This window comes from Malus sylvestris, chromosome 5 (genome assembly GCF_916048215.2).
Source record: "Malus sylvestris chromosome 5, drMalSylv7.2, whole genome shotgun sequence".
Taxonomy (NCBI): domain Eukaryota; kingdom Viridiplantae; phylum Streptophyta; class Magnoliopsida; order Rosales; family Rosaceae; genus Malus; species Malus sylvestris.
In genome coordinates this window covers 34,825,140-34,896,168 of record NC_062264.1, presented here as the reverse complement: position 1 = coordinate 34,896,168, position 71,029 = coordinate 34,825,140, and the positions used below count along the sequence as shown (strand labels likewise).

The 71,029-nt window shown below is 36.3% G+C and overlaps 6 protein-coding genes across 7 annotated transcripts; 4 read left to right on the top strand and 2 right to left on the bottom strand.

Annotated features, from left to right (window-relative positions):
- The first annotated feature begins 823 nt into the window (after positions 1-823).
- On the top strand, positions 824-7,213 carry LOC126621889 (cyclin-T1-5-like). The gene is made up of 7 exons (XM_050290502.1): positions 824-960; positions 2,215-2,512; positions 3,688-3,769; positions 4,557-4,691; positions 5,162-5,337; positions 5,415-5,566; positions 5,815-7,213. Exons 2-7 carry the CDS (start codon positions 2,310-2,312, stop codon positions 6,867-6,869), a joined length of 1,803 nt encoding a protein of 600 aa, XP_050146459.1. The 5' UTR covers positions 824-960; positions 2,215-2,309; the 3' UTR covers positions 6,870-7,213.
- A 9,250-nt stretch (positions 7,214-16,463) lies between these two features.
- On the top strand, positions 16,464-23,114 carry LOC126621890 (cyclin-T1-3-like). 2 transcript variants are annotated; one of them, XM_050290504.1, is made up of 7 exons: positions 16,464-16,633; positions 18,678-18,988; positions 19,539-19,620; positions 19,997-20,131; positions 20,892-21,067; positions 21,153-21,304; positions 21,647-23,114. In XM_050290504.1, exons 2-7 carry the CDS (start codon positions 18,762-18,764, stop codon positions 22,627-22,629), a joined length of 1,755 nt encoding a protein of 584 aa, XP_050146461.1. In that variant the 5' UTR covers positions 16,464-16,633; positions 18,678-18,761; the 3' UTR covers positions 22,630-23,114. The 2 variants fall into 2 exon arrangements, with proteins under 2 accessions (XP_050146461.1, XP_050146460.1); XM_050290503.1 differs by having other exon boundaries at positions 18,674-18,988.
- A 185-nt stretch (positions 23,115-23,299) lies between these two features.
- Positions 23,300-31,176, bottom strand: LOC126621888 (peptidyl-prolyl cis-trans isomerase CYP59-like). The gene is made up of 16 exons (XM_050290501.1): positions 30,958-31,176; positions 30,497-30,603; positions 29,890-29,994; positions 29,634-29,751; positions 29,412-29,462; positions 28,595-28,686; positions 28,386-28,485; positions 27,824-27,946; positions 27,640-27,717; positions 27,510-27,556; positions 27,351-27,406; positions 27,055-27,095; positions 25,405-25,507; positions 24,320-24,455; positions 23,441-24,217; positions 23,300-23,348 (listed from the first exon to the last, which is right to left on the bottom strand). Exons 2-16 carry the CDS (start codon positions 30,592-30,594, stop codon positions 23,321-23,323), a joined length of 1,953 nt encoding a protein of 650 aa, XP_050146458.1. The 5' UTR covers positions 30,595-30,603; positions 30,958-31,176; the 3' UTR covers positions 23,300-23,320.
- A 4,201-nt stretch (positions 31,177-35,377) lies between these two features.
- On the top strand, positions 35,378-39,334 carry LOC126624090 (uncharacterized protein At4g15545-like). Its single transcript, XM_050293106.1, has 10 exons — positions 35,378-35,787; positions 36,484-36,552; positions 36,777-36,830; positions 36,980-37,031; positions 37,178-37,249; positions 37,709-37,966; positions 38,226-38,271; positions 38,367-38,445; positions 38,553-38,682; positions 39,057-39,334. The coding sequence occupies exons 1-9, from the start codon at positions 35,485-35,487 to the stop codon at positions 38,643-38,645; spliced, it is 1,026 nt and encodes a 341-aa protein (XP_050149063.1). The 5' UTR covers positions 35,378-35,484; the 3' UTR covers positions 38,646-38,682; positions 39,057-39,334.
- Positions 39,335-47,006: 7,672 nt separating this feature from the next.
- Positions 47,007-48,597, top strand: LOC126624091 (zinc finger protein CONSTANS-LIKE 5-like). The gene is made up of 4 exons (XM_050293107.1): positions 47,007-47,531; positions 47,685-47,831; positions 48,038-48,202; positions 48,355-48,597. The coding sequence occupies exons 1-4, from the start codon at positions 47,016-47,018 to the stop codon at positions 48,430-48,432; spliced, it is 906 nt and encodes a 301-aa protein (XP_050149064.1). The 5' UTR covers positions 47,007-47,015; the 3' UTR covers positions 48,433-48,597.
- Positions 48,598-61,726: 13,129 nt separating this feature from the next.
- LOC126624092 (LOB domain-containing protein 4-like) lies at positions 61,727-66,866 on the bottom strand. The gene is made up of 3 exons (XM_050293108.1): positions 66,831-66,866; positions 66,517-66,704; positions 61,727-62,367 (listed from the first exon to the last, which is right to left on the bottom strand). Exons 2-3 carry the CDS (start codon positions 66,694-66,696, stop codon positions 62,002-62,004), a joined length of 546 nt encoding a protein of 181 aa, XP_050149065.1. The 5' UTR covers positions 66,697-66,704; positions 66,831-66,866; the 3' UTR covers positions 61,727-62,001.
- Between the last annotated feature and the right edge of the window lie 4,163 nt (positions 66,867-71,029).

Sequence of the window (71,029 nt, the reverse complement as noted above, 5' to 3'; positions counted from 1 at the left end):
GGTTTCAACTTCACGTAATTTGGTCATATTAGAACAATTGTAAATAAGTCAAATTTAGGTATTGTGGGCATCCCTTAAGTTAAATAACGACCTTAATGAGAGCTAGATGTGCCCTTATTTTTGTATTATGATCTTGTTTTCTTTCTGTAAATACTACTGTAGGACCCATTTTTACGTTTCATATACATTTGTTAATTTTTTATCATTAATCTTCTTCAATTTATTCCAATTTGATGGTTGAAAATTAAGAGGGTTGTGTGAAACATAGAAGTGAGTGTGTGGATAACACTACTCCAAAGGTAATGGATTAACAACAATATAGAACTTGCTTTTTCATCGAGATGCTTTGGACGCAGTTCTTGTTAACTTAGAAATAGGGAACGTGAACGTTTTGGCTCACATCCTTATACCCTCAACATTCTTTGAATTGTCACGTTGGCAAAATCACATTTAAAAAAATGGTTGGCGATGCTTTTATATTTGGAAACTTTAATGAAAAACTCTCGATACTGTTCACTTTAACGAAAAATCAAATTTTACACTACAAAATCAATTATAGTACTATTCACTTTACCATTTATTTTATCCTTCCCATTAAAACTCAAAGTTTTCAAATCCTTTTCATTAATTTTTCCTTTATATATATTTTTAGAGATTTTTAGAAACCATATTAAAGAACAAAGAAAATGACAAAAATAGAACACGTGTTACTTAATTCAAGCAAGGAGAACCTATGGGATGAGAGATCTCACGCATCTGAATGTGCCAACGTGGCAACGGTAAAATACCAATCAGAAAAATCACAAAGGAAATTGTTTTATTTTTTTTATTGGTCGCAAAAGAATTATTGAAATGTCGCAAATTATTGAAAAGAAGTCTGCACTGCATAAACCCTAAAATCCAAATTGGGAAGATTGGGTAGGATTTTGCCCTAGTGCTGCCGTCTTCGTCTATTCACAGGTAACGTTAATTTCTCCTAGCATCGGTTTCGTGCTTTTAGCTTCTGCATTCAAACTTTCCTGCTCTTCGAATTCTTCGAGCCCTTTTGAGATTATTTACGTAAATTAGCTCATTCGAAATCGTAAAAACACAAACAAAATATTGGGTTTTGTTTGTTTGGTTTGAATTATCTGTATCTGTACTTCTTTTTGTAATCTGTGGAAGTTTGGGGTTTTGGGATAATCCTCTGTTTATCTTAATTCAATTTGGAAAAATAGGCTGCAGAAAAGAAGCGGGGGTGGATTTATGGCTTAAATGGGGAAGAATATGTGTGAGTGTGTACGTGTTCTAGTTTTCGTTGGTGGGCGTTATATTTATATTTTGTGTAGTTTGATAGCTGTAATTTTGATTATACTCATAATATGGGTTTTGTTTAATTTTTTGAGTTTTCGACTTTCATGTAACCAAAGAAGTAACAAGGATACCATTCACTTCACTTGTGTACAAATTATGTTTTGCAACGATTGAGGTAGCGAAGTTGTTAATTTGTCTAGATCTTTAGAATTCCTACATGCACAATTTTGTTATTCTTTTGTTTTCAAACTTCTGATAAGAAGCTTGGTACTATTTCCGAGATAGAAATATGATATTGTTTTTATGGTTCAACTATGAGCGAAAGTGGTTCTTCTTGTCTCATGCATTGTAAGGGTGCGGTGAATTCGAGAAAATGGTGGCTTTTGATAAAGATGATTCATGTTGTGCACTACATTGTTTTCCACTAGTGTATACAGATAGGATAGCTTTTGAAGGACTTGAGAAGGATTGGAAGAACTCTAGACATTTGTAGCTTCAAATTGTCTTGCAATAGGGGCAGCATTGAATAAATCAAAGAAGGATTATGATTTTCTGTTGAATATTTAGATTGTGACATTTGTTATTATCATTTTGGTTTTGACCGGAATCATCCATATATGAATAAAGGTAAAGGAAAACACCAAATTTGACCAATATGCATCATTATGCGAGAGTAAAAGAGAAATAGAAAGATATGCAAATTCCACTGAAATGGAAGCAAAACTTTAAACTGTGGGGAAAGAACTAGAATGCTTGTTTTTGTAGGAGATACGGTGAACAAAGTAGAATATGCAGGGGGAAAATACAGCCTATTTTAGTTTATTTTTCATTTTAAACTTTGTGATTACAACTACTTTTATTTATTTTGTTTTATCTTATTTCATATAGTATTTCTGACCCATTTTGGTAAGCCATGAACAGGAATCTGGTGGACTTTGGTGATATAGTCTTTACAGTTTTCAACAACAGAAGTTGTTTATATCATTTTAATTTTAATTTGGTGAGCTGGGATACATATGGCTAGTTTTTCCCCTGCTGAAGCCACTCATCTTAAAGACATTCAGGACAGGATAGAGGAAGGATCCTGTTGGTACTTCTACAGAAAGGAAATTGAAGAAAATTCTCCATCTAGACGAGACGGCATTGACTTGAAGAAAGAGACATATTTACGCAAGTCATACTGTTCTTTTCTACAAGATTTGGGTATTAGACTTAAAGTGTGAGTTTTTGAGCATTATCTCTTATTTTGTTTTCACTTTTCCTTTGTCTCAACCAATCAAATTTCTGTCAGTTGTGATTCCGTCTTTAGTAGTATGTTTTTAATCTTAAACTAAGAATAAATCTATGTAACTCAATTGATTTTCTTTTTATTTCATTATTGGATATTGTTTAGGGCTTAGAGTTTAGGGTTTAGTCTTAGGGGATTTAGAGATCTAAATCACTTAAACCCCCTAAGAAATGCAAAGCCTTACTCAATAAACTCCAACATTCCCTACGCAATAGCTACTAAACCTTCTATCGAACAAAAAAAAAAGTAGCTGTATAAAGGAGACTCTTGTGACAAACGGATTGATCAAGTATTTGTTAATGGTTATGTATATGTAGATAAGTGTCTTGTTTAAATGTTATTCTAGAAGTGATAGTGCAGTATATATACTGCATCAATGGGTTTAATTGATAATAGTGATATAACATGATGGTGCATGTGTCTAATAAAAATTTCAAAGCATTAGTTGCTTTAGGAAAGAATTCCCTAGTGCTTTGTAGAGCACCTAACGAATTAAAAGTAGAAGAAGAAGCAGAATCATGTTTTCTTGCAACTTAACGAGTGGATGATGGGATAGTTTCAAATGCAAATTGCAAAAGCATAACCCATTTGAAATGCAGTTCAGATTGAGGATGCATTTTTGGGTGATATGAGAGCATTCTTACCTTAGGAACGTACTATGTTTGAATGCTTTCTTTAATCCTGATTTGTGTATGAATTGAATTAGGATTATTTAAGTCTTATGAGGGGAAAAAGTCTAATTGAACACATATCCAATTCATACAGTTACCTGACAAAAGAGACGTGTTGTTCTTTTAAAAAGTCAAAAGAGGTTATTATGCATGTAAGTTTAGACATAGACATATTCATATATGTTTTGAAAAAACTAGTCATCAGCACTGAAGGTAGCCAGCATGCTCGTAGTCCCTTCTAAATGGTAATTTTGAAAACAGAATTAACTTTGAGTTGAATCTTACTCAATAGCCCTGTAGGTTTGAAATCCTCATGTTAACCACTGGAATTATCATTGCCAATATTCTACCATATAGTATGTTTATATATATCTTTTATCTTGTTTTGACTCATTGGTTCAGCATGATGAAGATCCTGAATACTTTGTTATGCAGACCCCAGTTGACGATTGCAACATCCATAATTTTCTGTCATCGATTCTTTCTTCGTCAATCACACGCAAAGAATGATAGAAGGGTGAGTACTTGAAACCTGAATTCCCCACCCCCTATAGTTTGCATTGTCTATTATTCTATGTCTGAGTTAGCTTTAGACTTTTTACCTGGGGTGAACGCTCACCCATTAGTTACTACAAACTTGAAGATTCGTCTAACTTTTATTGTACTTGTGTTGCTAATAGCAAGCAAGGCAATGGGAGAATAAATTGATGTCATAAATCCATGTACCTTGCAATTTGTATAACCGAGCCATGCTTTCTATTGCACCTGTGGATTTCTGATGACTTTTATTACTGGAGCAATGGTATTAAGCCGTTTAGCACATAAATCTTATCATACAGTCAGGGGATTCTCTTATTTGTTGGAGTATACGCAATGGCTCACAAATATGCCATGATGTTCTTGAAATCCCCATTATTTAGCCTCAAGTGTGCCGTAATCCCCAGTATCTGGGTCAGGGAAAATGACCTTGTCCACCCTTTTTAAAGGATATATCTTGTTGTTTTACTTAGGTGGGATTTGGGGTGGGGGATAAAGTATTAAGGTTCATAAATGTGAAATCTGCAGGAGTCAATGTATCAAAGAACTCTTTCTCAAACTTTACATTGTCGCTATATAAAGGAAATAGCCAGACTTACTTATATCATCGCAAAGTTAAATTTAACCTTTGTATATGTGCACCTGTGGCGTACATGTGTCGTAGGAAGCAGGTAGAATTTAGGGTTTTATTAATCTTGGTATAGAAAGAAGAGTCATGGACAAATGATTAAATTTTGTTCACTAAACTCAATTCAAATGTGCCGCAGACAATCGCGACAGTGTGTATGTTTCTTGCTGGAAAGGTTGAAGAAACTCCTCGGCCATTAAAGGATGTTATCCTTGTGTCTTATGAAATTATGCACAAGAAGGATCCTAAAGCAGTACAGAGGATCAAGCAAAAGGTGTTTTACTAGAGTGTCTACCTCATATATTAAGATTTTCTTATTGATGCTATTTATCTGGTATTAACTCATTCAGATCTTTATTATTTTGAAGGTAGTCATGGTGTGCGTAACATTGTTTTTTCTGGTCTACGATACAAAGTTATCAGCTGTTTTGCCTTATTTTTTTGTTATGGAATGACATGTCAACTAAACACACCCGAGTGGTGGACTAGACATTTGCATACTTGTGTTGCAATTTTACAAAAAAAGATGTTCTACTGTTTTCTTATAAACAAAAGTTTGTTTCTTATTTAAAAAATAATGAGCTGCTAAATCTTCTAGAGTGAACTTTGATTAACTGTTATTTTCTTCCATTTATTTTGGTATTTCTTTTTGTCTGAAAATGATACTATTGCATGATCCTAGAATGTGTATTCTCTTTCTAATTCTGCTTGACTAGTGGCATAATCCAAGTTGAAATCCTGCAGGAGGTATATGAACAGCAGAAAGAATTAATTTTAATTGGTGAGAGGGTTGTTCTTGGGACTCTTGGTTTTGATCTTAATGTACTCCATCCATATAAACCCCTTGTTGAGGCGATAAAGAGATTCAAAGTAGCTCAAAATGCCCTTGCTCAAGTTGCATGGAATTTTGTTAATGATGGGTATGCTTATCATAGATCATATATGCTATTTTTGGCCCTTGTTCATTCCGTTCCTGAAATTGGAATGTGCCATGCAGACTTCGGACATCTCTATGTTTGCAATTTAAACCCCAGCACATTGCAGCTGGTGCCATTTTTCTTGCTGCCAAGTTCTTAAGAGTAAAGCTCCCGTCAGATGGCGAGACAATCTGGTGGCAAGAGTTTGACGTCACCCCACGCCAATTGGAGGGTGGGTGTCCTCATTTTTAATTCAGTAGGTGATGCTACAGAGCAATCAACAGTGTCCTTACCTTCTCACAATATCTTCATCACTCCAGATTACTCCTTTACTTGCATCCCTCTAATTATTTGTGTTACTCGATATAGATTGTAGGTTTGAGGATGAACTAAAAGAGTTTTAAATAAATTAAGAAAATTGTTAGATGATCATGTGATCGTATGGGTGTCAGCTCTAATTGTACACATTTATTTGTGCAGAAGTTAGCAATCAAATGTTGGAACTGTATGAACAAAATCGAGTTCCAGCTTCCAATCAAGTGGCAGATGGTGCAGGTAGTGGTGGCCCTCATCGGACTCCAGCCAAAGGTACAGCTAGCAATGAAGAACATGCTACAAGCAACAGTCATCTACACGCTGGAGCTACAAGGCCTGAAACCTTGAAGCCTGCATCATCTACGCCAGAACCTGAGCAGTCAGTTGTTGGAAATGATGACGGATCTCCTAGAACTACAAAATGTCGAAATAATGACTACAGAAGTACTGAAATAAAATATGATCTGGACCAGAATGTTGATGTAGAATCCAAAGATAATCAACACGCTGCACCATTGCCATCCAACCAGGAGAAGATTGGAGATTCTCAAAACGTATCAGAATTTCAGTCAGAGGGACGTGATGAAGAAGGTCAAGAAGATAATGGGAAACTTGATACAATAGAAACCCAGAAATTGAAGGACAAACAATTAGGTCAGAGCCTGGAAAATGGGCAAGGTTCACTTGGCCAGTCACCTCAGAATGTTATAAAGAAGATTGACAAAAACAAGGTGAAGGCAGCATTGGAAAAACGACGGAAGAGCCAAGGGGATATGGGTCGAAAAAAGGACTTGATGGATGAGGATGATCTGATTGAGAGGGAACTGGAAGATGGTATTGAACTGGGTTCTGGGAGTGAGAAAATCAAGGGAGACGGGAGGCAAAGCTTACCTAAGTCCTCAACTACACCAGAAAATGTGGACCTGCATCCAGGAAAACATCAAGAGGGTGTCTGGGATGATGGAACTGATCTAAATAGTGTAGAAGGTGAGGTATCTGCACTCGCTGATGGTGGCCAAGGATCTTCCATTTTAAGTGACCGCAAGAGAAAAGCAGTAACCCCTCCACTTGATGATGTAGAGAAGAAGCGGCGGCATGATTATGAACCTGGAACCCCGAACCATAATCAGTTTGATCATAAAGAAGATCACAGCAGGGCGGGCCTGGTCGGACACACTGATATGGATCACATAAGGCCAGTACAGGAAAATCCTGTCTGAGGTGGTGTGTACCGCTTGCAGTTGCTGAAGATGTCTTGATATAATCACTTGCAAGCTCTCTTCTTGTCCAAGTGTATATTGTGATTTGTTCAGAGACCGTCCTTGGTATGCTCTAATCCGTTGGCTTCGGTGCCTTTACTGACTTCTGTCTATTTCTTCCCCACCGTCATCATTTGCGGATATAAACATTGGGATGAATGCGAGGTCTACGAGACCATTTCATCTCATCTTATTCTAAGAATGTTTTTGACACTTTGTTGATGGAAATGGTTAAGTAGGGAAGAAACTTTTGGCATATTGTTGAATCCATCAATTATATAATTCAATGATTAGCAAATTGCGCATCTTTTTCCCTCTGCATATGATCCATATTTGATTTGGTTTTCTGTTCCTTCTACCTTTCCCCCCCTAATTTCGATGAATTTCGTGTACGCAATGAATTTCATCTTGTGTCTCACAGTACCTCAGTTCATCAACTTTCTCCACTGACTTGTTTAGTTTTAATTACGAGATACTCGATTCATATTATTTGTACCGTGTTTTAATTATCAAAATTAGGCATTTAAAAGGGTGTATTCAATTTAGAGTCTATAATCCTTATATTTGATAAAGTTTTATTGATTTATAGAGATTTTATGTTTGAGAGAATTTTCTCGTAGAGATGCTGAATTTGTTAAAACTTAAATACGCTCTAAAGTTCCTCTAAATTCACCAAAACCATCCACGGCATGCTTACTTATAGTGGAAGGAATGGGATGTGAATGAGTGGGTATAGGATATCAACTCTAGTCTTGGATGATTCTATTACTTCACTTCGAGGTTATGAGAAGGCATGGGATACCCATATACATTTTTTTTTTCATTTTTTAGTCATTAATAAATACATGAATGAAAATGATGCACATTTCTTACATTCATTTCTTATAAGAAAATATGCTATAAAATTGAATCCTAATCGAATACATCTGTACTTTTAAGACGTCTGCATTCATAAAGGGTTAAACAGAGCATGAGTCCCTCCAAAGTATTAGTTTCCAATGTATTGCTAGGATAATTTTTTTTTGTCTATAGCAATAGAGAGCTAGTCATTTAGAAATACCATATAGTAATAATTTTATTCATTTGTCAATGAGAAGTGTTGATGCACAAAATCAGTGAGGACTTTGGTACAACAGAAAGTGTGAAGTTTGTGACCTTCGCTAGATTGCTCCGGTCACTAGTGTGGATAAGTATGTAAATTGATAAAGACAGGAAAGCAAACACAAGATGTATGTGGTTCACCCAGATTGGCCACGTCTACGGAGTATAGGAGTTCTCATTAATTGTGAAGGGTTTACACAAGTACATAGGTTCATACTCTCCTTTTGTGAGTACTAGTGAATGATTTAGTACAAATGACATTAGGAAATATTGTGAGAGAATGATCTCTATTTATAAAAGAGAGTTTCTAGTTTCATTCTGACATTGACACGTGTCGTGTTGTGATTGGTTTCTGATGTTGACACGTGTCACGCTATGATTGGCTTCTGATGTCGACACGTGTCGCGCTGTGATTGGCCTCTTGGTTGGAGGGAAACTCTTATGGGTCCTTGACGGTATAACGTTGACCGGTGCTCAATAGTTTCGGGATTGGTCAAGTATGGTTAGACAGTGCTCCCGTAAGTTCCCGAGTAAGGGAAGCTCCTCGGTTGGAGACTTGCAAGATCCATGCCATTGAGTAATCACGAAACTTCTAAGTACCGAAGTGTGGTATCATTTTCACTTGCCTTATCTGTCTTATATGTAGATGTGGCATCTTCTCTGGAAGTACTTTTCATTCATCTAGGGGTGGTATCTTTAACCGATGAAGATGCACAAGGTAATGTATCAATTCACTTGAAGCTTACTTATAGTTTCGGGCTTGGTCAAGTGCGATACAAACCCTATAGTAGGAGTCCCCTAAGTCGTCGAGCTAGGAGATTTGCCGAATGAGGCAACAGATAAGGTAAGCAATCAGACTTCCAAGCAAGCAACCTGGATCGGAGGTTCGACTTCGGCTTCCAGTTGATTGTTCTTCTTCTCCTTGTGTTGTAAACAGCAACAAGGATAAGGAGAAGCAAATGGAGAAAATATGATATGAGATACTTTTGCTTTTGAAGAAATAACTTTCCACATACTTATTCTTGAACTGGGCTGGAGGGTTTTCTGGTTTCCTCCAGAGTATAAGGCCGACTCAAGAATTTGAGGGTCAAAACAAGTCCATCAAATCTAGAGTACGTTCGACCCTGATGATATAAGATACTTTTGCTGTTGACAAAGTAGTGGATGTATCGGCACGTGTTCTGTTACGCTTGTGTCCACATGCTTCCTTGTATCCTTCTCACTTGCCATATATGTTCCTCAGGCAAATATGGTATCTTCTCTGGAAGCATACGATGTTGAAGATGAGTACTCGAGAGCAATGCCAGGCAAGTAATCAGGCAAGGGGTTCCAGGCAGTCAGTTCCTGACTGGAAGCTTGATTCCAAGTGCTGACTGATTGCTCTCTTTCTCCTTGTCTTGCAGGTAAGAACAAGGCCAAAAGAAAAGACAGGAAAAAAACATGATATGGGATACTCTTGCTTTTAACCCTGATGATATGAGATACTCTTACTCTAGTGTGGCTTGTTTGCAGAGGTATTATCGGGAGGAAAAAAAGCTGAGTATTTCGAGAGACTTTGCTAAGAGTGCCCTCTCGGATGTGAAGAAAAGTTTAGCATTTTTTTTATTTGCAGGTCTGCCTGGCTGTGGAGGATTGAGGTCGACATATATAGGAGTCTCCCTAACAACAAGTAATAGTGTTATTCATTTACCCTTCTTGGTCATAGCAATGTAGTGGGAGCTGCAAGCTTCACATGTTTTAACTTTGTTAGAGCACTTTGAAAAAGTGGTTTGTGGTATCTGGAAAGCTGATGTTGCGTGTGACGATTGCATACAAGTTTTATCTAAGGAAATCTGGCTCTCGAAGTTCGGAAAGCGATGCCTCTTCGGTTTTCGAGATTCAGAGATCAGTGTCAGAGCACTTTGAAAAAAGTGGTATGTGATATCTGTAAGGGATCTGGCTCTCGAGACTCAGAGAACAGTGCCTTTTCGATTTTTGAGAAAGCAATCATGTTGGGAGTTTAACTCTTGAGATTCGAATATCAGTTCTCTTCGATTTTTGAGAAAGTAATCTTGTTGGAAGTCTGGCTCTCGAGATTCGGAAGGCGGTGCCTCTTCAATTTTTGAGCAGGTAATCCTGTTGGGAGTCTGGCTCTCGAGATTCGGAGAGCGGTGCCTCTTCGATTTTTTAGAAAGCAATCATGTTGGGAGTATGACTCTTGAGATTCGGAGAGCAATGTCTCTTCGATTTTTTAGAAAGTAATCATGTTGGGAGTCTGGCTCTCGAGATTCGGAGGGCGGTGCCTCTTCGATTTTTGAGCATGTAATCCTATTGGGAGTATGGCTCTCGAGATTCGGAGAGCGGTGCCTCTTCGATTTTTGAGAAAGCAATCTTGTTGGGAGTTTGACTCTTGAGATTCGGAGAGCAGTGACTCTTCAATTTTTGAGAATGTAATCATGTTGTGAGTCTGACTCTTGAGATTCGGAGGGCGGTGCCTCTTCGATTTTTGAGCAAGCAATCTTGTTGGGAGCGTTTTCTCGAATGTGAGTAAAGGTTGGGCATTTTTGACAGTTTGCCTTGCCACGGAACACGGAGGTTGACACATATTGAGACTTTCTAGTTATCAAGCAGTGGTGTTGTTCCTTTACCTTTGTAGGTAATAGTAAGGTAGCTGGACCTTCAAAATTTATATGTCTAAACTTTGTCAGAGATCTTTGGCAAAGTTATCTATGGTACCTGAGGAGCTGATGTTGCGTGTGGAAAGTGGTGCCTCTTCGGAATCCAAAGAGTGGTGCCTCTTCGGAATCCAAAGAGTGGTGCCTCTTCGATTTTTCCTTTTGTTGAATCTTGTATGTTGAAGCTTTGTGAGTGAAGCATGTAGGTTGAGGTAGTGCTCCCTTCATTTCCCGAGTGAGGAAAACTTCTCGGTTGGAGACTTGAAAAAATCCAAGTCACTGAGTGGTCGTGAGACTTCCGAGTATTAAGGTGCAGTAGCATATGGTAGGAGTTCCCCAAGTCTCCGGTTGAGGGAGTTGACGAATGAGGTGTCTTGCTAGTAGCCAAGTTTCCAAAGTAACAAAACTTCACCATTTTCCTTTCTAAATGGTAGCCCAAAACTCCTCTTTCATATATATTTGTTATGAAAGTTGTTAGGCCCAAAGAAGAGGAGGCCTAGGCAATTTTTTTTTTTTTTAATTTTCGAATTTTCGAATTTTCGAATTTCTGAATTTTTGAATTTTTGAATTTTTGAATGTCTGAATATATATATATATATATATATTAAGCTTTATAGGTGAAGCTTTGTAGGTGAAGCTTTGAGGTTGAAGCTTTGTTGGGTACTATGAATTGATTTTGCTTCACACTATCTTGATCAAGATAGTATGAAGCTTTTGTAGATGAAGCTTTTGTGTTGAAGCTTTGTAGGTGAATCTTTTGTGGTGGGGGAAATTTTTGTGGGTGAAGCTTTTATGGTGGGGGAAGCTTTTGTGGGTGAAGCTTTTGTTGGTGAAGCTTTTATGAATGAAGCTTTTGTAGGTGAAGCTTTTGTGGTGGGTGAAGCTTTTGTGGTGGGTGAATCTTTTGTTGGTGTAGCTTTTATGGGTGAAGCTTTTATGGGTGAAGTTTTTGTGGATGAAGCTATTGTAGGTGAAGTTTTTGTAGGTGAAGCTATTGTGGGTGAAGCTTTTGTAGGTGAAGCTTTGGAGTTGAAGCTTTGTAGGTGAAGTTTTGGAGTTGAAGCTTTTGTTGGGTACCATGAATTGATTTTGCTTCACACTATCTTGATCAAGATAGTGTGAAGTTTTTGAGAATTGTGGTTGCCCTCCATTGATGAAGCTCTTGTTAGCACCATAAATTGGTTTTGCTTCACACTGTCTTGATCAATAGTGTGTGAAGCTTTTGAGAGTTGTGGTTGAACTCATTTGATGAAGCTTTTGTTGGCACCATAAATTAGTTTTGTTTCACACTGTCTTGATCAAGAGTGTGTGAAGCTTTTGAGAATTGTGGTTGTCCTCCATTGATGAAGCTCTTGTTGGCACCATAAATTGGTTTTGCTTCACACTGTCTTGATCAATAGTGTGTGAAGCTTTTGAGAGTTGTGGTTGAACTCATTTGATGAAGCTTTTGTTGGCACCATAAATTAGTTTTGTTTCACACTGTCTTGATCAAGAGTGTGTGAAGCTTTTGAGAATTGTGGTTGTCCTCCATTGATGAAGCTTTTGTTGGCACCATAAATTGGTTTTGCTTCACACTGTCTTGATCAATAGTGTGTGAAGCTTTTGAGAGTTGTGGTTGAATTCATTTGATGAAGCTTTTGTTGGCACCATAAATTGGTTTTGCTTCACACTGTCTTGATCAAGAATGTGTGAAGCTTTTGAGAATTGTGGTTGTCCTCCATTGATGAAGCTCTTGTTGGCACCATAAATTGGTTTTGCTTCACACTGTCTTGATCAAGAGTGTGAAACTTTTGAGAATTGTGGTTGAACTCCTTTGATGAAGCTCTTGTTGGCACCATAAATTGGTTTTGCTTCACACTCTCTTGATCAAGAGTGTGAAGCTTTATACGAGTTGTAGTGTTTGCATTGTTACAGATGGGAAATGTTTGAAGCAGATACAAGAGGGCTGAATAACTTAATCTTCGTATGTCATGCACTGAAGTTGTTGTTGGCTTGCAATAAGACTTTGTTGGTGACTATAACTCTTGTTGGGCATAAGTGTTCCCCTAGTTGAGTTATCAAGCTTGAGGGTTTTTTATTATTTATGAATGCTAGGAGTTCACATGTACAAGTTGTACCACTCGTCTTCTGGTAGGTGGAATGAATGGTGAGTTGCTTTCTTCACTTGGTTGGTGATATGAAGGTGGGCTCCTTCATCACTTTTCATCAAATTTCATCACCTGGTTGTTGGCACGAGGATGAGTTCCTTCTTCACCTGGTTGGTGGCATGAAGGAGAGTACAAGTTGTACATTTCATCACCTGGTTTGTGGCATGAAAATGAGTTCCTTCTTCACCTGGTTGGTGGCATGAAGGAGAGTACGAGTTGTACATTTCATCACCTGGTTTGTGGCATGAAGATGAGTTCATTCTTCACCTGGTTGGTGGCATGAGTGGCAAGTTGCCAAATGATATTAGAGTACGAGTTGTACATTTCATCACTTGGTTGGTGGCACGAAGATGAGTTCCTTCTTCACCTGGTTGGTGGCATGAATGGCAAGTTGCCAAATGATATTACAGTACGGGTTGTACATTTAATCACCTGGTTGATAGCATGAAGAAGAGTACGAGTTGTACATTTCATCACCTAGTTGGTGGCATGAAGATGAGTTCCTTCTTCACCTGGTTGGTGGCATGAGTGGCAAGTTGCGAAATGATATTAGAGTACAGGTTGTACATTTCATCACCTGGTTGGTGGCATGAAGATAAGTTCCTTCTTCACATTTCATCACCTGGTTGGTGAGAATAAGGGCAAGGTGTCGAGGCACATTGTAGTGAGTGTCAAAGACACAAAGTATGTTGAACCCTTTCGAAGCATAGTTGGCTTATGTATGGATGTGTTGGAATGTATGATGTTTATGTATGAATGTGTTGGAATGTATGATGTTTATGTTGATTGATATGAGTGATGCTTATGAATGTTTTGCTATGCATGAAGGGATCCATGTTTTTGATATGTGAACCATGTTGGTTGTAACACTTAGTATCACATACTTTGTGTCAAAGTAAGCATGTTGAAGCTCTGAGTTGAAGTATAATGGTAGGTCAGCGTAGACCAAGTGTTCCAGTGCTAGGAACGCAAAAGACTCAGAAGAAGTTGTCTGAATTCCCTCTTCTTTAAATATTTGCCGAATGACTTATGTGACAAAAGATCTCAAGCGGTTGAGAGTCAAAACATTTGTAATGTGTATGTCTTCTTATAATAGCATTTCCTTCAATACCTAGTCCTCCACTTTGAAAGAGTGAGGCTTAGCCCCATAGTCATAATAGTTGACGGTACGTTCACCCCTGGTTGTCTTGATACGAACTTTTATCCCTCTTGTTGTAATAAGCTTGCTGAGAGTAAAAATCATTCCTCTTACCAAAAGACAAATACGTTTGGTGACTTAGCGAGTAGCTAAATGAGGCAGAAGATGATGCAATGGGTGTCTGAATGGCCAATATCTCCTCACTTGGTAGAACTTGACTTCCACTTCCCATTTGTTGATAGGGGTTAACTATATGAGGGTTCTCTTGGTATGTCCTAGCTTCGACGGAGGCGTGGTTGTAAGCATGTGCCATCACCTCAGAGTAAGTCTTCCAAGTGTTGGCATTGATCATGTACTTGAAGAAACAATCACGTAGGCCTGCCGTGAAGGCCTTAAGGGTGGTCTTGTCATATGCCTCAGCGCAGCGAGAATACTCATGGCTGAAGCGATTGGCATACTCTCGTAATGACTTGTCCGACTTCTGGTGAATAGTGTACAAGTCATCTGCAGAATGCAACTAATCGGTCTGGAAAATGTGTTGAGAGACAAGCAGTTTCCTCAATTCCTCAAATGAGTCTACTATCTCAGGTGGAATACGGAAATACCAGTTTAGAGCTCCGCCAGAGAGGGTAGAGGGGAAGAGAAGACATCGCTCTTCGTCGGTGTGCATCTGATATGCCATGGTGGATTCAAAGAGGTTAAGGTGTTCAATTGGGTCATCCCTTCCAGCATAGAGTTGTAAACTAAGCTTTTGTTTTGTTTTCGCTTGAAGGGGGTGTCGAAGATTTTTCTTGTGAGAGAGCCAGGCCTGGGTTAGTTCCAGTCAGGTATCTTGGCCTGACTTTCGGCCTTCAACTTGTTTACTTCCTCAATGAGCTGTAGGACAAGGGGGTTATGAGTGGAGTTATGTACCACTTGAATTTTCTTTCATAAGTCTTTATTGCCTCTTGGAAGTAGGAAAGTTGGAGCATGGGCATGTGGTTTTTTCTTGGACTCGCCGTATTGACTTCTAGGGCGAGTTTGTCGGAATACCTCAGAGTCCCCCGTACTTTCATGTTCCTCTGGGACCTGTCGTTCATTCCCTAGATTGGCAGCTGGTCTGGGTCGTGGGAGGGCACCGAGTCTTTCAGAAACCCTTGGGTCATTGATATTCGAGCATATGTGGAGGGGATTCTCTCGACGTTGCTTTAGGAAGTCTCGGAAGTCATGATAAACGGCTTTCGATCCTTCCAACCCTTCTGCAAGGAGGTGTCTTCCTCCACTTCTTTTACTTCGGGTCGAAGCATTTGGGTTGAGAGAAGTCTCATGTTGATTAATGTTTTGATGATTAGCTCGCTCCTCATCAGGGATACCCATGTCGAAGGGAAGTGACCCTCCGTGTTGGGGGGCACCCAGATAATGGTTTATGTCCACAGGGGCAACGAGCTCGCGTGTTTGAGTACGCCTAGTTTTGTGAAGCTTCTTATACTGCTTCTGGAGAACCTCATTCTTCATTCCTATCTTATTGTTCTGAGCTTCTAGCTCATCGACTTTAGCTTGAAGAGCAACACTCTTTCCTTCCTTTTTTCGTTGCTTCGCACTAGGTGTAAGAGGGGTGTCATTCTGTGTGCTGTGGCTTCCTTCGCTGCCCATGTTAGAAAGGGATGCCTGGTCAAAAGAGAGTATATGAATGGTGGAAACTAGTTTGGCAAAGCTAAAAATAGTGGGAATAAGTGTCGTTCCCACAGACGGCGCCAAATGTTGATGCACAAAATCAGTGAGGACTTTGGTACAACATAAAGTGTTAAGTTTGTGACCTTCGCTAGATTGCTCCGGTCACTAGTATGGATAAGTATGTAAATGGATAGAGACAGTGAAGCAAACACAAGATGTACGTGGTTTACCCAGATTGGCTACGTTCACGGAGTATATGAGTTCTCATTAATTGTGAAGGGTTTACACAAGTACATAGGTTCAGGCTCTCCTTTTGTGAGTACTAGTGAATGATTTAGTACAAATGACATTAGGAAATAGTGTGAGAGAATGATCTCTATTTATAGAAGAGAGTTTCTAGTTTCATTCTGACATTGACACGTGTCGTGTTGTGATTAGCTTCTGATGTTGACACGTGTCGTGTTATGATTGGCTTCTGATGTTGACACGTGTCGCGCTGTGATTGGCCTCCTGGTTGGAGGGAAACTTTTATGGGTCCTTGACGGTATAACGTTGACCGGTACTCAGTAGTTTCGGGATTGATCAAGTATGGTACAAACAAGAAGAAATCTTAAGTTCGAATATCTTAAAGATACAACGACTGTCAGAGATGCCTTATAAACTCTTCTAAAATTCTAGTTAAACTCAAATTTATTTGTAAAATTTTCATAGACTCATTTAAAATCATGATCGAACTCTCCGATATTTTTAATAAAATCTTTTAAAATCCCTGTTAAATACATAACAAATAATTTTTTTTTTTTAAATTTTTTTAATAGAGCAACGAGAAGTAAAAAAAGGAAAATAAATAAAAGGAACCAAAACCAAAACAAAAGAGGAAAGCCAAAGGGTGGCCCTCAAAACACTGAAACATCGATCTCTGTCTCTCCCTCTTGCTCTCGCTCCACACCACAAAACCCTAGCTTCGAAATTCGAATTGGGAAAATTCGCCAACTTTCCTGCCCTACTGCTCTTTGTCTTCGTCAATTCAAGGTAACAATCCCTCGTTTAACTTTTTTTTTCTTCTTTTCTGTTTCCACTATTTAATTCCATCCCACGAATCGTAGTATTTGATCCTGTTTATTGTTTAAGGAAATTGTATGAAATTTAGGGTTAATTGCTACTTTACGCACACCAAATATCGGGTCTTTTCGGTTTCGATAGAAAAGTGATTGACTTTGGCGGAATTTGTGTGCATCCTTTTCCTTTTCCCTTCGATAATTTGAAAAAATTAGGGGTTTTTGATAATGCTTTTTAGCCATATATCCTTATGTTGGTTTTATTTTATTAAATTAGTATCAAAATTTAATGAATTTACCTTTAAAAAGAGTTTTATATTTTTTTAATCTGGTTGTTTATTGAATGAGATGACAATGTGCAAGACGAGTACACTGTTTCTTTAGTGAGCTTTTTATTTTTTGGTTTCCAGGTACACCTTTTGGTCTTTGTAGCTTAAGAGATTCTTAGTGATAAGGAATGCATGTATAAATTGTGTTGTGTGGTAATTATTGGGTTTCTTTTGCATTTTCTGAAATTTAATAAATTGTTCCACTCTGTATGATTCTGAACCTTGATTAGGATTGAGGCAGTCCTGAGAAGTGGATGAATAGTTATTTTGATTCTGGAAATTAGTCTTCCATATAATTTGGTGTGCTTTGAACATTTTAAAATGAAACAAAGATATAGGTCATATGATAGAGCTTGTTACGACCTCTTATATAAAACTATTATAGGGTTTATAAATCTTTGGTAGTGGAACTGGTCTTGTTTTGTGATTGGAAGTGAGGGATTCTTGATACATGAAAACGTGGACTTTCAAAAGTTATGTTGTGGAAGTATTTTCATTACCATGTATAGAGATAAGAGCGGTTGTCATAGGATTTCAAAAGGATGGATTGGGTGACTGTTTTAAGCTTTTTATACTTCTTTATCATATGTGTGCATGCTATTATCTTTGCTTTTTGTTTGCTCATAATGTGTTGCTTATGAGTTTTTTTTCATATTTAGTGTGATTGGAATATGGATCCCTTCATTGTGTAATGGATCAAAATCTTCTTTTGGATCTTGGTTTGGCTTAATGAATCCTAGAACGCCACTACACTCAGTTTTGCATCAAGTCTTCCGTTAGCTTCAAGTACTCCATGTCTTTTCTTATAGTATCTTTCCAAGTCTTCCTAGGTCTTCTTCTACCCCTTTTGCCATGAGCCTCTGTCTCATAGTCGCATCTTCTAACCGGATCACCTATAGGTCTTCGGTTCACGTGTCCAAACCATCTTAACCGATTTTTTCTCATCTTATCTTCAATTGCAGCCACTCCTTCTTTACTTCGGATATCCTTGTTTTTAATCCTATCCTTTCTCGCGTGCCCACTCATCCAACGAAGCATTCTCATTTCTGTTACACTCATTTTTTGCACTTGTTGCTTTTTGACCACCCAAGATTCCGTGCTATAAAGCATTGTTGGCTTTATTGCCGTCCTATAAAATTTTCCCTTGAGCTTTAGTGGTATACAACGATCACACAACACGGCCTATTAAGTTTTCTCTTGAGCTTTATTGTGGCCCTATATATTTGTCTTTAAAATAAGAAATAAATTTTTATTAAAGCCAAGATACTGTACGACCACTATAGATAAGTTGCTCACTGCCATAATTATCAAGTAGACTAATCAATATAGAAAGCAATACACTATCTAACAGTGGACATAATCCAGAACAACAATTAGACTATAGAAAATAGTATGTAACTATGTATGCAACTATCTGCTGTCTTAACTCTTCCCAAATAAAAAAACTATCTGCTGTCTTAACTTATGTTCAGGCAGTAGCTGTTTGTGACTTTTCTTCCCCAGTAAAACACACATCCAAAACACAAGTAATGCTAATAAACAAAAGTTGGAAGAATAATACCATTGAGATGCTTCCTACTTAATGATAAAGTAACATGTGTTCATGTCTTGCCTTTTCTTTGATTCCCATTTGTGATATTCTTAAGACACCTTCCTGACTTTTGTTGATGACCTATTATTGGCAGGAAGATTCTGTTATTTGTTCACAGTTTTAGCACTGAACTATGAACTGTCTATGTCATATACATTTTTAAGTGGTGAACAGAGATATATATGGCTTCTTTCTTGTCTGGTGATTCCTCTAATTATGGAATGAGTGAAAGTGGTTCCTATAAACAAGCTCATGACATATCAGAAGAAGGAGCCAATTGGTATTTTTCCAGGAAGGAAATTGAAGAAAACTCTCCATCTAAACAAGATGGCATTGACTTAAAAAAAGAGGCATATCTGCGCAAGTCATACTGTACTTTTTTACAAGACCTGGGGATGAGACTTAAAGTGTGAGTAAGCCTTATCCATAAATTTATCGTCCTTCACTTGTCATCTCCAAACTAATAGTGTTACTGTTGTTTGATTGTCATTCTATGTTTTTTATCTAAACCTTTGTGCATTTTCCTTTATTATACCCTGTTGAAAAGGAATTGATAATCTAGCTTTGGGTGTGGATGAGAGCTTTGATGTTTCAGTGCCTTAATATACTTATAACATACAATGTTAGTTAACAGTAATTGTGTTTTCTGACACCTTGCTGAAGGTCATTATATTCTGTATATGTACATACGAAAAATTAGATGGCTTTTAAAAGGCTAGTCATGAGCACTGAATATTCTATTCCTTTCACTAGTTTCCTTACAAAATGTTTTTTAACTTCTAAAACCTAAATAAATATTGAATTCAGTTTTACTCAATATTTTGGTATTTAACTCTAGGAGCATATTAGTGATTGGAACTGAGTATCATTGTAGATTTGATACCAATTTCTGTTGTGACTTAAATTCTACCGCATAATTTATGATAATAATTTCTGAACCTGAACATTTTTTTATGCAGACCTCAGGTAACAATTGCGACGGCCATAATTTTCTGCCACCGATTCTTCCTTTGCCAATCCCATGCAAAGAATGATAGATGGGTGAGTATGAACAACCTTGAATGGCCCCCAACCCCTATGATTTCTTATATCTAAGTTATCATTAAACTAATATGTAATTGTGTACCTGTTTCATTTTTTTTTTTTTTTTTGAACACACTTGTTTATACCTGTTTCATAATTGACGCCTACACACATTAGTGCACGCACCCCCAGAGGCCCCTTAAAGTATCTTGTCTGTCAGGATTTGAGACAGATGAGATCCTTTAAGGGAAGGTTGAAGAAATAGGAAAATTTCATACTCTAAGTTGAAAATGCACGAAGTTCCCATCTAACAAGTAATAGAAAAATGAATCCTATTACTGAAAAAGGGAAGTTTTTATTGTACTTCACTAAATTCTGTAAAACTGTTATGCAGACCATCGCAACGGTGTGTATGTTTCTCGCTGGGAAGGTTGAAGAAACTCCCAGGCCACTGAAAGATGTTATTCTTGTCTCATATGAAATTATTCATAAAAAGGATCCTGCAGCAGTTCATAGAATCAAGCAAAAGGTAGTTATCAACTTATCACTTAGTTCTTGTACCTGGCATTGCTGTACTTTTATCAATAAAAAACATTTATTTGATGTTGCTGATTCTATTTGTTTAGGTCTTCCTAATTTTTAAAAAGATAATTCTGAGATTCGAACCATTACTCTTCTTGTCTATTGTTTCCCCCAAGTTCTCAGCTGCTTACTATCAGCCCTCTGGTTATACCATATCTAAGTACTACCTCTATAGGTTAAGTACAAAGACTCTGTGTACCCATGTTGCAATAGTAATGTGTAGTCAGCTGCTAAATTACATAGATTGAAAAACCAACTTGCTTTTTCTCGTCTACCTCGCACCTCCATGTTACTTTTCTATTTTTCATTTTAATTATTCTTTTATCCTGTCTACCTCACATGTCTATGTTGCTTTTGTTGAAGTGAATCCAACACCGGATTTTGGGGTTCCACCATGGACTTATAAGTAGTTGGGGTTCCACCATAAAACCAATTGGCAATATGGAGAGTAGCCCAACTACTTATAAGCACATGCAAGGTCCCTCCTTTCTCCAATGTTGGATTCACTCTCAACACGCTCCAACAACTTTTCCCCCTTCCATTCTTCTATTTATTTTATTTAAAGAACTTACTTTTTGATGTTCCCCAGATATGTGCACTCTATCCAAATCCGATATTTAGTTTATTGTTTGTTTTGTTATGCAATTACTTCTCTTTCATTCTTTGTAATTGCTTAGTTTATTCATACGTTTGCAATGATTATGCAGGAGGTATACGAACAGCAGAAAGAATTAATTTTACTAGGAGAGAGGGTTGTTCTTGGAACCCTTGCTTTTGATTTTAATGTACACCATCCATATAAACCCCTGGTTGAGGCAATAAAGAAATTCAAAGTAGCTCAAAATGCCCTTGCCCAAGTTGCATGGAATTTTGTAAATGATGGGTATGGATCTCTTAGTTCATCTGTCTTTCTTGTTCTTGGGCTTTCTTCAGTTTCTTCTTGCTTGAACTTGGTATGTGGCATGCAGACTTCGGACATCACTTTGCCTGCAATTTAAGCCCCACCACATTGCGGCTGGTGCCATTTTTCTTGCTGCTAAGTTCCTCAAAGTAAAGCTTCCATCAGATGGCGAGAAGGTCTGGTGGCAAGAGTTTGATGTCACCCCACGCCAATTGGAGGGTGGGTGTCCTTGCTTTATTTCAATAAGTGATGCTGCAGAGCAATCAAAATTGTTCCTTGCCATCCTTCTTTTTCTTCATCTGATGAATTTACTCCATCACTCTTTCATTACTTTTGGCCCTCTTATTCTTTTTGTTAATCACTGTCGAATCAATCCATAGCACAGAAAATGTTTCGGAAAGTAGTGAAATCTCTTCTTCTCTCCTTCCCTCCTACCTTTGTACAATCTTGTGATCTTGTCTAAACTATTAGTTAGGATTCTTTTTGTAGGATTCTTTATTAATATGTTGGTGTCAGTTTTAGTATGTTGGTATGAGTTTTAATTGATCATTATTTCTGCAGAGGTTAGCAATCAAATGCTGGAACTATATGAACAAAATCGGTTACCGCCTTCCAATGAAGTTGAAGGAAGTTCAGTGAGTGGTGCTAATCACCAGGCTTCTGCAAAACCTGCGACTAGCAATGATGAACAAGCAACTGGCAACAGTTACTTGCAGGCTGGAAGTACAAGACCTGGAACCTCAAAGCTAGCGTCGAGGCAAGGGTCTGAGCATTCATATGTTGAGAATGGTGGACCTGCTAGAATTACCCAAAGTCAAAATAATGACTACAGAAACGTTGAATTGAAAGGTGCCTTGGAGCAGAATATGAATGCTGAAGTGAAAGATATTCAACCCCCTGAAGCGCGGCACCAGGAGAAGATGGGTGAAGCTCAAAATGCATCAAGGTTTGTATCAGAGGGACGTAGTGAAGATGGTCAAGAAAGAGAGAGCAATATCGGGAAAGGTGAAACAAGGGAAGGATGGGAACCAAAGGATAAACATTTTGGCCGAAATCTGGATAATAGGCAAAGTGCACACGGCCGATCACCTCAGGAAGCTATCAAAAAAATTGACAAGGACAAGGTAAGGGCAGCACTGGAGAAACGAAGGAAATCTGTTGCCGATGTCACTCGAAAGACAGATGTTCTGGATGAGGATGATTTGATTGAGAGAGAACTGGAAGATGGTATTGAACTGGCTTCGGGGAGTGAGAAAAACAAGCGAGACCGGAGGCAAAGCTGGCCAAAGCCCTCAAATAGACCAGAACTTGGAGATGGACCACAATTAAACAATATAGAAGAAGGTGAGGTATCGGCACTTGATTCTGGACGTGAATTTCATTCACCCAAATCAAGCAGTCGCAAGAGAAGGGCAGGAAGCCCACCAGATGATCATCGTGCTCACCGCAATCACAGTGATTATACAGATGATCACAACAGAGTGGGTCGGGCTGGCCACACAGAAAGAGATAACAAAAGACATGTACATGAGAATCATCTATGAGGTGGTGTTTCATGCCTGCTGCTCGCCAGAGGTTTTTGTTCATCCCTCAATTTCTGTTCACGTCCAAGATTTTTGCGATTTCTTTGGTGATGATCATGGATACAGGCAAGCTGCTGCAAATATTTTTGCCAACGGTTATTCTCCAAAGGAATATGAAGTGGTGTTTTTGCTTGTGTGCTCTGAGGCTCCGTCGTTTGATGTTTTTGACCTGCCTCCATGTAGACAACATCCTCGGCCGTTGAGAAATGTCGAAGAGGCTCATGAAAGCCCCAAAAGGACTTAGTTTACAGGTTCCTTTTGAATCTCACGTCTTACTAAACAAGTTTGGATGTAAACTGTGTACGATAGTTCAAATGATGATAATTTTATTGTAGAATCATAGCAGTAAAAATAGACAAGAACCCCTTTTGGATATCTTTTCTAAACGATTCAGACATTGAAACTCGGTCATAATTCATAAATATTTGCACCTGTTACATTGCAAAGGAACCCATTTTTCTTACATGCTCACTTTTCCGAGGTGGGATTTATACATTTGCACTTGATGAGAGTGCGAAATGACTTCTTTGTAGTGCCAATAATTATTCACTTTCAAATAGCGGGATTAATACCAAACACCATGATTTTTCGCCCTCTGTAACGGATTGATTCAGAAATTCAGACACAGACCTAGATGCCAACTCCAAAGTTTTTAATTTCTTTGGTACAAAAGTACATTGCTGCAAAAAGAAGAACAAGTCTGAGTCGATATTCGGAGGTCAAAATTATACATCATGAAAAGTTTTTTCCGGGATCAAGATGCCATTATCACCTTCTATGTTCTCTATCCCTTGTAGCTCTATAGGCATTAACATCTGCACTTCTTTTCTTATGGACTGGCTCGTCTCTCTTGTCTCGACGGTCACCATCTGCATGCCTCTTTTTATAGTCTGTTTCATCCCTCCTCTCTACACTTCTCTTTCTATAATCTCCATTGTCCCTCTTTTCTCGAAGGCTATCATCAGCTGCACTTCTCTTTCTGTACTCTCTGTCACTACTCCGTTCTGCTAGTCTATCACTATCTGCACTCCTCCTGTATTTTACCTCACCCCTCTCACCACCATCTGCATTTCTCTTTCCACTCCCCAGCTGATCGATCTTATCATCTATGTTTCTCTGCCTCTCCTTATGATTCTCTCTATCACTATCTGCACTCCTCTTTCTGTAATCTCTATCACCCCTCCTGTCTGCATAGGTATCATCTCCATATCTGCTCTCACGCTGATCTGTTTTATCATCTGTGTCTCTTTGTCTGTCCTTACGCCTTTCTCTATCCCTTCCCTCTTCAAGATGATCTCGACCACTTCTGCTTCCACTGGATCGATTTGCTTTACTGTCTCGACTTGAATCCTCTATGTACCCTCTACTTCTGTCACTGTGCCTCTCCCTATAACTTGAGTCTTTATTTTCTCGATCCCTACGCCTTAGGTCCTCGGAACTCTGCCTATTCATCCTTTGTTTCTCAAGTCCACGGTCATTATTGTGACCCTGACTTCTCTTCTCTTGCCTTGGACTTTCTGGAGTGTCTCCATCAAATACCATATCATAACTACAAGAACAAGTTGATATCAGATATATATATTTATATGATGTGTGTGTGTGTGTGAGTGGGTGTGTGTGAGAGAGAGAGAGAGCATGAAAGATTACCAACCTGGAGTTTTTGCCACCACCACGCTGTACATTATCATCCTTCAATATGTACTTTTGAGGTTGCTGTTTGTTGGCAGGATCACCGGTGCAATCCTTGGCAATGTGATCAAGTGCACCACATTTGAAGCAACCTTTGCCTACAACCACAAAAACATAGAACTCGATTAACTCCCAGGTTTTCGAATTAGAGGAGAAAGGATTCAATGCAATTTCAAATACAGGACACCTTTTGACAATAAATCCAGGAATTTCACTAAAACCAAAGATCATATAGCAAATTCCTTCCAATAAAAAGGCATCCAACGAATTTATAAATCATTTATTTCTCCAATTTCATCTTTAATTTACCGTATTTTAATTATTTTAATCAGAACATCATAACCCGAAACTCAACTCCGAACCATCTAGGTGCCTACAGCATATAAGCATATCTATATTGATCAGTCAGCCGAATAACTACTTCCTCATTCAGGTAGTAATCAAACAAATATAGGTTGCATGAAAACTTACCACTTTACAACATGATTGATCCAAGATATTACTAACTCATTTTAAATTTACATGTTTACATTCTTTTTTTTCCGTATTTTGCCAGCTAAAGGCCGATACATTGAGACTTACCATGGTACATGATACAACAAAGACCACAAGAATGAAACAACTTCTGGATATTCCATCATGCAAGAAAATAAACTTGCACAGCCTATTACTGATATTTTACATCTACAATCAATTATTTTTTTAGGGCAAGCTACAAATTTTTTTTCACAACTATGACATATGAAGTTCGTGCTATTCATTACACAGCACAATAAACGAGTCCATATGTTGGCTAAGTTGCTTTTCATAGGTCCACTTCGATTTTGCCACATGTAGGCCTAATTGATAATGATAGTCAAAAAAAGAAAAAAAGGACGAGTAAACAATAACACATAATGAACAGAAAAAACAATGGCATACAAAAAGATATTCAAACCATTCCTTCAAGTAGCAGGTAATTAAGCAAGCTTCTTCTGAGCACATATTGAAAAAATGGCCAAAAAGAAACCCAACATATGAGTTTTCTGCATGCCTTAAAGTCTATACCTTTGCCATTTTGATCTTTGCGCCTGTACTGGGACCACAGTTTTGCAACACTTTGACTAAAATCCACATGTATTCTCCGGTCGTCAATCAAAGCATTATCCATCTACAAAAAGAAATCATACAAGACGAGCAAAGCAAAATGGGTTCATACAAAACATAAATTCTAATGATTTCATTCTTTATTTTTTAATGGAACTGCATCCAGATGAGAAGAGAAGCCAAAAATATTTGCAAGATTTACGTAAGCTCTGCAACAAGTATCTTTGCAATCCGAACTGGAAAGGACTATCTGAGCATGCCTTAAAAATGCACGTGGAAATGCAATAGATAAGGGTATTAAATCAAAACACTCCCAGTACTGTTCACTTTTAATGAAAAGGACATTTTTACTCTAAAAAGTCACTCCTAGTACTATTCACTTACAACACATTTTTGTCCTTTTGATTCAAACTCAAAGTTTTCAAGCCCCTTTCATTAGGTTTCCTTGAAGGGTGTGTTTGTTACACCTCCTTAGAAGGGATTGGCTTGGACTAGCTTAACAAGGATTATAATCCTATGTTTGGTAAGGTTCTGGACTAGAATACGTGGGACTCGCCTCGACTATGATGCACTCCGCCCTTCGCTAAACCTCATTAGCTAGTCCCCTGCTTTCGCTTGGTATTAAGCGGGACTACGGAAACGAGGTGGACATCCAGTTCCAGTTCACAGGCTCCGTTTTTTTTTCTGCAGCGCTGTCATCGTGGCCAGGCCGTCGGTGGTGCTTGGAATCGGGAAGTTGACTTTTTGAAAATTGGAGTTCTCAGGAAGGTTGGGTCTTGGAATCGAGATGGCTGAGATTTTTTTTAATTGATTTGGGGATTTTGAAAATTAGAGGGCTGAGACCTCCAAACCACGAACTCACCCCATCTTTTAGATATGCTCACATATTTCAAGTGCAAGGGAGAGGGATGGAAGATTTGGATGTTGATTGTGAAAAGCTTATAGTATGCAAACCTGATCTTGATTGTATAAAGGCTCTGCATTTTGACAGCGAGGTAATTTGGATTCCAATACCCCAATACAAATTCTCTTATCGATGAAGAAAATTAAGAGATTGATGCAGGATTTGACAGAGAGAAAATGATGGGGAAGATAAACGATGAAGGGTATAGGAAGGAAAGGAATTAAAATGTTCTTGGTTCCAATCATCTCCCAGACTTCACCCCTTTTATTATTAATTTTTGTTTAATTTTCCAGTGAATTAAAAATGGCCAAAAAAATATTGTATGTTACTTAATCCGACACTGCACCAAACATTTCACTAAGTTAGTCCAGCTTAGTCTAGTCCAAGCCAATCTAGCTTAGTCCCTGAAGCTAGTCCAATCCGAGATAGTCTGGTGCAACAAACGCACCCTAAATGTATAGAGTGAATCAGAAAAATGTCAAGGGGTTTGTTGGTAGGGCAACAAAGTTTCTCTTTTTTTTTTTTCTTCCCATAATCATAACTACAAGATTTCAATCATAATGAACTCTATAAAAGTTGTTACTGACTATAGCTAAGAACTAAAATAAGAATGAAATGATTGGAGCACGAACTAGGAATGGCAGGTATGCAGGCAGAAGATGCATGTTAGATTCAACATGTAAGTACATTTATTTCTTTCACAGTACCTTAAAATATGCTTGTTCGCATGCTTCTCTGGTCTCAAATTCTGGCATTACAAAATATATCATAGTGATTAGATTTCATTCTTAGAAATATGAATATTAATTCAAAAAAGTTTAAAAGAGAATAAAGAGAAAGATGAACATAAGTAGGACAAAGAGCATTAAGGGGGATAACTAAATTGTGAAACAGAAATATCGGTCCGAAGACTCATCAAACAAAGGTGCTAAAACCTACATTCTCCAGCATAACAGTCAAGAAATAGTGTATTTCCTATTACAAACAGAAATAAAATACTCACCTATGAATGCATAGCATAAGCTATCTCCAGTCTTGAAATCACGAATTATATCAGCCCTGCCATCATTCACATATCATTACATTACATACACAACTTTACAATCCCTAATCCACCAACCCCAAAGTCTATCAATAATGAACAAACAAGGTCAATACTTACGCTTGAACAGTTCCAAAACGCGAAAAAATTGTGTGCAAATCCTCATCCTGCATCAAAAGCAACCAGAGCAAAAATTACATGCACCACTCCACAAGTTAGACTATGAAATGGGAAAGGAAACGCTACTTACTTCAGTGACTGGATTCAATTTACAAACAAAAAGCACATTGTCGGGAGGTTTTATCTCAACATCAGGAATATCCCCAATCTGTTGTACAGATATGACAAGCAAAATGGTAAAAGAGGATTAACATGTGATTACACAACAGCTCACTCTGAAACTAGAAGGATGGGATAATGATTGAGGTGCTTACACTCTCTAGCACAACCGCACTGGAATGTGCGTCTTTGGCACGAAGACGCTCTTCAAGTTCTTGTGGGCCTAATTGTTCATCCAGAGGAACCCAATCATCTTCAAGCCGCACATTATCATCAACCTAGCCAGGATGGAGATGAGTAAGAACATTGACAATTTTTTAATATATATTAATTGTCAGCTCAGCTTAAGCTTTTGGGAATGGTGGGTAACTAACAAACTTATCATGGTATCAACTATCAAAGAATAAGATTCTGATTCGGATCCCTACAACTGAACTTTTCCAATAAAAGCTGGATTTAAATGTTCAACGGCCCAGTGATGGAGAGAGACCCATATGTAAGGGTGGAATATAAAACAATTACTGTTCACATCCTAAAGTTGATCAGAATTAGCCAAAATAGGAGGCCTGTGTTTATGCTGCAGATCCACAACCACGCATTGCTATCGAAGAATGCATGATTTCAAGTGTCATGAGGAATACATTTCTCATTGTTATCTTATTTTGGTTTTTCATAGTACCCGATAAATATGGAATAAAAATAGCAATACGTCACTACCTCATCCTTTGGTTTTCCTTCAGGGGAGGCGTCAGGAATTAACTCAGCTAGTTGTGAAGGATCATCAAAAGGGTCATCCAATATGTAAGTATGTTTGATTCTGCCAACAAAAATAAAAAGTGACAGTATAAGGGAAAGGGAAGTCAATCTAGAATCTAGATCGAGACAAACAGGAAATAAAATGTATGCAAGGCCAAACAGGAACTGACCGGATATTTTTATAGGGTCGGTTGATCTCATCCACATAAGCCTCATTGATCCTTGTCAATGTCTCAAACCCCTCTGCTATCTCACCAAAAACCTGCAATAACATACATTGCTTGAATAATGCTGGACATAAAACAAAAAACCAAAGAGAACAATTCCATACTAGCAGAAGGCAGGAGAACATATATAGCTCAGCTTATATTTCAAACCCCTTTGCCGTTGGCTTATTTAGGAGTAGACTAACTGAATAATCACCACACAGGCATACGCCATCTGCATGCTTATTTTGTAGATTTATTGGAGAGGCTATCTATTAGTATAAAATTATAAATATATCTAATACACACTACATAAAGACACACAAAGGAAGGATAGTCATGTAAACCATCAAACAGAGAGAACACTATTGCACAGGAAGCTTTGCTGTAATTCACATATGAAACACAAACTCATAAGCACTTATGCACAGGAAGGTGATAACCACTTTTATTTTCCACATTAATCAGTGCAGCAGCAGATTGAAATCCCTCTCCCACAATCCAGCACTTAACTAGCAGATGTAGAAACCAAGAAATATTGCTAACATGTTTAGACATAATATTTTAAAAGACATTAAGACCGGAAAAAACTATCGTATCACAATACTTTAGTTCACTTGTCTGAACCTATCTAACTTTATGCCTCAATTGACCTAAGAATCCATTCACCCAGCATAGAATTAAAAAAGAAATAAAATTCTGTGTAGTTGACAGAGTTGAGTAATAAAAAATCCAAGACATATAGTTAGTAAAACAATTGTAGATAGGACTGGACAGTTACCGTGTGCTTCCCATCGAGGTACTCAAGATCATCACGCAATGTCAAGTAGAACTGAACAAAAAATAAATCAGTGCATCACTCCAATGTTTTTGAAAAATTAAAAGTTCATCATCCAAAAGCATAAGTTTACAAAGATACACAACTCAACTCAATAAAACCCCTTTCTCAAAAAGATTGATGCAGGGAAAACAAACTTATAACAGAAAAACATTAATCTCATACCTGAGAAGCATTGAGATTCTCTCCAGCACTAGCCATCGCAACAGTGCCTGTCTTAGAATGCTTCAAATCAAGATGAATCTCATCGTTGAAAAAGCGAGCCTGATCACCATATAAAAATCTGAAAGCAGAACATGGTCCAAGGTGATTTGAGCGGTAATCTAAAAACTTTAGTCACTTAACTTGTTGTCAAGTAGAGTAATTGAGAACCATAACACAACTTAAGTTGCTGCATGGAACAGATCATGCAAATTCTTACTTGTAAACTGAATCGCCACCTGAACCCGTTCCAGTTGGGTCACCAGTCTGTGCAGTGAAATCCTTCTGAACCGTGTGAAAAAGGCACCCATTATAATACTTTATCCTGAATCAAGATAAAGGTTAAGAAAAGAGAAAAAGATAGTAATGAGATGATATGCCAAAATACAAATTAAATAAATACAAGACCTATGATTCATGTCCCAATGAGCCATAACAATGATGATGTACAAAAAATTCTGAGGCAAGTAAGAAGCTTTATGAATTCAGAAAATATTTCTAACAACACGTAAGCAATTGCACAAGAAACTAGTAATTACACAAAGCTGACTAGAATCTCAAGACTCATCAAATAAAGGGCAACTTAACCCACTTTTCTATGCTCAAGGCTCATATATCCATAGATCAAGAAATAAGATATTTGATTGCTGAGAGAAAATACATGAAATTCAACCTAATAAAGAAAAAAGCTTAGGCCTTAGATCATGATTTATTTGCCAAGTTTCATAGCTGAAATAACGACGACCTGCCATCAATCAGTGACAAAAACCAAAAGTAAACCAAATGCTATTAACTAGAGGGCAAGTGAAGAATGAATATCGACTTACTTGCAGAGCTTCAAGAAGTTTTTACAAGTGAGAGGGCACTTGTCTGTATGCAAATCCACAACTATCTCCCCTAAGCTTGTCACTATAAGCACTGACATTGTCTCTCACTGCATTAAAACAAAACTAATTCAATTCGCTTTTTTGATAATTACTGAAGCTAAACAGAAACCTCCTGATGCAAATTACACTACATACAGCTGAAAAATCCAAATTGCACCAAATTTTAGTCCAAAACTTACGTTTTCAATTAATAATTTACTAATTTGTTTTCAATTCATTATTCTTGAACAGAAATTGGGGCACTACATATCGAAAACAAACCCGGAAAAATTCATTAGCTTGAAACTCTAACAACCCAATACTGCATTACCAAAAAAATCCCCAAAAAATTACAGCTTTAATCTACCACATTAAAAAAAAGATCCTTTAAATCCAAAAATAACAGTTGGGTTTTGACGAACCTTTCGATTTCCCTTGTTGAAGCTGCTGATTGAAGAGCTGTTATTATAAGCCTTCTGCGATGCAACAGCAGAGAATGGGAAGAAAAATACCTAAGAAAAACCCTCAACACTCAACAGATAGCAACGAACAACAAATTTTTGCGGGAAATTTCACGATTGAAATTAGGGGTCTGAAGAACTCACTCGATTATTCGAGTTACGTCCCAAGCAATTGGATGCAGAGAGGGATGGGTATGGTTTTTCTTTTATGGGCCAAAATACAAAATCTTTGTTCTGTGGGCCTTTCTTGCAACATGGGGCTTTGTTTGTGGCCCAAATACTATTGGGCTGTAATTTCCTGTGTCCGTTTTAATGATGATGATCCTTCCACCTGGGTGCTTTTTTTGCATTTAACTTCTTGTGTCCGTTTTAATGATGGTTAAAGTGCAGTAAACAGTGTGGCTCATATGCAAGGTATGGCGTGGGAAAGTGATCCGGATGCCACACTTGTAGCGCGTTTACTAATTCATAATCAAATTGAAAGAAATTGAATTGAAGAGGAATTGGATTGAGGAGAATTGAAATAAGGTGGAATCAGAATCAGAATACTATCGAAGTTGTTTACTAAAACTGTCCAGATTCGGAATACAATTTTATAAAGCTGTTTACTAATTCAACAGAATCGGAATATAAACCAATATAATTACTAAAATGCCCTTGTCTCAAATCAAATATTTTATATACTTTTTTTTATAAAATTTGAAATAGTATATATTAGTAAGAAAAAATTAAACTGCTTTTTTATTTTATAGACATACTAAAATGATTTTGTTTAATTTTTTTTATAAATTTAATTATTGACTTTAATATCTAAATTTTCTCGCTCAAGTTGTAGTTTTTTCTCTTCGACTTATGTATGAAGTTGTGCATAATGTGAATGAGCATAAAATTATGTTTAATGAGCTAGAAGGATATGGAAAGAAATTATTAGGAGTTGGGCGAAAAGAAAAATAAGTATAGGGTTAAAAGGATAATCTTGGAAATAATGAAAGTAAGTGAGGGCATAAAGGGAAAAAATTATCATTCTGATTGCTTGGGCAATCCGGAATCCAAATACATTGTATATGTTGGGAATCCAAATCCTCCAATTTCAGGAATTGGATTCCATTTTTTGTGTGGGCTCCATGCGCCTTTGATTCCTCCCAATTTTAGTAAACACATGTATAATCTGTAATCGATTTTTATGTGGAGGTGGACAATACTTTTGTTTGTCTACCTATATAATAGGTTTTTGTTTATAATCTACCTCACATGTTTTTCTTCTTTTTAATATATCTATGTTATAGATCCTTAATTATATTTATATCACAGGTTCCTTGCCTCCCACAATTTTTAATTTGTGATAAACTTATCATATTTATAGTATATGAATTTTTAAAATGTTTGTTATTAGGAAGTGGGTAGATAAAGCCATATAAAATTTTAAATCTAAGAAATTCAAATCGATTTTTATTTTTACTCTAAAAAGCAAAACGGGTATAATAACAAATTAAATAAAACTGGACTTGAATTTTTTGGACTTGGATCAAAATGTCCCTTTTTTTAATAGATTATTAAATGTTTTATCATTATTATTATTTTTTTTGTTTTATAAATATTTATTATTCTTTTTCAATTGTTTATGAAATACTTTTAATTTGACATATGATAGCAAATTTTAAAATTTAAATTGTCACATAAGCTGTTTTATTTATTTATAACAAACTATATTATCTACACTAATTTGGTTCAAATTTACATTTGGCGAGAATTGACACACCCCGACTGAGGTCAAGGCATGCTGGCCGTCACATGAGAGTGACGTAGCCATATGCACAGTGAGGAAGCGATAAATATAGCAAACTTACGAATAATTAAAGACCATATTACTAGTGTGCACTTCGAAACAGAAAGTGGTAGGAGTTAAGTACAACAGTAACACTCCTAGTCAGATCATAAAGTCTAGGTGCAGTCCAGTAGGACAAGTACTAGTTATACAATACCAGGAATGTCCTATTATTATATGGATAAGTCAGAACTGCCGACGTCCTCTAGCCACCAACAGCAATTTTACTTAAAACCTGGAGGGGCGCAAAACAGAAAACATGAGTGGGCATAAACAAACGTTTTACAAAATCATTTCATTTATCAACATATCTAACCTCTCGCTGTAAAACCTGTAAAAAATTTCCCATAATCAAGATGTAAGCATATACATAATATATATATATGAAATCATATCAATTCAATTCATACTTCACATAATTATATTCATATGTATGCCATGTCAAAATATAATAAGTAGCAATCTAGGTAATAATGATTTCATAGAAGTATGACATGTTAGCCGGAACTCCTGAGTAGTATGTACGACTGAATTCATAGCTTAAACTCAATCTAGCCGGAGTTACTACTATGACCTATATGGCAATATACTGCACATAAGTCGGAACCACTAAAAAAGGTCTATACGACAAGGTTGGGTGAGATACAATTATGCTCAATTCTACTTTCTCAATACTAGCTGTGCGATTATACGTTAGTCACCTACGAGTCGGAACCACTTATAGTGGTTTGTACGACAAGATTGTGCACCTAAATTGGATTCAATGTGAGCATATGGTGCGGGAGGTGACATAATATACAGGCATGTGCCAACTCTCTTTGGCTAAATCGCAATCACCCGAGGTGCAGGTTTATGAGCTCATTGTTTCTCAGTCACATCTCATATATCCAACCAAACATATTCATCACGCTATTCAATTCTTCAAATAAACTTATATCTCAATTATTTCATGTCATATATTGTATGGCTGCACCTAACATTTCGTTAGGCTGTCTACCTACCCTAAACAGGGATCAAGCCGTTCGTAGTTCACATGAACCAAACATAACTTACCTGTGTATCCACAGCACCACAATTATATATATATATATATGCAACCATGAAATGCATATTCAAAATATAATGGCATTTGGCATATTATTTCAAAGCATATTTTCATTTAAAACACATTTCTGGGAATTATATCAAGTATATAATTATATACTGAAAACAAAAGCCCACTCACTGATAAGTCGAAGGGTCGTAGCCCCCGATTCGCCCGTGGATACACTCGTCCTCGGGATAAGTCTCACCTTTTAAAACTTCCAAATCCTTCGAAAACTCATCGGGACAATTTCACCAAAATCGGCCAACTTCGAACCTCGTGATCCCGACGTCCAAAACCTTCAAACGAAGCACTCCGAGCTTCCTTGGGACCTCAATAAGCTCGCTATAAGCTTGGATTGTCATGAAATGGTACCTTTGAACTCGTATGGTCCTCACGAACACAATGATACTAAATTTGGCCACGATCCGTGAAGATTTGGCTTGGTTCGACCTTGTCCGTACGAAGGAGAGGGAGGAGAGAGCGAGTCCGAGAGGGAGAGTACGGGAGTGAGAGAGAGAGGGTGATGTGGATGTGGATGTGTGGCCTAGAATTGGTCAACAATTCAAAACACATAATATACCTAATCCTAATTGGTCCAAAATAATTAGAATTTGAGAATAATGATCCATGCATAACACCTAGACCACATCACACAATTTAACGTGCATGGGTATTTCCGTCATTTCACACCGTCAATAAATATAATTTTGGGACGGGTTGTGACAAGAATCGAATCTAAGACATCTCACTTACAATTGAAAAAGAATACTAAATGGCGTCACATAGGTTGTTAAACTTATATACATAACTTTTTTTTTTGACAAAAATATTATATACATAAGGGAGAGAGGCGTGGACTTAGCCTTACAATGAGCTAACAATAATATGCTTCAAATTCACTTTTGATAAAAATCGAACTTAAAACCCTTCACTTACAACTAAAGAGAAATACCCCTACTAGTCATGTGACTTCACATAAGATGTTAAACTTAAATTTTACATTTTAAAATTTGGATTTGGATCCTCTCCGAGGCAATTGGTCGGGATCCTCCTGACCCGTGTCTGTAGACCGTTGAATTTTTATCTAACAGCTACAATTATTATAACTTTTAGAGGACCTCATATTTGTAGTCGTTAGATAAAAATTCAACGGTCCACAGACACCGATCAGGAAGGTCCCGATCAATTGCCTCGGAGAGGATCCAAATCCTTAAAATTTGACACCAAAGGAGAAGCTCCGATGGCCCCAAAAAAAGGTTTTTTTGGTGGGCCTTTATTGTAAAATCGGGGTTTGTTTTGGGCTCAAACACGATATGTCTCAGGCCTAATGTTTGTTTGGATTTTGGAGGGAAACCCCACGCAAATTTCGAAATAAGGCAGCAACCCCGGAAAGGCCAAAAGTAAGCTGGAAAAAAAATATATTTAAAAATTAAATTAAAAAAAATTAAAAGGAAGGGCCAGAGAGTGGGAATTTATTCAAATGAAACTATTGAAATTAAAAAAATAAAACAATCGAATCAAACCAACGACTGCAATCGCCGCGCGGAGACTCTGAAGCTCGGAGGAGGAGTCAGCTATGTCGCAGGGCAGTGGAAGCGTCGGCGGCGGTGGAGGTGGCGGTGGGCTCGACTTTCAGCTGCCGGACGAGATCTTATCGGTGATACCGAGCGACCCGTACGACCAGCTGGATCTGGCGCGGAAGATCACGTCGATGGCCATAGCGTCTAGGGTTTCGAAGCTGGAGTCTGAGATGGGGAAGATGAGGCAGAAGCTGCAGGACAAAGATAGGGTTGTGTTTGAGCTCGAGGAAAGGGTCTCGCGCCTCCAGCACGCCAACCACGAGGCTGAGTCCCGCCTGAGAATTTCCTTGGATGAGAATGTAAGAATTTCAACCCCCAATTTTCCTTTTTTTTTTTAAATTCATCTCCTTTTGTTTTGGATTTGAAATTCAGGAGCTTTTTCCCCAATTTTTTTTATTGTTTTTGTATATTTTAACCTTTATGTGTTGCTTGGCTGCTGAAAATTGGTGGAAATTGAAGAGAAGGGAGACAATTTAATCTCTTTTTTTTTTTTTTTTTTTTTTTTTTTTTTCATCTGGACGAAGGGGGAGGGGGTCGAAGGTTATCACTGTTGTCTACCTTTTTAAATTACCATCAAGTAATTCGACCAAAAAATTAGCATCCGCAAAATGTAAGACCTTGCTTTTGAATTTGATTCCGGTGGGAATTTTCGGTTGGTTGGTTGCTGAGTAAATTGGTTGGAATTGTTAGAATACGTATATTGTTTGTAATAAACATGCACATGTGTTTCTTTCGATTTGGTTTATGAAAAGGATAAACATTGATCACATTTACATCAGCTTGTTGTGACATTCAGTAAGGTGGATGCACCTTCTTTTTGCTGTATTACTGTCTCTCAATAAACAAAAGAGTATTAGTGTTCAAGATTCAAGCATTGTTTTTGTTTTCTTGTTAACTTCACATCCTCGACAATGGATGGTGCATCACCTTTGAGTTTCATGTTGAAACAAACTTGCATTAACTGTGACTTTGTTATGTTCTTGTTGTTCATGAAGTTGAAGCTTTCCAAAGAGCGAGATTCGTTGGCATTGACTACTAAAAAGCTCAGCCGTGACTTATCAAAGGTGCGATTTGTTAGTTGTTTAAAGGATGTGGATTTTTTCTTTGTTGCTCAAGTGTATCCTAATGCATGTAGTATTCTTGTTTCGAAATTGAAGCTAACTCATGATTTATTTTCTTGTTCCTTCATCCTTCCACCTCTCGTAATATTGCAAACTTGCTCTTCAACATGTTTTCATTCTTGTAGCATGTCAACCTATGGACTGATTTTTTTTCACCCTGTTAACAGTTGGAGACATTTAAGAGACAACTAATGCAGTCACTAAATGATGATAATGGATCTGTAAGGACTTCTCTACCAATTATGGTTTCTTTTCTATATTTGGAAATCTAATTCTGTCTTTTTTCATCCAGTGATGGACGTTTTCATGTGGAAATTTGTGTTCTTATATATATTTTATTGAACTCATTCACTATATTTTCTGTTTATAGCCAGCTGAAACTGTTGATATTGGCACTGTTCCGAAGGCATATCCTGATAAGGGTACGGTTTCTTTGACTTGACCAAGTGCTCCATATTTTCTTTTTATGTCTAGCATTTTTGGCCCAATGGTGTAGATTCTAACTTTGTTTCTTATTATTTCCTTTCATTTGGTGGTTAATGTGGATTGTGTCTCTGTTCTGCTACAGATGAGGAGACAAATGGCTACATAGGACAATATTCCTCAAGTGGTTCCACAGATAAGGGAGCAACTGATGAAGGTACATAATCTGACTCTAATGTCCATGGACCTTGATCCTGCCTGTATGCCTGTTAGAATAAGTAACATTGCAACAAACATTTCTGAGGCATAGTTTTTTGTTGGATTAGAAAAGAATATGTGGGTGATTTTTGAAATTTTAACGAAGGGTTTTGTGATGCTGAATCTTTTGAATTTTGTAGGGGGTACGGATCCATAATTTAGCCAGTTTGGTGTCTTTTGTGACATTGGACCTTCTGGTTTCTTTGGGTGGGCACTGATAGATTAGTTAATAAATTTGGTGAACACACAATTGTATCCGGCTATTTCTATTTTTATATTTTTTCTTGTTTCTCTTAAAAAAATGTTCCTAGTACGTTTACTTAAATTATCTCAATTTGTTATGATGAAGTAACATATTCAATTATCATTCAGTTATTCTTTTTAACGAAAATCATGAAACCAACTTCTTGGCTGACAGTCTTGAAGAATTCCACTCAAGGATTTTCTATAACTCCATATATCACTCCGCGGCTTACTCCAACTGGAACTCCAAAGATTATTTCCACAAGTGGGTCACCTAGAGGGTATTCTGCCATTTCTTCTCCTCAGCAATCATCTGGTGCCACATCTCCCCAAAAACCCGCCTATAAAGAACGGACTTCATTCTCTTCATGGTACTCATCAAGCCAGCAGTCATCAGCAGCAAACTCTCCACCTCGTGGGCGTTCACATTCAGGTTTGAATTCATTTTTGCACCTGAACTCGGGAACTTCTGGTTCTCTGTGGCCTGTTTTATCATTTGCCACAAATCTGCGGTTATGTTTCGAAACCAACCCCTCCCCCCTCTTACTCCAAAAGTAAAAAATTTCTGGGTCTTTCTGTACAACTGTCAGTTGTTGATGATACCATATGAACACTCAATTATACTAATTCTACTATGTTGAATTACCTTTTGGAATTAAAACTCTTCATCTTCTGCATTGCAAATTTGGTAGGGCGCACTCCTCGAATTGATGGAAAAGAGTTCTTTCGTCAAGCCAGGTTGGTGCAATAATTGCAATTACAGTATACTGTGACTGATTTGTTGCAATAGTAACTTGCCCTTCACGGACTGATCTAAATATACTGCAATTCAGGAGTCGTTTATCATATGAGCAGTTCAGTGCATTTCTGGCTAACATCAAGGAACTAAATGCTCATAAACAAACCAGAGAGGTAAAGCAATAGTCAATTGTTCGATGGTTTGCCAAATTGATACAGCTAAACTTTTAGAAGACCCATGTTTAGCAATGTAGTTAAAATTTTATGTGCATCTTTTTCAGGAAACTTTAAGGAAAGCAGAAGAAATATTCGGGACTGACAACAAAGACCTATATTTATCATTCCAAGGGTTGCTTAGCCGCAATATACACTAGCATTCACAGTGCAGTTGCTTGCTGCAGATAATAATCGGTATGTCAAACCCTAGTTTTTCTCTCACACCCGGCCTTAATCTGTGTGTGCGTGTGTTTGCACATGCTAGCCATATTGATGTAAGTTTATGTAGTGAGGCTCCAGACATCATTGTTATGAGTCGCATGAGATGGCACACCCTTAAGGCTTAGATTGACCTGTGACGCTGGACAATGTATGGGCCCTTAATAACAAAAAACAGTTCTGTTTTACTTTTCTAAGTTGTGAAATCCATAATTGATGGGTTTTAATTTTTTGAGTTTTCTTTGTTTTAAAAATACACCACCACTGTTTATTCTTCTGAATTATCCCGAATGTTGAGTTCATCATTGGGCCCTGTCGATGTTAGTGAACAGTCAAGTCCTTTTTGACAGGTTGTGCAAAGGTTATTTGCAGATCCCTTGGTTAGGCTGTGGGTTGAGCTTGTTCTTGGCTGCTTTGGTCCTTTGGATGGAAGGTTCATGGCTTGTCCTCTGTGGCATATCATTTTTTGAGATGTAATCAACATCGAGTTGAGTTTCAGCAAACTAGAGTAAGGTTTTGTAGGCTTCAGAATGTCCTAGAATGCAGGTTTGCCGTGTAAATAATTGCTTAATTATTCTGACTACCTGCCTGTTCATTTAAAACAGAGCTAATTGACATTTCAACTCTCTCTCTCTCTCTCTCTCTCTCAACTATATTAGATCGAAAAATATCAATATCTATCCAGTCTCAGGTTTCTTAAATAGTTCAACCGCTGTGCAAGTTTAGTCTTTGTTTTGTTCGGTCATAGTCATATCCACTCGCATCTATCACCATTGTGCTGCATAATGTGTCGGAGCTGCGTGATAAATGTTGAGTGTTTAGAAACAATCAAGCGGATTGATGATCAGTGTAGATTGCAGAATATGTTCCTAGTCACTGTGGCACAGAAATTGGGAAGGCATCTCCTATGGCTTTATCTCTTTGAACAGCTACAGTGACTTAGCATAGCATAATATCTGCTCTCGACATCGTGAACATTTTGTTTCGAGCTGTTGGATTTGAGATTGGATGTAAAGTTTTTTTTCTCAGCTCGGAGTCGATTATTTGATTCAAGATGTGCGTGCATTCAGCAGTATTTTTCTGTCTGCTTCTCGTATTGTGCCGAGTACAAGATAAGTACTGAAACATGTGAATGCATGCCGTAAAATTGAGACAAGGAATAAAGTGTGTTATTCACTGTTCCACAATCTGGGGTTCGCAAGTTTTTGGCACGTCACGCGCATGTGAAATACTTCAAATGCCGGCGACTTGAGTTCAATCAAGTTGGTTAGAACTGAGTGCTCCTCTCAATGCATCTATATTCGTATTACTCTTCCCAAGTTTAAATTAAGGTTTAACTGTAGCTTATCGCTCGAACAAAACAATATTGCTAATGTGCTTTTTGAATTTGAAAGAAAATATGAGAATTTAATAATAGGAATTGTTATTAGCATTCCAAAAATCTTATTCTACACTTCTTACAAGTGTATTTTTCTTTCTAATTATAGAAAGTTTAGAATGCCAAAAGAGATTTTTAGAGTTCTAATAACAATTTCATTCGTAATTTATTGATCAGAAATGTCATAAATAAACATAGGTGTGCAAGAAGAGAAAAGAAACTTTTTCTGAATTCTAATTAGGGTTTAGACTTAAATAATATCTTCCAATAGATATCAAAATTTTCAAGAGATATACATCAAATGTCCAGTTGATATCTATTGATTGACTCTTCCCCAACCCTAATTTCTTGTAAAATCTTTCTGGTCACAAACATATCTTCCAAAGGAATACGAACAAGAAAAAGCAGTGTAATGGGATTTATACAAAGGGGGCAATGCTTAGGCTTGAAGAGGATTTAGCCTGTACTGTAAAGTCCGGACAAATCTGAGCAAGGAGGATCTTGAAGGGTAAATGATGGGAAACAGAAAAAAAAAAAAAATGGTGTGGTGATCTTATGCTCCCAACAAAATCTGCCTTTGGATTTATTTCCAAACAACATGCACCTTGTACCAACATGAACATGTTGGATTGGTCTAATTGAATTTGGGTTAGAAATCTCTTAAACATAAACCCTAAACCCTTTTTTAATTTAATCTTTCTCCAAAAATCCTCCCTTTATTATTATTTTCTTTAAAACTAGTGCCACTCGGTTTATGAAGGATTTTGTTGCTATTTTTCCTGTTAGTTTTGGTCGTCGTCAAATAAGGATTCTTCTTATTTGGTATTATGCCAGTTAAATCGTCGCAAACTCAGTTTTTTTTTCAATATTCGTTCTTTTATAATATTTGTTGCTGGAGGGAGCGTTGAGAGGGAACGAAAGGTGCAATCGCATAGGGCTTCAAATCCCTCCCCCCCCATTTTTTGTAAAATTTACTTGTAATAATGCTATATATTGAAAAATTGTTTCTATTAACACTTTAAAATCTCGTTGTGCACTATTTGAAATGCCAATAACAATACCCTCAAAATGATATATTTTTTTAAGTTATTATATAATAATGCTATATATTCAAGTGAAACTATAAAGTTAAATTTTTTTAAGGGTTTTTTTCTTGTTTAGTTGTTTAAGATTGAACATATTTGATTATTAGTGAAGGTTATGTTTGTAGACCTCTTACTTATTATTTAACAATAATTGTAAATTTACAATTAGTGAGTTCTAAAGTTTGTTTTGATTTAGGTCATTGTCCTACTTTTTTTTGAAAACTATCTTAAGGAGGGACCCTTTTATAAATTTTGCACAGGATCCTAAAAATCTCAGAGAGACAATCCTGTTTGTTTCTTGATTGGAAGTGATTGGTTTGATAGTGGCACTCTTGGTGGTGATGATATGCTTATGATTTAGGATTATAGCTTTGCTTTAGAGTCAGGTTGTTCTGTGTTGTGTGAGCTTGCCTGGAAATTTGGCTTAATTTTTGTTCTGTGGATTTTCTAATTGTTAGTGCGGTTTTTATGTCTGTGTAAATTTTGCCCCTTTATATTTGTTGCTTTTGTATAAGATAATGAGATGTGCTATTCACACACCTCTTTTTATTCTTACACATCTTTTTAATTTTCGGTCGTCAAATCAGAAGAATTGAAGTAGATCAAATGATAGAATTTAACACTCCATTGTCTTATACACGTGTTTGATGTACTCTTGCAATCAGGTCAATAAAAATACATTAAATATTTAATTTAAGTTTTAAAAAATAAACCTATTTTTACTTCAAGTTGTACATGGGAAGAACTTGGCTAACTTAAATAAAAATACATTAAATATTTAATTCAAGTTTTTAAAACTTGGCTAACTTAATTTTCTCTAGGAGTAGTGCTAAGCAGTCCAAATTTTTAGACCAAGTTTGCAAATTATGTTATATGTCATAAATAGAAAATAAGCATGTTAATCAACACTTAAGTGAAATCCAATTATCAACAACCACGTCATATTATTCACAAAATATAATTTATATAGATAATCTCTCTAACATTACTCTTATGGCCAGGTTAGTCAGTGTCTACAAAACTAGATTTAACTAATGATCAGAAGCTAGTGTCTGATTTGACGGAATTTAAAAGTGAGTTTATCTAATCCACTAAAGATGCTCTTGCACTTACATATGTACCCTAGGAAATAAGGGGTTGGCCTAATAAGATCATATATATATATATATAATTTTTTTTTTCTTTAAGATCTTTTATATCTCTCAGATTTTGGGCAAATTGTGTCTGGATTTCATTCTTTCGTGAATGTCAAAAGAAGAGTGAGAGCGTTGCTTAGTGAGGAACAGTTTCACATGCAAGTGGGTGTTAGAGTTCTGCATGCAAATCTGGCTGGTTGATGACATGGAAAGTTTTACCAGAGGACCTGATACTATGTACTACTGCTGCCCACAATATCTTTCAATTCTATCTCAAATTTCACTTTTTGTGGCAAATAGCTAGTGACAGATAAAATTGCATCAAAAAATGGTACCAAAAAATTCCCTTCAAAAACATTATGTGTGTCCGGAATACAATGTGGTGTATTACGTGTTATGATATAAGTAGATGACATGATTGATATGTCCCATTTTAGTATATATTTTTTAATATCTCTTCACTCATATTATGACACATAGTGTATCACATTATGTTTCAGATACTCTGAAATCTCTTAGAAAACAGGTTCCCCAACTTGTGATCGCTTTTGAATTCCTCCATATTTTATTTGATACAGGAGTTGAGTTGGTATGAAAATAAATCCCAGAATCTTTCAAAGACAATGTGCAAAGCCTCTTCAAGAAATCTTATTGAACCAGATACCTTCACAAAAATCAGAACTTCACAAGAATAAATAAGAAGATCGAAGCCGTGCTTCGTTTCTGTTTCTGTGCGACAATCTTTGCTGCTGCATTTTACCACCATCAACATTTTGCCAAAATGTTAAAAACCCAAGTAATGGATGCTGTAAAATCAGGAAAAGGGAGTCGGTGCATACGAAAGTTCCTAATCTTTCCAAAAAGAAGGAAAATTACTATGCGTCTAGCTAGAAACAGCATATGCATACATACCTCATCTAACCCCTAATGAATTTAAATGTATGGGAACATTTTTTTTCTTAGTATATAGCTCTTAGCTTCCAACGTAGAATTTTTTTTTATAATTAACTTATCATAATAAATCATTTGGAAAGATGATTTCTGAGTTGGTAATTTGGTCAATTCAGAAGAAATATTCCACATCACAAATCTTTTGGGTGAACTTGACACTACTCATTTTTATATGGTTTAGATTGGTTGGTTAACCCATCTGGGATTCACAATTTAAAAACTCAATCAAATCATAAGAATCAAGATAACCTTTGAATTGTGTTTAGATGATTGGTTTTCAAGCTAAAAGCATATGGTTATATTCCATCTCCATATTCCATAGGGTGTTCCTACCTAAGCTAAATATCCTTATCTTATATTTATATGTGAATGATTAAGCATAATCAAACTTGAAATAGGTGGAGAATCCATTTTCTTAATAATGAAAAAAGCGCTATAGCTCTTCGGACCATGCCCTGTATACGAGGAAAATTAAGCAATCTCTACCAAACTAAGAAACTTTATGAACATATAATTAATTTCATAATATGGTAGGCTTAATCGATTTATTGGCGTTGTTACACAGCCGTAATATGGGGCCACGATATGATTGAGATATATTCCTAGCATTAGAATGTCTCACAAGCATAACGAGCAATATATATATATATATATATATATATATATATATTTGCCATTTTACATAGGATAAATTCTAATATCTAATCACATATACATTATTCACATGCAATGCTAAAACCATGTTTACTTGTTTACCTAAAACAAGAAATAAAGAACAATAAGAACACTACCAAAAATGTGATTAAAACAGAACATGTTCCCATGCTCAGGCATATTGAACTAAACAGCTTCCTAAAACGACGGGGGCATTTGCCAGACGTACACATATGTATCAAACAAATATCTTCCTACTAGAAGCATTCATATATTATTGCCGTAACCCGAATTAATTACACATAAAACACTTCTTACATGTAAGAAGCAAATGACAGTGAAATAGTTCACTTGTATTTGCATGTGTAAAGGAATTGATCAAGTTTAAGGCAGGCATATATCTTGTACTTGATTTGTTGATGCAAAAACCATACATGCCCCATGTGTTAGATTCTTGGCCTATAACTGGGTCAGTTCTTTAGTAGTACCTATAGGTGTACAGCTTTAAACATTAAGAATAGTATTCACATGAGTCCCTCTGTATCTCTTTATCTGGTCTCCTCATCAGGCCAACTTTTTGTTCTAAGTTGCCTACATATTCTTTCACTACTTTATCATATACGTATGCTTCTTCAAAACAGTTGTCTTGAAGAATGAACAAAAATACGTTATATTATTTCATAGTCTCTCTTGGTTGTGTAGTTCTGCTCCTAATTGCCTACCATAGTTAAAGGGGTGTTTGCTTATATATAAGGGATTAGTTTATAACAACATTCTACTAGATCATGTATCACATTAATGAGAGGCAAACGACACTAGGGTTTTGGGATCCAAGTCTCTATATTTAGCATTATTATTGGTAGAACTGAAGGCATTAATATCTTGTGTTTGAATGAGTATAGGGCATGCATGGTTTGATTGGACTTGCTTAGTAACAGAAGACATTGTTGTGATTAAATAGTGCGGTAGGATAGAATCGTATGCAGCTAGCACTATAGGCATCCAAAGTTTGGCTAGCTTTCTTGTGAAGTTAAACAGTCTCATGTACTTGAGAATTAACGAATGTCGCATGTTTTAGAGACGCTAAAAAATGATGAGATTGATAATCAATTTATATCTTAGGTGGTTAAGAGTATTTTAATTTTGTATTTGAAGTTTTGTGTTCGATCTTAATATCACTTGTGTCAACAAAAAAAAAAAAACCAAAGAGGGAAGGTCGCAATGGAGATTGATCTAAAAGATAGATAAGTAGTTAGAAACTTTGCACAAGCTTATAAGAAGGTGAGTTACTCCTCCCGCTGCTAATTATTTTACCATGGAACATAATTAACTTTCGTCAAGTATTGTCCAATTAAGGGTTAGTTTGGAAATGTTGTTACTTTTTTTTTTTTTATAAAAACTATTTTTGACGTGTTTTAAGAATAATTAGCAGCAAATTAAAGTAGTTGAGTGTTTTATAAATTGTATTTTTAAAAATGTTGTGAGTATGAAAAACAATGTAAAAGCATTTGATAAATTTTAATGTAAAATTGATATATTGTATATAATGACAAAAATGAACATGATAGCAATGTTGGCGATGGCGAGGACAATGGTTGTGATGTTGGTGGTGATGCCAATAAATGAGTGTGGTGGTTGGGTTGCAGAGGTAACAATGGTGGTAGGGGCAGCGACAACAACGATGGTGGCGGTTGTGGTTGTGGTGGCAGAAGTGACGTTTGTGTTTATGGTGGTGGCGGTGGCGGTTGGTGGCGGCAACAATGGTTATGACAATTGTGGTTGTGGTGGTAGTGTTAGCATGTATCGTTGTAGTGGTGGTGGTGGTGGTGGTGCGATTGTGGTATGGTGGTGGAGGTTACTTTGTTCTCTAAGGATAAAATGTGTCTAGAAGGATAAATAACGTCATATTTTAAAATTAATGAGCATATTACAGTAATTAAAAATATTCAATAAAGGCTCAACTATGCTTTTCATTAAAGTAACTTTTAAAAGTAATCTACATACTGCTTCTAAAAGCTGTTGTTTGGAGGTCATTTCTTTTAATATAAGTAGGATATCTTATTTTACTAAACATTTTTTTTACTGCTTAACTTTAAAGTGAAGCAGCTTTTAGTGAAAAAAACAATAACAAATTGGACCTAAAATATATATCCTAATTCACATTTTTTATTTTATTGTACTTTTTGTTGGAGATACTATTAGGGAAGGATAGTTACAAACCCCTTACTATTTTATATAAAAGACTGTTAACATTACTTTGTAAAATATTAATTGTACAAACTGCGAAATTTTATAGGTCTAAACATGATTCATCACTAATATCACAATATTGTCCCAACTTAATCATTTTATTACTAGGTGTTGGGTTTTATCACAAGGCCTAAGTGATATTAGGAATGGAAACTCCCATATATTAATTCTTGTTATATGATCAATGTAGAATCCTATTATCCAATACGCTCCTCACGAGTGACCACACACAGGGTCACAAGGGAAACTAATTCCCACATCGAGAACTGGTCAAATCATTACACCAGAGCAAACACAACTTTTCGAGAGCCCCAACATCATTCAGGTACTAGAGTCAGCCCATCATTTAATATCCTTAAGTTGGAGCTAGCGCAACTTTTCGAAAGCTCAACTTAAGGAGGCAAATTTGATCCCAGTAAATCGACCCAGGATGTGTCTAAAGAATACCTTTCTCTAATATCATGAGAAACTTTATAAGCCCAAACATGGTTCACCACTAATATCACTAGAGAAAGCACAATTAATTATTGCCCTGCCCCTTCCCACATGTGTAGGTAACATCTTGAACAAATTCGTACCTTAATAGTTAATTAACAGCACTTTAGGTAGAACTTGTCTGTAACCTTAAACGGTTAAAAACCAAAAGTTTACGCGCTTACAACTTCACAATAGCAGTAAAGTGTGATAGTTACACGGAGCTAGCTATATGATTAGCTCCAACTTGCTATTTTTGTCTAAGCAGCAGCACCCCGGCAGTTGCCCGAAACTGTACGGGTAGACCAACTTGTCCAAAAAGCCAGTATCTACTATCCAATTTGCCATTGCTATATAAATGTTCAAAGCCTCATCAACGCTATGTGCACACAAAAAGTCAGTTCCTTATTAGCCCCTCACCAACTAGCTCTCTTGTCCATGGCTTCCATTCCTCATCAATTCTACAATGACTATTCACTCCCTTCTCATTTTTATGGGTACCCGACTCCAGTGGTGAGTGGAGAAAATGGTTGCAGTACTGCAGTTTTAGGTGGAACAATGTGGAGTGCTAGTACTACTTGTGAAGAAAGCTTGGTACCGTTTTGTGATATTAGCAATGCTGCGGCTAATATTGAAGTGGTGTCACCAGAATCCGACATCTCTTCGTCTGTTATAGTAGCTTCGTTCCCGGAGCTACTAGGATTTTCGGAAGATATTGCTGTCCCTGGTACATATTCGGAATATGGTAATATGGGGATGCATGGAATTGCAGGGACTCCGCATTTTGGTGGAGAACTAAACCTACCTTATATGAATGATCAGTTGGGGGAGGATCATTGTACTGGACTCATGTCAGCCGATTTCAAGCCGTTTAGCCTTGCTGGCCAAGAAAATTGGGTATTCTATTTCTAGCTGATCATATTTCATCATAATGATTTTGTGCATTAATTATTGTGTTCGATCATTTAGTATACATATGGTGCATAGTGTTATTGTGCATATGGTTAATTGATTTCAGCTAGAATATGAATTGCGTAAAATTTTGTGTAGGCAATTAATCAAGCGAATCAGCAGGTGCCTACAATTGAAGATCAGTCTACTATGAAGGTGGGAAGGTATTCAGAAGAAGAAAGGAAAGAACGGATTGACAGATATTTGAAGAAAAGAAACCAGAGAAACTTCAACAAAACTATTAAGGTACAACGATTTAAAATTTAAACATGGATATCACATTATTAGAAAGTGAATCTAAATCACAAAATGAGACAAAAGAACTTAATTAATGCGTTAAGTTTACAATAATTTGACAATATAAACAGTTTACAATAATTTGACAATATAAGCAGTTTACAATAATTTTACAATAATTAGGAATTCGTTACTAATTGTATGTGCAACTACAGTATGCTTGCCGCAAAACTCTAGCTGATAGAAGGGTCCGAGTTCGTGGGAGATTTGCAAGGAACACTGACAATCATGAGGAAATGGCACAAGAGAAGACTGAGAACAATATTCAAACCTGCAAAGATCAGCGATCAGAACTGTATTGTAGTAGCGGTACAGTCCAGGTAGGGTTCTTAATATATAATATATAACATTTCTCCAGGCAAATGAAATATCTTAATTGGTGCATGCATGCATGCAAATTAACCCACACATACAATAATTAGTTATCATTTTTTGTTTGCAATAACTACTTACCATTTACTCGTTGATTTAGATGAAATATGACGATGATGATTGGCTGCAAGAGGCTATGGCAAGTCTAATGTACTTCCCTTATGTCACAGCTGGTTGACATGGTGAAACCTAGCTAGCTAGCTTCCATTTCAATGTTATAGTAACCAGTAATTTGATCGAAGATGGAATTTCATATTAATCGAAGAATTGTACGCTCTAATTAACTAGCTAATATTTGTAAAATTAATTGGTCAATCGATATATTAAAGCTCAAAATTTCTCATTGAGTTCTAGTATATACGTACAGGTAGTTAAGACAATTTCCATCATTAATTTGATGCTTTTAGACAGTCCAGGACATTGACATTATATTCTTTCATGGCTTTGAAAAGTTGTTCTAGTGCGTGGGATCAGATCAATGCGTACGTGTACGAGGGCGTGTGCACAATAATTTGATTAACCTTACTATGATTAAGGTTTCTAATTCCTCTTTACTATGGATAAATATTCTTCAGTATGCATGTATGCCCCCACTCTCCACAGGCTCTAATAATAAATTAAATTAAATTATATATATAAAAAAGGAATCGACTGCTGTATGCATGGTAGATCTCACCCCTGTGCGTGATTAATTAATCAAACAAGTAATATAATTCGTTGGGATGATGACTTGGAGTTTGACTCATCTTTAATATACTCGAACTCTCGAATAGATTAGTTGACTTGGGGGCATTAATTTGTGGAATCTCTCAATATCGTAACCCTAGAATTTGAGAAATTGAGAGAAGAATGATTACATGCTATTCACTGAGGATGTCTTTGTGGAGAGCCACCAGGTTTTGTGGATGCAAATCAACTCAACTTGGTCTGTAAACTAAACATGTTACATATATATGGCAAGTCAACCCAATTTGGTTATTTACTTAGTAACGTTTGATAACCATTTTGTTTTTAGTTTTTGGTTTTTTTTAACACTTTTTTAATATAGAAAACTTGTTTTTTAACTACTGAAAATAAAAACGAAATAATTATCAAATGACCCCTTAATTTTGGATTTCTTCAACCAAATTCAGATTCTGCCTTATAAACGTCATGGAAAGGTTATTTACTGAGCCGTCAATTTTCTTCAATCAAATTTAGATTTGACCTTGTTTGTTAAACATCATCAAGCAAATTTATTTCCTTTTCTATGTCGATGATTCACAATCACCAGCACTGATACAATTAACTCTCTGATTTCTACAATGGGAAATAAGTTTGATTTCGAAGGATCTTGGATCCCTTTCTTATTTCCTAAGCTTACAAGTCCATCATCAACAAGGCTTGTTTGTGAATCAGGAGAGGTATGTTAAAGTATGACAGAATTCCCTTCCAGATTCTATCTTGTTCTAAAAGTATACTAGCTAGGGTCTCATTGCTTGTGCTTAGTTAAGATATATAATTATATATAGTTAGTTAGGACAATTTTCATGATCAGTTATTACGTTTAGCTTACAGATGATTAGCTCCTATAGTATATAAGCGTAGCATGTACAGTTGTAATTATGATAATAAGTTGTTGAAAATGAGAATTCAGTCTTTCATCTTTCTCTGTAAGTTCTCTCTAAAACCCTAGATTGCCTTGTCTTCAATTCTTGGTGAAAAACGGTGAATTCTGTGATTCATTTCAAGGATCCATAATTTCAATCACTTTTTGCATGCACTTGAGGTGGAGGGTAACATGTCAAAGTTAATAGTCTAATTCGAAGTCTGCAGCATAAGTATTTTTTTGTTACCATGCATAATGTAGTTTGATAAAATAACATTCCCTAAATGTTTTACTCTGCTATTGTGGAAAAGTAGTAGTACTATTGATTCCAGCCTTCAATCACTTCCTAATAACTGTCAACTTCACCTAGTTCGAATTTTTCCTAGTGCTGTTATTTTCATGATAATTAATATTCCCCACCAAATCTCAAAATGTATGATCACGTTCACTATATATAGGGCTTCTGGTCATTAGCTCTAGCTGTGTTAGTCATATTCTTATCGATCTGGGAAAAAATGAAATATAATGATAGCACGGCGCACTTTGTTAGGCCAACTTGCGTTTGCACCGCCGCAAAATGATTAAGATGCGTTCTTATGCCTGGAAAGTGAGGGCACATACTTGACATAGTTTTTCAGTAAGTAGTCAATTTTTTTTGTATGATATATATTTTTTAATCAGTATACTTTAAATCACGAATGAATTAGTATGGTTGTATGATAATTGTTTTTTTTTAATTATTCTGTGGTAACTAATTAATAATAAATCTTCTTAATCAACATTAATACATTTTCCATACGAAAGCCAATACATACAAGAAAACAAAAGACTTTTTAGCCAAAATAGTTTATAAGATTTGCATAACACATCACTTTGGTCTTTGGAGATTGAAAATCAATAGAAATAGTCCCTGAGATTGTCCACCATCCATTATTTTGGCCATTCCGTTAAAAACTCCGTTAAGTGTCCCAGAGCTCTTGGCTGGAAGTTTGGGCAATTTTCAAAGCTTCGTAACTCAATCGTTTCTTAACCATATTCGACCCATAATATATCAAAATGAAGATAGGAAAGTGTAGAACAAGATTATACCTATTTGGAAGCCCAATGGTTGCCGAAGATGGCCGGAAAATAGCCTGAAAGGTGACTGGTCCGCGGAAAAACTGGAAAACTCGCCGGAAACTGGGTAAACTTTAAACGTTCATAACTTCTTCAATACTCAACGAAATCGATTGATTCAAAAAAAAAAAATCATACTTCTCAATGAGAAAAAGAGAATGATACCTTTATTGATGGCTAATTCTCCATGGTTTGGCCAGAAAACGACTCAAAAGTGGCTAACTTGAGACCAAGACAGCCACTTTCGAGCAGTTTTCCGGCCAAACCACGGCCATTTAGCCATCAAGAAAGGTACTAGTCTCTTCATCTTGTCGAGAAGTATGATTTTCGTTTTTGAATCGATTGATTTCGTGGAGTATTGAAGAAGTTATGAACATTTAAAATTTACCCAGTTTCCGGCGAGTTTTCCAGTTTTCCCGCGGATCAGTCACATTTCAGGCTATTTTCCGGCTATCTCCGGCAACCATTGGGCTTTTAAATAGACATAATTTTGTTTTACACTTTCCTATCTTCATTTTGATATATTATGGGTCTAATTTGGTTGAGAAACGATTGAGTTACGAAACTTTAAAAATTGCTCAAGTATCCGGCCAAGAGTTCCGGGACACTTAAGTTTTTAACGGAATGACCAAAATAATGGATGGTGGGCAATCTCAGTGACTATTTCTATTGATTTTCAATCTCAGGGACCAGAGTGATGTATTATGCAAATCTCAAAGACCATTTTGACTAAAAAGCAAAAAAAGAACAATAATGGAACAAACATGATTATTAAGTAGCTATTGCTAAAAACACGATAAAAAATCAAAATGTAGCTGTAAAAGCTATCGCTTTTCTTGTAGTATTGTTGATTTGCTAACTTTTAACACGAGCTCACATTGTGGTACTCATACAACTTTTAACATGAGCTCATATCTTGGTACGCTCATAAACTTAAGACAATAATCATCTCTCTCAAAAATACAGAATAAACAACGAATATAAAATACAGGGCATGAACAGAGAGGAAAAAAAATCAACACTAATCTCAACTTATTTAGAAGAAAATATGAGCATCTCCAGCGCACAATGGTACTAGTGTCCTATCTAGAACCCAACGGTCGACAATTGGCCACAAATTCAAGGTATGAGATGGAATTAGATCCTTTCCGGATCTCCTCACTGGGGATCCGAGGGATCAATGAATAATAATCGTTCATCAAAGATTGTATGGCCACAATTGAATATTTTTTATATTTTCAGAAGTAAAGCAGTTTTGTTTTGCATGAAAAATATAAAAAAATAAAAAATTATGACCACACGATCTTTGATGAACGATTATTATGCATTGATCCCTGGGATCCCCAATGAGGGGATCCGGAGAGGATCTAATTCCGTATGAGATAATACACCAAGAAGAAGGGCATGCCACTCCTTTCTCCCGACAGACTCCGACGAGCATCTGAACGTAGCCTTCATCTCCACTAGGTCTAAACCACCAAAACTCACAATACCATCGGCTTCTCCTCTAAATGCATGTTTCAAATTCCACTTATCTGAAAAAAACCAAAACCTAAACAAATGAGAACCTTCCCAAATCTAGGAAAACACTTCAATCTGCATCCTAATGGAGTCAAGAAACATATGAACCCTCCAGTATTTGGGGTTGTTGAGCTCATCCAAATTCATTTATTTGGGCTTTCTTTTTTAGAAAAACTAATGAAAAGTGCTTGTAAATTTTGAGTTTTAATCAAAATGACTAAAAGGTGTTGTAAGTGAATAGTATCATGAGTGATTTTTTAGAGTAAAATTGTTCTTTTTCGTTAAAGTGAACAGCATCCGGAGTGTTTCGTTAAAATTATTTTTTTTAATTGAATTTCATCATTGTTCCTCAAATACATACATACACGCACACACCAATTTCGTAAGGCATCTTGGTTTGGACTAATTAAAGCTTTCAATTATTGACTTAGTCAATATGTAAGCTTCAAGCCTAACCTCTTAGGACTCATTTGGTAACCATCTCTCTTTACTATATATAAGTGATACTGGGGGAAGGAGATTTGAACTCGAGATATCCAGTGCAAGGAAGAATGATTTTAACTAATTGAGTTACTAGCTTCTTGATAACCATTTCATCTGGAGTTTGTAGTCTTCATCACATCATGAGAAAAACCGGAGATACATAAGAGTTGGAGGAAGGAAGGATTGTGTGAAAATGCATAATAAATGGATGAAGAGAATGAGACACAAAATGAGAATAAAAAAAACCAAAATAATTTTAATTTGTTCACTTTGAACAATTTTTTTTTGTTTATTCTTTATTTATTTCTTTCCCTCCCACCACCATATATACTGCATTCCCCCAACATCTCATGTATTTTCACCCTATATCAAACACAAAAATAAAAACTAAAAATAAAAAATAAATAGTTTTAAACGATTCGTAGCTTTTCGATTCTTGGGCTTTTTTGTAAGCAAGCAGACAAATCCTTTATTTTCTTAATCCTTTTATATTTATTTTCTTAATTACTCAATAAAAAAATGAAAAAAAAATGAAGGAATAAAAAAACTTAAAAATAGGAGAAGTAATTAAGGAAAGAGAATTAGAACAACAAGTGCCCCCTAGTCGATCCAGTTCCTTATTTTCAAAGGAAAGTTTTACTTTTTCGATTCCTTACGTGTAAATAAAATATAAAAAATGTTAAGAAGTGAAATGATTCTTTTATACATATTTTAATAAATGCACTAAACTCCAAAATCAAAATGATTTCAATTTCTATTCCTTATATTTTGAATCTTGTAAAAAGATTTTGTACCATTTTCTCTTTCTCCCAAAATTATTGAGTGGTAATAAAACATACTTTACATGTCACTTAGTACTACGGTCTAGTGATACTCCTCTTCACTTGTAAGTGAGAGGTATTAGGTTCGATTCTCGCCAAAGGCGAATTTAAACCACATTATTGCTAGCCCCTTATGAGACTAAGGCCTGGTTTGGTACTGAGGTGATTCTGAAAAAAATGGGTATCAAAAAAAGCTGGGAGCTTTCTTGTGTTTGGTAAACATTCAGCTTCAGTTTTTTTTTCACAGTTTTGGGTAAAAAAAAGCAAAAAACACAAGGCTGCAAAACCCAGCTTTGAAAAACAGGTTTTTTTCCACATTTGTTTTACATAAAAGTTTATCAAACACTATAATATTGCTTTTTTTTTTCAAAAGCACTTTTACAAAAAAAAGTTTACCAAACACTCTGCTGCTTTATTTCACAGCTGCTTATTCTCACAGCACAACAGAACAAGCTTTTTTTTTCAAAGCACAGCAATATCAAACCAGCCATAAGCACACTCTCTCATTTTAATGTAGATAGTATCATTTGCTTAAAAAAAAAAAAAAAAAAAAAAAGACTTCACATGTTATAGTGTTTTTTGGGTATCTCTCTCTCCATTTAGATATGGGTTGACTCGAAGGGGATTATTGCTTTGGCCCTGGCATCTAAAGGCATGCCAAGGCAAACAAGGAAAGCAAAGCAGCAAGGCTAACTCCCTTGGAAATTTTGTCATAACGATTCAGGTTTTTGGCAGGGGTTTTTTTTTTTTTTTTCCTAACATATTTTGAGTCAACATGACCATGACAAGGCAATATATATAGGAGAAAAAATTTGAGTATTTTCGGCTACTTTGTTTACACTTCACTTCTTTGTCTCAGAAAGGAAATGGGGATAAGTAAAGAAAAGGAAAATGGGGTGTCACAAGTAAGCATTCTTACAATCGTAAGAAACCACTAGCTAGGCACCCTCCCAAAGTCACACCAATGTCATCATGTTGATTAGGTGACCCCATTTCAATATCATACAATACAACTCCCTTGGGGGTTTGAACGTAGTGACAAATTCATGATTTCTCAAAGTATTCACATTAGCAGTTCAAATTTTTTATGGGAAATGTTTGACCAAATTTTTTTGATGGGAAATGAATGTCAATTATAGGTAATTGCATTTGCTAATAATATATCGATGATCTCAACAAACACGCATACGATGATAGAAGAAATTGTATAAATTGTCTATTAACTTTAACTCAATTGGAGCGATAGTTTATTGATAGGATTTTTACCGCCTGCAAAAGTAGGGATAAAAACACTTTAAATACTTGCAAAAGTACAAGGTTATCGTAGTATAGCAGCTCTAGCAAGATCGTTCTCCTCAGGGATTGAATGAATAATCTATGTTAAATCAAATCTTAATTAATTATTTAAAACAAAGTTTGAGAAAAAGTTGATTTTGTGATTTCAAATAATAAAAACGAATTTAATTGAAAATAATTAAATAAAGTGACAAAATAAAATAAACTAAAAGAAAATGGTTTTTGAAAATTAAATTGTAAAAGCCTAGGATTCCGTCGTCACCTTAAAAATCCTATGTAGTTCTTCCAATTACTTATGAATTACATATGCATATTTTGAAGGTTAGATTTTCCTAATATATGCCTACTTGGACCCCCAACATAGAGTGTATATCAAACATGCAACCCGTCTATGGTATTCAGATCAAATCTAAGCATGCATGACTCGTTAAGCTTTGTGAAACCTTTTGAAAAACCATACAACCCTTAAGACGTGATATTCATCCTAAGTAAACTTGTACATAATAACCACAAGAAGCATTCGTCAATTTCAGGGACCGACCTTCGATCAAAATTGCATCAAATTACTTTTCTAAAGATCTTAATGGTAGCTAAGCATTAAGACAATTAGACAGTATAAATAGGTGATTAATAATTCAACCATGCATGCATAATATCATAAGCAAATTGAAAAGAAACTACATATTCTTGCTAAGGTTCATGGCTTCGCCCTAACAAACGGAAATTAGTTACTAACAATTATAAAAAAAAGGATAGAAAACACCTTGAAATACAAATTGTCAAAGTCTAGCAAAGTTCTCCAAAAAAACTAATGCGTTATTCTCCTCTCCTTTTGTCTTTCCTCAGCCTAATGGCTAAAAAGCCTTATTTATACTACTAGAAAATAAAACCCTACCTAAGAAAGGTATTAGAATAATACTAGGAAACCAAATAAATTTAAATAAATTAGGAAACATAATAGAATAAGATAACTAAGAAATACCTTCCTATTCTAGTGCACTGCCACAAATCAGCCACGTTTTTGGATTTCCAGGGCTCCAAAACAGGCCCAAAATAGCTCAATTTAAATTTTGGAATATTCTAAACACTTATTCAGAAGGCCACGAACCTATCAGATGTCATCTTGGGCTTCAAAACTCACAATTAAGCCCAGAAACGTCACTTTCCAATACTGCGCACTGCTTCTTTATTCCATCGCCAGAAAATAACCACTCGGTAGAAAAATCCCAAATTTTGATACGAACACACCAAGAGACACATGAACGTCCTCCAATATGAATCACTCCAAAATTCGTCCGTCTGATCACGTTTTTCTCCAGAGGAAATTGAATGTCCTACATTAAGAATATAAATCAAAGTATCAAAATTCTCACAAAATAACCACTAAATTATAACTAAGAATAGGGTAAAATATATAGTATAATATCGACTCACCAGTCTCTCAACTAAAAATATTTGACTATCGGTCGCTTAACTCATCAAAATGTGCAGTTATGGTCCTTTTTGTTAACTCTGTTAGAACATCCGTCAAAATAAGTCATGTGCCATACACGTGAGGCTGAATCAGGAGGCAAAAATGGAAAACCAAATGAGAAAAATTGTAGCAATAGTCCCTCAACTTTAACGCAACTGGAGCAATGGTCCCTTATCTTTTTTGACAGAGTTGACAAAAATGATCATACCTGCACATTTTGATGAATTAAGGGACCAATAGTCATGACTTTTTAGTTGAGGAACCATTACTGACACACCCCAACCGAGATCAAGACATGATGGCCGTCATGTGAGGGTGACGTAGCTATGTGCACAGTGCGGAAGCAATTAAGATAAGAAATATACGAATATTTAAAAACCGAAACTACTAGAGTGCACTAGAAAACAGGAAGTGTTAGGAGTCAATTACAAAAGTAAATACTCTTATTCAGAGCATAATAAGTCTAGGTGCAGTCCAGTAGGACAAATACTATTTATGCAGTACCAGGAATGTCCTATTATTATTTAGATATGTCAGAACCGCTGAAATCCTCAAGGCCACCGACAGCAAGCTTACCTAAAACCTGAAGGGGCGCAAAACAGGAAACGTGAGTGGGCAAAAACAAATGTTTTACAAAACCATTTCATTTATCAACATATCTAACCCCTCGCTGTAAAACATGTATAATTTTTCTCAGAATCAAGATATATGCATATACATAAATATATTTGTAATTATATCAATTCAAATCATGCTTCACATAATCATATTCATATGTATGCCATGCCAAGATATAACAGAGTAAGTAATTCAGGTGAGAATAACTTCATAGAAATATAACATATTAGCCGGAACCCATGTGGTAGTCTAAATGGCTGAATTAGTAGCTTAAATGTCAATCTAGCCGGAGTCACTACAATGACCTATACGGCACTATACTGCACAAGAGTCGGAACCAGATGAAAAGGTCTGTACGACAATAATGAGTGTAATATAATCATGCTCAATACTACTCACACATAATAACTGAGCGATAAATCGCTAGTCACCTACGAGTTGGAACCACCTAAGATGGTCTATACGACATGACTGTGCACCTAAATTGGATCCAATATGAGCATATGGTGCGGGAGGTGACATAATAACCAGGCCTGTGCCATATCTCTGGCTAAAATCACAATCACCCTAGGTGCAGTTTGATGAGCTCAACGTTATTCAATCACATATCACACCATTGATAATTTACATAACCAAACATAACTCACCTGAGCTTACCTGAGTGTCCACAGCACCACAATTATATATATAATGCATCATATACAAAGTCATATACGAATTATAAACTTATATGCATGGCATTCAAGGCATAATCTCATTTAAACACATTTTCTGGGAAAATATCAAGTATATAAATATATACTGAAAACCAAAAGCCCACTCACTGGTATGTCGAAGGGTCGTAGCCCCTGAGTCGCCCCTGAACGAGCTCGTCATGGGGATAAGTCTCACTTATATGCGAATTAACTATAACAACGTTATTTAAAGCACATAGGCAAAACTAGCTAATAACTTCTCATACAATGCTCAATTTTTGTATTTGAATATACCACAGTGACCTATACAACCTCAGGATCATTCCCAAATTTTTAGAATATTTTTTTGATCCCTCACGCGCCGCCACGCGGCCACGCGCAAGGAATCCTGATGGATTCTCTAATTGCCGTTAGGAATATTCCGTTAAAACCTAACTATAACTGTTAAAGATGATTGACGGCGCTAGCATATTCCTTCAACCTTGATGGAAGACACTCATTTCTTCTCCGGCGAGTCGCTGGTCGCCGGCGACTTTGCTGGTTTCTGGGTAAAACTTTAAAATGCTTATTCTCCTTCGTTTCTTCACCATTGTCCACAAAATTGGTACCAAAATGAAGCTAATAACATGTAGAATCACGTTATATAAGTTTCAAGGCTTAAATTTTACTAGGTTTTCCCCGAGAAAGCTCGATAGTTCGGCTTACCTAGATACACGTCGATCTCAGCCCTCCGACGTCCATTTCCTTCCAACGAAATACCCCGAGACTCGTGAGGACCTCCTTAAGCTTCCAATAAGCTTCAAATTCCCTGAAAAACAATATTTCACGTATGCATGAACAGTGACAAAATTGGTGGTTCATGGTTCGACGTGAAATCGGAGGATTCCTTACCTATAAATGGTACCAATCGATTCGTCTGAGCTTCACGAACACAATGGTGTGCTTCAGTCCCTCGATCTGTCACGTTTCAAAAGGTTTTGGGTGACGTCCGTACAAGAGAGAAGAGAGAGAGCGAGTATGAGAGAGAGAGAGCACGAGAGAGAAGAGAAAGGGTGTGTGTTGTGTGTGTGAGCTCCACGTGGTCACCATCCAACCAAGGAAATAACATCTAAGTCTCCAAAATAAGTCACACACACTAAAATTTCAACATCCAAGGATAAAACTGTCATTTTACATCACCGATAATAATAATTCGGGACGGGCTGTGACAATTACTCCAATTGAGTTAAAATTAAAGAACAATCTCTACAATATTCTCATGATGATATTGAGAATATCAATAATATCAATGACATTAACCTTATATATTGACGCATATCAACAACATATTTGTATTTAAAAATATGCGGTTAACCACAACATAGAAAAACTTTATGTCCTATGGTGGAAATCTCGTGCATCGAATAACAAATACATACTGTGAAGCTCTTACGGTTTTATAATTTTGATTAATCCTCAAACTAATGAGTGGCTTGATACATCAAATACTATATATACATGAAAACTGATCAAAATCGTTCTCTGCCCTTTGAAGGGGAGGGAAGGCTAAATAGTAATATTTGACGCCAATATATAGAATCAATGAAATTGTTAAACTATTGCAGTGGGGTTGCTGAATTACGTCCAGACTTAGCTCAATCTCAACACTATTCAGAAAGATGTGTCGGTGATAATGGCCAACATAGCCACCATGGATGACCCACAAGATTAGCAAGAGGCCACATTTGCAGCATCTGCAATCTCAGGTCCATGGGATTGCAAGAACAATGTATTAGTTGACCAATTTTGGTGTGCACTCAAAGTATAATCTGAACTTGAGGCCACAAGTTCATGCAGAATTTGTGGAGCCAAATGATGACAGAAATAGAACATATATATGTGCCTTGTATTTGTATTTCGGAGGTGGATTGTTTGCCCTCCTATTTTCATATTTTTTCCATCCCCTCCTATTTTGTGCGGTCACGGTTAAACCACGTCAACATTTAATATTCCTATTACTTTTTGTTTTATTATTTTTATAAAAAAAAATTAATATAAAATGTTGACGTGGCTTAACCGTAACCACACAAACAGAAAAAAATGGAAAGAGTATGGAAATAGGAGGGCAGACAATCCACCTCCTTGTATTTCACTGTCTTTAGTCAATGTAGATTCTTATAAGGATATGATTGTGATGTCCCAGTTACACAGAAAAAAAATTGAACTTCGAGATACCGAATAATAAAGCCTACAAATGCTCATTATACTTGGTTCTTAAATAGTGAAGTCTATCAAAGATGTCTTATCTGAAGTGCATCTTTTCAATATTTGTCATTATTTTGTCCCCTCAACGTCCTCCCAACTTGCCTAATTATGAGTGCACACCCATTTGGACTCTTAGAAGGTGTTGGTCTAGGAGGAGGGACTATTGGGATTAATGAATATGTGAAATGTAAATCAGTTTAGTTTATAGGTTATATATTAGGGTTTAGTGTGTTAAATAGTTTAGAGATATTTTTTTTTTGTATTAAATGAATATTCTCTAATGTGTGGTATGAAATAAAACAATAAATGACCTGATTGCTTGAACAAATCCGTTTTTCCCTATTCTTTGATGAACTGAATTAGATGCATGACAATTGAATACAGTGATGTTGAAATACCCTTTCTAAAACTTGACGTGTGTTTTCTTTCTCTGTTTTGGACCGATCCACTTGACTGATTGGAAGCTTTCTTGTCCATCAAGTACAAGCAGTTGAGCCTGTTGAGGTGATCCATCAGAAATCCGAATGAAAATGAAATAAACTGTAGAAACTAGCAGGTAACTGGACTTGGATATGGACTGATGAGTACAGTTGGGCTAGAGCAACCTGATTGTTGCTTAGTAATCCACCGAACCCGATCATTTTCATGCTCAAAATGTGATGCAGCAGGGACTTATTGGCCGCTGTAACATAGGTATGTAATTTCATTTTGTGATGACTAATCCTTATTGAGCATATGCATAACTATGTGTGTGCTTACTTGCATAAATGACATTTTTCTACGAGAGATACTCTCCTATAATTGGTGACGCCACATGACAAATATTTATTAATAATGAGATAATTTTTTAACACATGACAAACATTTAATAAATCAGTGACACCACGAGAATTAGGCGTAAGTTTCAAAAAAATAATCTCTCCTTTGATTTCTATTGTGTGGAGATTTTTACTTCCACGTCTATATTAATTTGATTACTGTTTTCTCATTTGGAGATTTAGTTGTGATGTTCTTTTCATAATTTAGTGAAAACATTAATTTAAGCAGTGGGACACCTATAGTGGCCAATGATATAAAGAGCGTTACTTGATTTGTATCAGGCTACAATAGCTAGAAACCAACAATATATATACACACACCAAACCCACGTCAGAAAATACAGTTTTATGCATACTTACTAATATTAAACAAGGGATTAGTTAACTAAGCTAGGTCATCATATTTCATATTGCTAGCAGTAATATATGATCATAGAGGGTGTGAAACTACCCCGTATCCTACTATGACTTAATTAATTGTTACGAGATGGTTTATATATCTGCAGTGATAAATTAATTACATATGATATAGTAATTTTAACCCTAAAATGAAATAAAGTATAATAATATATGATAGTGCTTAAAAAGGCAGTCAACAACCTCATAATAAAATAGAATCCTAGGGTACTGTCACGTGAAGTTATATTAATTTCACATATTACATATGATATAGGTATTGACAACGTTCATATTTATATTTTAAGTTGTATTTTTGATAAATGATAGATATTTTATAACACAAACGAACTATATACAACATAACATGATCATATAACACAAATTAAACTGTAGTATTCATCACATCAAGAATTTCACCATATATATATTAACAATATTTTAAGTAAAAACTCATACTTACAAAGTTTAGACATTTACAATATGGTCAACTAATTAATCATCATCGCATCCCTGGTCAAGTAGAGAGAGAAATGCACTACATAAGAAAGTAAAAGAGAAAAAAAAAGAGGTACGTACTATAACTAAAGAGGAGATAGCAGACATATTAAATATTATAGCAAAACAGATTAACTAATCAAAGTGGCATAGAGGCATGCAAATTCAGGTAGGTAGAGCTAGCATGACCACAAAGACTCTCCCATATTGGCCTGATCGGCCGCCATGTCCATTGAAAAAAAGGACTTGGTGGTAGCCGTCTGATGACTGCGATGATGATGGTGGTGATGAGAATTATCAGGTGCCATCTTTTGGTCTGGTGAGCAAGTAGTCGTTGAAGCAGTAGTAGTGGTAATAGCGAATTGGCCCATTCTCATGTGCACCACTTCAGCTTGTGCAATGGCCAATTGGGTTTGGAGTGCGTCGATTTGTTGTTGTAAAGATGATATTGCTCCAACACAACCGTACACAGGATCCCGGACTCTTGCATTTGCTTCATACACCATGGAACTCACTGCATCACTGCGTTGGTGCTCTGGTAATTCCTAAGTAATACCCATTGAAACTTCATTTAATAATGGTAAAGTAGACGTGATAGAATAAAACCCTAGTTAGTATTTTTTTTTCATAAGTATTGTAATTAGATGTAAATTTAGCTTTTCTATTTTCCAAGAATCCTAATCTTTGAAGTCTAAGGCCTGTGATGCATGTATAAAGAAGTTTATTACCTTCTGAGATCAATCAATCAATTCAATTTCAATATTTCTACATGGTATCAGTTATTTTCTAAAGCCTAGGTTTCTTTCCTTTGCCGCACCTTATATACAAACCCTAATTTTCCTTCTTGTACCGCAAGCCCTAGCTTTTTCTATGAAGTAATAGTATTTGTGTAGACAAGCACTTGAGAAAATGACAAAAGAAAAGAAGAAGAATTGATCTGATCTTATTGGGAAATATAAAGTTTGACGATGAAAAAGTTAAAGTCCTCTAAGCCATATCACTGGCCTGGTTTTGTGGATTAAGTGATCGACCATGAAAGTTAGAGAAGAAAATCAACAAAAGGCATCAATTCAATGGAGTTATTTTCACACTCCAACCGATTTGTATGAGACACTTAATAATTTTTTGTCATTCTACCTTACCCATAACATTACCATACTAATTTTGTATCAATTATTTGTGCCAAACAGTAATGGTGTCGAACCAAAGATATTTGGTATGGTATTGATATCCAAAACCAACTATTATATATATATATATATATATTTTATATATTAATAGTTAATAACTATTATCTTTAATATACCATTTAGTTTTAACTTTTATTTGATTTGGTTTTGTAACCCTAATTTTTATCTTTAATCTTTTATGTATGGTTTGACTTGCTAAAGCGTGTAAAATAAGGATGTAATGTGATGAATGAGATTAACAGCCGTAGGCATTTTACGAGTTTAAATGAATAGATGTCATCGTGACATCATGGTAGTGTAATATTTAGATTCTATATTTTATTGAAACCTTACAATATTCAAGAACTTTTACTTATACTTACGTGGGGATCAACATCATTTTTGGACTATATGATATCTATTTTGTCTTTATCTAACCCTAATAAAGCAAAATGGCCAATTGAATACTTAAGCAAACAGCCGAATTTCCTTTTCCTTTTGGAAAATTGGAGCATCTTTATGTAGCATTTGACTCTAAAGTTATTTGAGAAATAGGTTGGGACATTGAAAATGTAAATAACGACCGGCGGTTTTCAACTGTATTTAACCACAATAACCGGGTAAAGGTGGAGCAAAGAAATGGAAGAACATATTTTTAGCTTTTTTGAATATTTTTCTACCTAAAACAGTAAGAAGGTATCAATTTGGTCAATAAAAGACTCAAATAAAATAATAGCATGGTATCAATTTGGTTGATAAAGACTCAAATAAAATAATAGCATGAATAGCAACACAACCCACCAAAATTAGATTTTTCCTTGGATGGAGCCAATATATTGATACAGGTGCGAGTTCCCCTAAGATAAACAAAGAGAAGCCACATGTTGAGGAGGATTGATCTGAATCTTTGTAAGTAGATCTCTTCTTAAATATTTTGACGAACATGTTTTAATAAAACTTGCATGCCTTTGATATTAGTCTTAGATGAGACTAGATTTTGGATTGCGATGATTAGATGATATTAAAATGTTATTTATATTTATATTGTATTTATTTTCAACATATGGTCTGTTAAACATAGAGTATAGTTTCTCTACGACAATAGAATGTTTGCATGTGTTATATTTTCTAGTAGATGGTAGATTCACTAGTAGACGCTAGTGTGATTGATAGTCAGTGGATGCTAGTATTACAAAGTTAGACGCCGTGCACACATGTGCATGTACTCGCACTAGTAGATGTTGTTAATATGGTAGTTCCTCAGGTATGATTTTTGATTTGTGACTAATATGTATTTTTCAACTATTACGTAGTAGATACTAGTACGTAGTTTTAAACTATACAATTTTTCTAAAATGAAGGTTAGTATATATATGTTCGTAAATATTTTGACTTGATGATTGATTACGATTCCCTCACACTTTGTTTTTGCCTCCATGTGAGACCTAGTTGGCGTAGTCGTACACTCTCTTACGGAATAGGGTGATCATACTCTCTGTCTATTGTCTTAGTTGTCGTAATAAATAAACGAATTTACGGTTACTCTTGCACATTGCATGACTACTTGTGTATATTGTTGCTTTACTACTTCTGTGCTATGAACTTATGTGACAGGTAATAAAAGGTATAAACCCTTTGGTGTGCCCTTCGAGGAAGTTGAGTTTTAACTGTGTTTTCCCCTGCAAGATTTTATTTGGTATTATTGTATTTGTAGGGGAGATTCTGCTGGATTTTTAGTAGAATTGAACCTGAAATTTTTAATTGTCACATATTAATTACTTTATTATGGCTTCGTAACCACACGATATCATTGGCTAGCACAGTTTGACGCAACGCCTACATGGCTATTTGGTTCGGGATGTGTCAAATGTATACATATATTTATCAAAAGAATAATGCTACACCTACTATTTATTTGTACCATCTATTTGTATAATCTATATTTATCATCTATTTGTACCATCACTTGTACCATCTCTCTGATAGAGATGTGATCTGCATGCGTTGGTCGGCTCTCTATTAGAGAGATAATACAAGTGATGGTACAACTAAATGGTAAGTATAACACTACTCTATATTTCTAGATGCATTGAAAAATCAACTAGTTTAACAGCTGAGAAATTGTTTAATATCGCAAAAGCTCACAAGTAGGGAAATGTTTACAAGAGTTACACGATGATCCTTACAACATGCGTGGTCTACATCATCATTTTCATTTTTTCTTTTGAGTGAAAGAAGAAAATTGTTGTGGTATCAATTAGCCAACATCTTATCAATTAGTTTTTAGAGATAATTTAGTTCTTTGTTAGAATGACTGCTTTTCCTTTTTGTTTCTTTTCCTTTGGACAAACTAAGGCATGCATGTTTTTTCCTTGCCACATGCTAGCTACCTATAATATGGGTTTCATCATTATAAGACACCAACAAAAGATAGAATCAAAGTGCTTTTTACATGCGCGCGGGTCGAGTCACACACACATACATACACATATATATGTTTAGATTTTATAACAACTAAGGATCTGATCGATGAAGTGTGATGTGGATGCTTTTAAACATTAAATGGCGTGGATCATAACTTAATAAAGCCATCTCTTTCAGCTGAGATGATAGCTAGAAGTAACCACCTCATGTAATCTATGGCCAACAACTGAAACATTGTTTTTATCTCCTAAAACTGAATCTTAGTATATTTTATGCCTTTTGGGTATATTACTCATTTAACCCTCAACTCGCCCCACATCCATGCTACAATTGTTGTAATGACAAGAACAAGAAATTAACTAAGACAAGACATGTTGCAATGTCCTTCCCAAGTCACTTTCTTTCATTTAGAGTTGACGGCCTTGAAGAGAAACTGGTTAGATTTAAGTGAGGAATTCCAGAAGTCCCAAGGAAATAGAGCCAAGTTATCAAGGAATGGATCATAAAATGTTAGATAGGAATGATTAAAAATGTCCGTTGTGAATAAGACATGTGAGATGGATTTTGTAATCGACTCCTCCCAAGTAGGGATTTGCAGTCTGATGCTTATGAAGGCATTTCTAATTTAGACATAGAAATCTCTTATCCAAACATAGCCTTCCTCAAAGCATTCTCAAAATAAATTCATAAAAATATTTGATTGGGGTAATAGTACTGCCTTAATTATGTTAATTAGAAGTTTACTGTAACTATCCAAAGCCGTAATTCCATCTATTCTTTGCTTCAATATGCACAGTAAGAGAAATGGTATCTTACCGGACAATTTGAAATTACATTGAAATGGTTTAACCATTAACCTGTCATAACCCTAATACATTTCATCATTCTCCCTCACCCTGAAACCTCAAGGGCATTATATTGTCTTACTCTTGACTAGACCTTTTTGGTAGAAAAATCTTTTATTTGAATGTACAATTTAGATTGAGATGTTAACAGTATGACATGAATCTGGTAAAGATCACATAAGCCCTAAAGAATAATGCTACGTATATATTGCACAAACTTATCAAGTACGTACTTATAGAGTAGAGAGAGTTGAACCTGTAGCATCTTGTTGACATTGCTAGCACCAAAAACCTTGTGGACACTGGCAAACTTCTGGGGCTCGTCAGCTGGAAAATAAGGAGCAAAAACACAATCCTGAGCACATCTCCTTCGCAGAAGTTTGCATGCTGCGCATGGAGACGTAGAACCTTGTTTTCTACCACTCTGACTCTCCATTTTCTCAGCTGGAGTTAGAAAAAAAGAAAAGAGCTAAAAGCTCAATTGCAGTTTTAGGGACCAATTGGTTAAAAACTGAAAAAAAGAAATTCAAGATATACGATTGACCAAAAATAAAATGAAGGTAGATTAACTGGCCAAATTTTGCTGGGTGTGTGTTGAGATTGAGAGAGGGATGAAAGGGGGGGGCTTTAGGTGAAGGCGAGCAGGAGGTTATATAGAGAGAAGTAAGTGACAGAAAATCTTGGGAGGGTCCCAGAAAAGAAGAGCCCATAGATTTTGTTGGACAAAACATTGTTTTGATAAGATCTTTAGCCCCACAACAATAATGTATTTTCCTACCTCGTCTATATGAAGCTTTTATATATATTACTAGACTAGAAATTTTTACACAGAATTGTTATAGTTTCATTCTGGATTCTAGCATATTCCAGCAATATTTAAAACTAAAAAAATAATAATATTGACTTCCATCTATTTTCACATATTTTGAGAGCATGATATTAGATTATTTTATAGTCCAAATAATCAAAAGCAATTTGAGAAAATACTCCATTGTTTATACTTTTTATAGAAAAGTTGATATCTACTCAATTTCATTAGAATATTTTGAAAAACTTACGTCTTTGACTATGTTTTCATGTTAAAAAGCTTGTCATAGTGAGATGATAAGCTCAATTAATAGCTAGGGTTTTCATTTGTTATTGAGAGCTGCTAAACCCACCTCACAACCTTATCTCTCCACCCACTTTTAAATGAAAATTTTAATGGCACATTTGACTTTTTGTAAAATGACTTCTAAAGCCCTAATGAAAATTAATCCTAAACTATTTTATAGCCAAAAGAATAAAAAAAAAATTAAAGTAGACGAAGAAGCTTTCTTCAAAATGGAAGAAGAGAAAAAATGAAAAAATGAAAATAAAATTAAGAAAAAAAGAAAAGAGCCCAACCAATCCGTTTCAAAAAACACACTTTCCTCTGAATCTTCTCGGATCAAATTTTTAAAAATTTATTTTTGAACTTCTTATATTTCGAATCCAAACGACACCATTGAGATTTTTCCGGAGAAAGCATTTCAAAGCTCCAACTGATTCTTTGTTGATATCAGCGGCGAATACAATGAGGAAGAATTGGGATATTTTTTGGAGTTTCCAGCTCTAGACAGGTGAACCTGTTCGGGAAGTACGAGGTGTACCACGAGCGGAACGTCCACACGACGCAGAGATGGCCTGGAGGCTGATTGATCGAAAGATCAAATTAGAATGAATCCTCCCTTGCGACGACCGATAGTTTGGAAGTTAATTAGGGTAATCGCCAAGGACGGGACGACAGGTAACCAAAGTTTTTATGAGGGGTGAGAATATAAGATGGGGTGGGGAAATAGGATTTTGTGGGCATGGGTCTAGCAGCTCTCTTGTCATTTTGTTTCATACCTATTTTTTTTATCTTTTAAGTGATGTATTTGGAGCCGATGCTACAGAGCTATGCACATGCGATAACATTAGAAAAACGATATATATATGGAGACTATTTATGACTCGTTTAAGAAGAAAGAATGCTTTTCAATGATTTTGTATTCATCTCATTCAAAGGTATATATACAATCATATACAATCCTATCACAATAAAGGAAAGAATAATTACATCCTAAACTAGGAAACCAAATATGGTAGGAATCCCACAATTATAGGAATCCTAATACAAGTCAACACTCCTCAAGTTGGTGCATAGATGTTGCACATGCCCAACTTGTCTAGAAACCTCGAAAACTTATCACTTGAAACCGCCTTAGTGAGAATATCTGCTACTTGGTCTTCCGTTCCTATGGGAGGAACCTCAATTATTTTGCTTTCTAGCTTCTCTTTAATAAAGAACCTGTCAACCTCTACATGCTTGGTTCGATCATGTTGCACTGGATTATGAGCGATATCACGAGCAGCTTTATTGTCAAAAAATAACTTCATCGGCTGACCATGTTTAACCCCCTAAGTCTTCTAACAGAAACTTAAGCCATAAGATTTCACAAATACCAAGTGTCGTACCTCTAAATTCGGCTTCCGCGCTTGACCTTGCTACGACATTCTGCTTCTTGCTTTCTCCATGTTACTAGATTTCCCCTAACAAAGGTGAAATACCCCGATGTCGAGTGCCTATCATCTGTCGATCTTGCCCAGTCTGCATCTGTATAGCACTCAATTCTGAAATGCCAATTTTTTCGAAACAAAATTCCTTTACTAGGGCTTCCTTTCAAGTAACTCAATATTCTCATAACGGAACTCATGTGTTGTTCTCCTGGATTATGCATATATTGACTAACTACACTTAATGCATGAGCAAGATCCGGCCTAGTATGGGCCAAGTACATTAATCTTCCTACTAACCTTTGGTATCTCCCTTTATCAACCGGTACTTGGTTATGATCGATACCCAACTTCACTCCTTCAGCCAATGGAGTAGCTACCGGCTTACATGCCGACATACCGATTTCTTCTAACAGGTCAAGAACATACTTCATTTGTGATAGAAATATCCCGGACTTGCATTTTGACACTTCAATCCCAAGGAAATATTTTAACGAACCCAGATATTTCATTTTGAATTCCATGAACAAATACTTTTTCAAGGCTGCTTGCTCACCAGGGTCGTTACCAATCATCACCATGTCATCCACATATACAATGAGAGCTGTAACCTTACTGTTCTGGCGTTTCAGGAATAACGTGTGATCCCAATTACTTTTCCTATAACCGAATGTTCTCATGGACTTGGTAAATCTACCAAACCAAGCTCTCGGAGACTGCTTTAACCCATACAATGATTTCCTGAGCCTACATACCTTTTGTTTCCGTATGTCCGGATCATTACACCCTGGTGGAAGGTCCATGTAAATCTCCTTGGTTAGATCTCCATGGAGGAATGCATTTTTTACGTCAAACTGTTGCAAAGGCCAATCTAGATTTGCTGCAATGGACAGTAGAACACGGACTGTATTGATCTTTGCCACTGGTGCGAACGTATCAATGCAGTCGATGCCATATTTCTGTGTATATCCCTTTGCCACCAATCTTGCTTTAAAGAGATCCACCATTCCATCTGCTTTGTATTTCACTGTATAGACCCATTTGCATCCCACAGATTTCTTTTTAGCTGGTAAGTCAGTAATTTCCCAGGTAGCATTCTTCTTCAACGATCTCAATTCTTCGTTCATTGCATCTTTCCAGCGGGAATCTGCTAAGGCCTCATGCACACTGTTAGGAATAGATACAGTAGATAATTGATGTACAAATGACTTATTAAATTCTAACAGGTGACAGGTAAACACATAATTATTTAATGGATATCTCACTCTTGAATCTGAATTTGGTTCACTTACCGAATACTTATGTTTACACTTAGGATCTGCCTCATAAGTAGATTTAGGAATACCTCGGTTAATACGCTCTGGAAGGCGACGAAGTGAAGGTGCATCTGGTGTAGAAGACGATTGGTTATAAGAATTAACAGACGACGAGTCCATACTTTGACCTGATATAACATTTGGAGAAGCATTCTGTGATAATTGCTGCTCGGTGCTATTGACACTAGTGTGTTGTTGCGGCTCGGTTCCATCGAAAACAGTGGGATGCAGCTCACTTTCAAGCCCAAAGCCCGTATGACCCGAGGGCTGGTCCTGCATATACCTTTCAAGCCTAACACCCGTGGGACCCGTGGGCTGGACAATATGCTGATTTACTGGTTGCTGTTGATCACCTACAATTGTGCGTTGTTGCTCTTCATGTGTCGTGGGCTCCAAATGTGAAGACTGTCATTGCTGCTCTTTGTGCAGCTCATTGCTAGCCACGGGAAAATAATCAAGGGTCAGAACTTCATTGTCTCGGTACTCCCCCTGAAGTGAGGACTCGGATGATCCAAAAAACATGTCCTGCTCATGGAAAATCACATCTTGAGTGATAAACATTTTCCTACTCGAAGGATAATAGCAACGATATCCTTTTTGAGTAGTGGCATAACCCAAAAACACATAACGGAGGGCTCGAGGCTCAAGTTTATTGTTTCGTTGAAGAGGATGAAGGTGAACAAAAGCAACACACCCTAAGACCCGGGGGGAAAATTTGGAGTCGGTGGACAGCTTGTATGAGACATGAGAGTCTGAAATGGCGTATGGAAGTTGATAGTACGAGAAGGAAGATGATTAATAAGATAGGCTGCAGACGTAAGTGCTTCACCCCAATAATGTAGAGGCAGATGTGCCTCAATGAGCGAAGCACGAACCATCTCTAACAAGTGTCTATTTTTGCGTTCAGCTACCCCATTCAGTTGAGGAGTATACGGG

Bases quoted from the DNA above. Each gene is read 5' to 3' on its own strand.
- LOC126621889 (XM_050290502.1), top strand. From the start codon at position 2,310: ATGGCTAGTTTTTCCCCTGCTGAAGCCACTCATCTTAAAGACATTCAG. The intron at 3,770-4,556 runs GTGAGTACTTGA...AATGTGCCGCAG, and splicing joins ACGCAAAGAATGATAGAAGG to ACAATCGCGACAGTGTGTAT. The intron at 5,567-5,814 runs GTGGGTGTCCTC...TTATTTGTGCAG, and splicing joins CACCCCACGCCAATTGGAGG to AAGTTAGCAATCAAATGTTG.
- LOC126621890 (XM_050290504.1), top strand. From the start codon at position 18,762: ATGGCTTCTTTCTTGTCTGGTGATTCCTCTAATTATGGAATGAGTGAA. The intron at 19,621-19,996 runs GTGAGTATGAAC...ACTGTTATGCAG, and splicing joins ATGCAAAGAATGATAGATGG to ACCATCGCAACGGTGTGTAT. The intron at 21,305-21,646 runs GTGGGTGTCCTT...TTATTTCTGCAG, and splicing joins CACCCCACGCCAATTGGAGG to AGGTTAGCAATCAAATGCTG.
- LOC126621888 (XM_050290501.1), bottom strand. From the start codon at position 30,594: ATGTCAGTGCTTATAGTGACAAGCTTAGGGGAGATAGTTGTGGATTTG. The intron at 28,687-29,411 runs GTAACTGTCCAG...ATGTTATTGCAG, and splicing joins ACCTCGATGGGAAGCACACG to GTTTTTGGTGAGATAGCAGA. The intron at 24,218-24,319 runs GTTGGTAATCTT...TTGTTCTTGTAG, and splicing joins GGTGGTGGCAAAAACTCCAG to TTATGATATGGTATTTGATG.
- LOC126624090 (XM_050293106.1), top strand. From the start codon at position 35,485: ATGTCGCAGGGCAGTGGAAGCGTCGGCGGCGGTGGAGGTGGCGGTGGG. The intron at 36,553-36,776 runs GTGCGATTTGTT...CCCTGTTAACAG, and splicing joins TCAGCCGTGACTTATCAAAG to TTGGAGACATTTAAGAGACA. The intron at 38,272-38,366 runs GTTGGTGCAATA...ACTGCAATTCAG, and splicing joins GAGTTCTTTCGTCAAGCCAG to GAGTCGTTTATCATATGAGC.
- LOC126624091 (XM_050293107.1), top strand. From the start codon at position 47,016: ATGTGCACACAAAAAGTCAGTTCCTTATTAGCCCCTCACCAACTAGCT. The intron at 47,532-47,684 runs GTATTCTATTTC...AATTTTGTGTAG, and splicing joins TTGCTGGCCAAGAAAATTGG to GCAATTAATCAAGCGAATCA. The intron at 47,832-48,037 runs GTACAACGATTT...GTGCAACTACAG, and splicing joins ACTTCAACAAAACTATTAAG to TATGCTTGCCGCAAAACTCT.
- LOC126624092 (XM_050293108.1), bottom strand. From the start codon at position 66,696: ATGGAGAGTCAGAGTGGTAGAAAACAAGGTTCTACGTCTCCATGCGCA. The intron at 62,368-66,516 runs GTTCAACTCTCT...GGTATTACTTAG, and splicing joins ATGTCAACAAGATGCTACAG to GAATTACCAGAGCACCAACG.